The following is a 72089-nucleotide window of genomic DNA, read 5'->3' as shown; positions in this document are numbered from 1 at the left end:
TCATGGAGAGTGGTAAAAAAGGTGACAGATACCAGAGCAGACACAAAGCCACACAGAAATCCTATTTTGGGATGAAAAAGGTGGCTGTCACCTAAAGCCAAAGGTGACTAGTTTGCATCGCTGTGACATCACAAGGGGGAGTTCCATGAAATGGAACAGTGCCCCCTGCAGGTTACAAAAACTAGTTTAAATACAGCTAACATATATCTATCTAGCTTCCATACACATTAAAAGTTCTTCTCCAGTAACTTTGTAACTTCAGCCAGAATTGAAGAGAATGTTATCCTTCTCTGCTGCAGTTGTCCAAGAACAGCAGTAAACACACACACACACACACACACACGCACGCATGCACGCACGCACGCACGCACGCACGCACGCACGCACGCACGCACGCACGCACGCACGCACGCACGCACACACACACACACACACACACACACACACACACACACGCAAGTACACACGCACACACACACACACACACACACACACACACGCACACACACACACACACACACGCACACACACACACACACACACACACACACACACACACACACACACACACACACACACACACGTTACAAGACGTGTTTTTTTACATGCTCACTCAGTTCATGTGGATCACCAGTTCAGTTAAAGCGTGTGTGTTTTATGTTGTTGCTTGTTGTCATGGTGATGAGGGGGAGGTAGAGCTAGAAGCAGCTTGTACAGGCAACACTTTAGGTCACATGGAGGCTTTGCACAGGGCCTTGCAGCAGTCCCATAAAATGCAAAAGAGGGAGGAGGCAAGATGGGGAGAGGTCGTTTAGCTGTATGGTTAGTTGGAGGGCTGGTTAGCTTCAGAGGTGCCAGGTGATGCAGGAGAGAAGTCAGAGGGGTAGTAGGGGATGACCCCCTCCCCCTCAGAAGGTGGTGAGAGAGGGGGAGTAGTTGGTGAGAGGTAGGGAGAGTCATAGTGGTGTGCTCTCTCCTGTCACTCCAACTCTACAGTATTACAGTATCTCACCCTCAATCTCCATTTCCCTCTCCACACGTGAGATCTTCTCTCACTGCTTGATGGTCAGTTTCTTCTTCTGCCTCCTCCTCACATTGTTTCTTTGCAGGTTTGGTTCCATCCATGTCCTCCTCCTCTGCGTTAAATAGTTTACCTGTCCTGACCTGCTCCTACATGGTTCACATGTTCTGCAGCCCCATGTAACAGTAATATTAGTGTTGGCCTAAAAGGTTTGAAAAAAGTGGTTACCTTGGAAACTTGGAAACCACAGAGGTGTGTATTGATAGTCATCTCTCTGCTGTGTTGCGCGTCTGTTTTTTCCGGTCCTTAAATTCATCTGAAAATGGTTTCCAAGAAGTGAAGGGGATAATTTTCTTATCTTCACACCTTGAGAAGCGCATTAGTTTACCTTATCAGATGAGGCTTATCTTGATGTTTGACTGGGTTCTATTTTTGGGGGGTGGTTTAATGGTACCTACTTTAAAATGTGCAGATTGGAGAGAGACATGTGTTTACATGTTGCAGAGCTGCAATAGAGCGCAGCAGTGACACTTTACCCCCTGGTTCAAAAGTTTTTAAACTTTACTATTTCATTTCATCTAATGTTCATTTGATAGGGAGAAATGCATTGAGAATTGCACAACAATGCAATACATCACAGCATTTATAGCTACTGATCATTTCCAATGCCTGAAGGGCCTTTAAAATAACAAACAATGCATAATTGTTCACAAAAAACCTACAGACACTGACACATGTATACATACACATACCCACCCTCCCTTACCCCTACATATGACTAAAAAAAAATATCCTTCAGTTTCTTTTTAAGATTTACAATTTTGATCTATTTTAGGTTCCCTCTGGCAGCACATTCCATGATATCTGCCTTTATTGAAAAGGACATCTGGCTTTTTAAGCACCTGTTGTCCCACCTGGCACAAAACTACATTTTTGAAAGATATCAATCTGGTTTCAGAGCTCTTCACAAGACTGAATCTGCAGTACTGATAATAACTAAAGTATCGATAGTATCGATAAGCATCAATACTAAATATTTAAAATGGATACAATACTCATTTGCAACCGTATGGATACCAGCAGTGATTTCTCTTAATGAAAAATCAAACATATTCTGATTTCCCCCTCCCTATCATTGGTGGGTATCTGTTGCTTCAACAAGCTAAAAATATTCTGATAGGCTTTAGCCTGGGCATTTAGCCTGGGCACCGGGGGTTACACCCCTACTCTCTTTAACATCTCATCCAGTGCTACTCACAAGACAGAGTCCCCCTGTCTCTGCCCTCAGTGCCCTGGAGCATTGGAGATATTATTTGTGAGACCAGAGGGAAGAGCACCTCCTGCTGGTCGTCTAAAACAGGGGTTCCCAACCTTTTTTGTGCCAAGGACCGATAGATACAGTACATGGAAAAAAAAGTCGCGGACCGGTTGCTTAAATATGCGTCACCCTGGTCACCTGCGCTATAGGCACGCCACCCTGGTCACCTGCGCTATAGGCACGTCACCCTGGTCACCTGCGCTATAGGCACGTCACCCTGGTCACCTGCGCTATAGGCACGTCACCCTGGTCACCTGCACTATAGGCACGTCACCCTGGTCACCTGCACTATAGGCACGTCACCCTGGTCACCTGCGCTGTAGGCACGTCACCCTGGTCACCTGCGCTATAGGCACGCCACCCTGGTCACCTGCGCTATAGGCACGTCACCCTGGTCACCTGCGCTATAGGCACGTCACCCTGGTCACCTGCGCTATAGGCACGTCACCCTGGTCACCTGTGCTATAGGCACGTGACCTTGACTTCTTGGAAACCAGGCAGAGAATTAGGAGAAACGAGCACATGCCTCCCAAACCTACAACAAGGCTGGACCCAGAGATGGGCAGTATTTTAAATACATGTATTTAAAATACGTATTTCAAATACATTTGTGTATTTTGTCATTTGTATTTGGCTGGATTGAGAAAAATAAGATGTAATTTGTATCAAAATACTTTCAGATCTTGTATTTTGGGTATTTTAAATACATAAAATACATTTTTATTTCATTTTATTCTCAAATGGACACATTTTAAACATTGACACAGGTTTAAACTGTGGAATAAAAAAAAAACGCAAGTGAGATGTCACTTCTACTCCGCCTCTGACTGACTTACCCTCAGAACAATCTCAACCACAAATCAGAGGCAGAGTAGGGTGGGAAACTAGTACTGAAGCTTCGTGTTGGTGGAAATTCCCCCAGAAATAAAGTAATAAATGTGATGATTAGATAACAAACAAGTGTATCATATTAGAGAGACACAACTAACGCTAATTCAACAAAACAAAGCAAAACAACAACAATAACAAAAGGATGTTTGGTTCTGACCTTTAGTGGGGCTGCAGAACCATGAGTCCCCCTGATCCATTTTATGTGAAGCATTTCGAACTGCATCTGTGTATGAAATGTGCTATACAAATAAACTTGACTTGACTTGACTTGACTTGACCCTCTGATTAAAGCTGTGATGAACCCGACAGAGTGCCACATTACATTTACACCAGAGTAATGTTGCAAAAGTCTAATGCTACAGCCTGATGCCTGAATGATTACAAGCTTGTTGATTTTACTGTCATGAAGGTGTTTGAGTGACTGGTCTGTAACCATTTATCCACTGTTGAAATGGACAGGAAGGAAGTCTAACTCAAACAGGACAGGAGGTCTGACTAGTACTGAAGCCTCGTGTTTGTGGAAATTCCCCCAGAGATAAAGTACTAAATGTGATGGTTAGATAAGCCTATTACATCATGCTAAGACAAATACTTCCCTATCTGCAAGTCAAACTGTTTACTGCATGCAAACCATCATATTAGAGATACAAAAAAACACCTCCGTGCCCAACTCAGCTCTACAAAATGGATAAATAAATATACTGTTACAAAGCTGACAACCTCCCTGTTTCCATACATTAGCCACAGGATTAAGTTCCCCTCACCATGAATGCCATACTGCGGCACCATGGTTACATGTTCCTGAAAAGTAACCTTTTGTGGTGGAATAAATAATGTTGTTGTATTTCTATGTGTGCAGCGTGTTAAATAAAGACTAGGCTATATGTGACAATTTACTGACATGGTGGATGTGAAGTTGTTTATAGGGGACCTACTATCATAACATAACTTTCATAACAGATATCATATATATGGCTAAACATGGTCAAAGCTCCAAAACGTGAGGTTACTGTAATGTGTAGAAATGCTACCTGTAACTCAAAAGCCCTCACAGAAGGCAATTAACAGCTGAAGTGAAGGAGAAATAAGTTGTGCTGAAAAACAACTGAAATGGAAGAACTGTAGTGTGTTAGACTCTAACACAGTTAGAGGGTACACAAAGGAGAATACTACCACAGAGGACTAAAGAGATGATTTACCATCTAAAGAAGCCAGACAATTTCACATTTGAGAAGCTGGAATCAGAGAATTAGGACATTTTTCCTTAAAGAAATGGCTCAAAATGATTAATAGATAATCAAAATAGGAAATTAATGTAATATTTGGCAATTAATCGATGAATTGACTAATTGTTGCAGTTCTTTATCAGTTTTTATAAAATGTATTTTCATATATTTTCAAAATACGTATTTGTATTTCAAATACATTTTTCAGACCAGTATTTTGTATTTGTATTGTGATACGTTTGTTGAGCAAGTATTTGTAATTTGTATCAAAATACTTTTTGATGTATTTTCGCCCATCTCTGGCTGGACTGTGGAGTTGGGGGCTGCAGCTGTGTCGTGTGGGGAGGAGGCTGGAGCCCCTTCCCTTGGAGCCCCTTCCCCTGGAGCCTCCAACATCCAGCCACACTCACCAATCAGCCACAGCAATATCCATTATGCATATCCATATCCAAACCCCAACCAAGTGGATACCAGTGCCTAAACCCAACCCCCCAAGCCCCCTGTGCCTCATCACAACCCCAAGGCATCACCTTTGCCTAACCCCAACCCCCCTCACCTCCTGTGCCTCACCCCAGGTGCGTCCATGTTGTTGTCTGTCGTCATGGTGATGAGGGGGAGGTACAGCTAGAAGCAGCTTGTACAGGCAACACTTAAGGTCACATGGAGGCTTTGCACAAGGCCTTGCAGCAGTCGCATAAGATGCAAAAGGGGGAAGAGGCAAGATGGGGAGATGGTTAGTTGGAGGGCTGGTTAGCTTCAGAGGTCCCAGGTGATGCAGGAGAGAAGTCAGAGGGGCAGTAGGGGATGACTCCCCCCCCCCCCCCCCCCCCAGAAGATGATGTGAGAGGGGGAGTAGTTGGTGAGAGGTGGGCAGAGTCATAGTGACGTGCTCCTGTCACTCCAACTCTACAGTATTACAGTATCTCACCCTCAGTCTCCATTTCCCTCTCCACATGTGAGATCTTCTCTCATTGCTTGATGGTCAGCTTCTTCTTCTGCCTCCTCACAATGTTTCTTTCCCAGTTTGGTTCCATCCATTTCCTCCTCCTCCTCTGCGTTAAATAATTTACCTGCTGTCCTGACCTGCTCCTACATGGTTCACATGTTCTGCAGCCCCATGTAACAGTAATATTAGTGTTGGTCTAAACATGTAACAGTAATATTAGTGTTGGTCTAAACATGTAACAGTAATATTAGTGTTGGTCTAAACATGTAACAGTAATATTAGTGTTGGTCTAAACATGTAACAGTAATATTAGTGTTGGTCTAAACATGTAACAGTAATATTAGTTTTGGTCTAAAAGGTTTGAAAAAAGTGGTTACCTTGGAAACTTGTAAACCACAGAGGTGTGTATTGATAGTCATCTCTCTGCCGTGTTGCGTGTGTGTTTTTTCCGGTCCTGAATTTCAGCTGAAAATGGTTTCCAAGAAGTGAAGGGGATAATTTTCTTATCTTCACACCTTGAGAAGCACATTAGTTTACCTTATCAGATGAGGCTTATCTTGATGTTTGACTGGGTTCTTTTTTTGGGGGGTGGTTTAATGGTACCTACTTTAAAATGTGCAGATTGGAGAGAGAAATAATGTTTACGTGTTGCAGAGCTGCAATAGAGCGCAGAAGTGACACTTTACCCCCTGGTTCAAAAGTTTTTAAACTTTACTATTTCATTTAATGTAATGTTCATTTGATAGGGACAAATGCATTGAGAATTGCACAACAATGCAATGCATCACAGCATTTATAGCTACTGATAATTTCCAATGCCTGAAGGGCCTTTAAAATAACAAACAATGCATAATTGTTCACAAAAAACCTACAGACACTTACACATGTATACACACACATACCCACCCTCCCTTACCCCTACATATGACTACATTTTTTTATCCTTCAGTTTCTTTTTAAGATTTACAATTTTGATCTATTTTAGGTTCCCTCTGGCAGCACATTCCATGATATCTGACTTTATTGAAAAGGACATCTGGCTTTTTAAGCACCTGTTGTCTCACCTGGCACAAAACTACATTTTTGAAAGATATCAATCTGGTTTCAGAGCTCTTCACAGGACTGAATCTGCAGTACTGATAATAACTAACGACCTCCTTTCTACCTGCTGACTCGGGCAACTGCTCTGTTCCCTTGCTCCAGCTAGATCTAACCACAGCTTCTGACACAGATCATTCTATTCTTATTCACAGGGTAAACCAATGGGCGGGGGTCTCTGGTTTCCGTGTCTCTAGTGGGGTTGTCAAAAGTATCGATAGTATCGATAAGCATCAATACTAAATATTTAAAATGGATACAATACTCATTTGCAACAGTATGGATACCAGCAGTGATTTCTCTTATCAAATATATTCTGATTTCCCCCTCCCTATCATTGGTGGGTATCTGTTGCTTCAACAAGCTAAAAGTATTCTGATAGGCTCATCACACATCAGCTGTCACAGTGGAAAGTTGAGGACTGAATGTACCAATTAGAGGGAGGGATGATTAGGTGGCCATGATGGAAGGAAGGCCTGTTTGGGAATTTAGCCAGGGCACCGGGGGTTACACCCCTACTCTCTTTAACATCTCATCCAGTGCTACTCACAAGACAGAGTCCCCCTGTCTCTGCGCTCAGTGCCCTGGAGCATTGGAGAGATTATTTGTGAGACCAGAGGGAAGAGCACCTCCTGCTGGTCGTCTAAAACACCACTCCCAGCACCATGGTGCACCCATCGATCCACGAGACCTGCTTAGCTTCCCCAGCAAGCCAGCAATGCAGGAGCCACGGTGCTGCTATTTCTCCTCATCTTGGCCTATTGGCCCCCTGTCTGAAACCACATGCAAAAACATCATCTTGGAGTTATAATTAGATTCAGATTGAAGTTTGACAAACAAATCAATCAAATTCATGCAGCTCCGCATCATCTCCAAAGTCAGATCAATTCTCTGTACCTCTGATCTGGACAAAGTCATCTATGCCTTCATATGATTATTGCACTCTGATATTGTTTATAGTGCGAGACCGTTCTCACGGGGGGCGTGTCCGAGGCCGTCACATCCCGTCGCTTTGTCACGCATCTTGTGCGTCGGATGTTGACGTGCACGGTCTGCTTAAATATGCGTCACCCTGGTCACCTGCGCTATAGGCACGTCACCCTGGTCACCTGCGCTATAGGCACGTCACCCTGGTCACCTGCTCTATAGGCACGTCACCCTGGTCACCTGCGCTATAAGCACGTCACCCTGGTCACCTGCGCTATAGGCACATCACCCTGGTCACCTGCGCTATAGGCACGTGACCTTGACTTCTTGGAAACCAGGCAGAAAATTAGGAGAAACGAGCACATGCCTCCCAAACCTACAACAAGGCTGGACCGACATCAGAAGTGTGGAGTTGGGGGCTGCAGCTGTGTCGTGTGGGGAGGAGGCTGGAGCCCCTTCCCTTGGAGCCCCTTCCCCTGGAGCCTCCAACATCCAGCCACACCCACCAACCAGCCACAGCAATATCCATTATGCATATCCATATCCAAACCCCAACCAAGTGGATACCAGTGCCTAAACCCAACCCCCCAAACCCGCTGTGCCTCATCCCAACCCCAAGGCATCACCTTTTCCTAACCCCAACCCCCCTCACCACATGTGCCTCACCTCCGGTGCGTCCATCCATCCAAGCATGGCGCACAAGGGTACCGTGCGCCTTAACATCCGACACACAGGGCGTGTGATAAAGCGTGGGTATTTGATGCCCTTGGCTTGGAATGAGAATGTGTTGGTTCAAAGTGCTACATATATAATTAAAGTTGAGTTGAGCCTTGGATTAAATAAATCCATGGGTCCTTAATGGAAAGTCTTGAATTGTCTTCAAGGCCTTAAAAAGTACTAAAACTTCTTAAAACATTTATTAGAGGTGTTCATGGCTCCTATTCTGACCTAAAGGCCTCAGCATAACATAAACACAAGTGCATGCCTTGTTCATCACAACTGTAATGTTACGTCAGATTAAGTCTCTGATTATCATAGAAGAAATAGGAGATATGGACTGAAGTGTGTATTTGCAGAAAGGAACCTCCCTGGGTTTAATAATACCATTTAAGAGTATGTCTGCCATAGCTGATTTAGAATTTGCTTGGACAGACTGCCACCTGCTGGTTGACATGAACATTTGAAGAAAACTGTCCAGATGAATCTCAAATCTCTACTGAGACAAAAGAGCTGAGCAGATGTACGTGCTTTTACAGTCTCACTAATAACAGTGAAAGGCAAGGCAAACTTTATTATAGCACATAAATACACACACAAATGACTAACAAAGAAAGAAAGATATTGAGCAGTCACTCAATATCATCCAGTGTTTTCTTTCCCTGTTCTGAGCAGCAAGGTTGTCATCTAGTTGATTTTAGTGCATCAGCCAGTTGGAAATAATGGTCAAACTTCCATTCATGAACCAAATGCTGTTACACCTTTGGTCGGAAAGATATCAGCTGACCTCTTTTGGCTTCAAGTTTAAATTCAAATTAAAAAACTGATGTATTTATCAGGAATTTGTCAGCTGCTGGCTTCATTTCCACACTGTACTGCTACTACCTTTCAAAGCTATAGTGTTATTATTTTATGGATTGATAGGGGTCAAAAGTAGACCATTTAAACCAGGGTTAGAGCAATAGAGTGACAAACATTGTTTGTTTTTTGGTCTGAGTCAAATGTTTTATAGTCACTTGTGATTTATCTCGTAGCTGAATTGTTTGGTTTATCCAAGTAAAACTTTTTATACCAGGATTTAACGAAATGTCACCGAGGAAATGAATGTGGAATTCCCATGCGGAACCTGGAAGAGGGTGTGACTTGGGCACTATGGGGTCATCGGCCTTTCATTTAAAATCAGATCCAGTCCAGTCAGTGTAGTCCATCTCTGATACAGTATGATGGCTATGATGCAGTTTGTTTGAATACATATTTACTGAGATTAGTTGTTTTGTTGACCTGACATGTTCAGTATTAACCTGATGCTGCCAGATGCTTTGTTTTCACATAACCATCTGGGAACGAGTCGCTCAGGAAACCGTTTCAAAGGGCAGGCACTTTCAAAAAATACCTGGCAGGTGATTGGATGATCCATCTGTCTATCACGTCAATCACGTGCTCGGTCTCGCTGGCGTCACACCAAATCCTGTGTGTGTGTGTGTATATATATATACAGTATATATATATATACACACACACACACACACACACACACACACACACACGCACACGCACATACACACACACATATACACACATATGTATATATATATATATATATATATATATATATATATATATATATATATATATATGTCAATCAGCGGGCAGAGCCCTGGGATCTGTATTGAACTAGGTTAAATATTGTGGTAATCTTGGTTTTCATACTTACACGCAACTGTATAATTCATGTGTTTGTCCTGTGTCGGATTATGCTTCTGGTGTTTGGGGTTCCCGGGAACACCAAGCTGTAATACTGTGCATTATAGAGCTATCCGTTATTTTTTAGGAGTTCATAAATGCACATCAGTTCTGGCCATCTGTGGGGATATGGGATGGGAATCTCCAAACATCAGACATCACGGTCAAATGCTGCGATTATGGAACAGACTTGTGAGGATGTCTGATCAGAGACTGACCAAACAGATATTTAACTGGGACATTGCCCATAGACATCCCTGGGCAACTGAACTTAAGTCTTTATTCTATTCGAATGATTTATCATTTATTTTCCATAATAGATTAGTTTGTGACATCCGGGAGACGATGAGTAATATGTTCCTTTTGTATAAAGATAAATGGTCCGTTGACTTATGGTCTAAGCCTAAACTAAGAACCTATCGTCTTATAAAAGACAGTTTTTCTGTAGAGCCATATGTCAAGTTCGATCTGGACAGAAGAAATAGGTCCTTGTGTGCACAGTTACGATCTGGAACTTTGCCCTTAGCACTGGAGACTGGTAGGTTTAATGCTACCCCTGAAGAAGACAGACTTTGTTCGCTCTGTGACCTGGGTGAAATTGAGAATGAGATTAATTTTCTATTCTATTGTACTGTCGATGATGAGGTAAGGGAGATACTGTTCAGTAAAATGTCCTCTATGATGATTTTTTTTGAGATGGACGAAAAACTTGAGTTGTGTTTTAAGAAAGGCACTTTCTTTATTGGAAACTTTATTTCCCAGGCATGGGAGCTAAGGCAAAATGTTCTGTTCAGAAAATGATGTAATGATTATGTTTTGCTGCTGTGGTGTATGCTGTGATTTAGTTTTATTACTGCGGCGTTGGTGTATGTTGTACTGTATAATGTATAATTTGTGTGTCTTGTAAGCCCATGAGGGCTGGGCACTGTCAAGTGCCTGACACATTTAATAAAAAATCAATCAATCAATCAACCAATCTATCTATCTATCTATCTATCTATCTATCTATCTATCTATCTATCTATCTATCTATCTATCTATCTATCTATCTATCTATATATATATATCTCAAATCAATTTCCAGGCAGAGTGTAACAGTAATCATCAGTGTTTTAAAGTAACTGCCTGCTCCAATGCCAATGCTGTCCCCTAGTCAGAGCAGCTGCTGCCACTCACAGGCCTGTCTGGCAAGCCTCAGGCCTCAGTGTACAGCCTGCCACCTTCACTAACCACTGAGCACTGAGTATGCTGTGACACTGACAGTGTAGTAGACCATGCCTGTTGTGTCTCAAAGAGCAACACGGCTCGTAATGTAATCACCACGGAGAGAAATATTGAGATATGAATTAGGTTTGACGTTCAGATGATATTTAATGAGTAATCCATCCATGAGTTTTTTTTGCGGTGAACGCAATGCCATGTGCTGACAGCACCTGCTGCCATTCACAGCCTTGGTGAGAGCTGCTGAGGCAGCAGTCTTGCCCACACAGTATCCCTGCATTGCTGCTACTGTATTCGTGCATTCCTTTATAACTGGGAACTGGTAATCTTACGACATCAAAGGTCATGAGCTGGGACGGTGACGTCACCAGAGCTGGTATTTTCCATTCCAAACTTGTAGGAGCCTCAGCAGCCCCGACCTAAAAAATCCAAGATGGCTACAACAGTAGTTATAATCGTAGTAGTTGTTTAGCACTTCTGTTTTGTTTGTGTCTCATTAAATCAGCTGTACACACAGCACTGCATAACATCTATCTGTGTGGACATGAGGCTGCAGTGTTTGTATGCGCAAAATTCCGCGAAATGCCATGTTATCAACTGTTATTGCTAACAATGGCTAGCGACTGGATCTGACCAATGAACAGTGAACTTCCCAGCTCAAGTTTTCTGCAAATGGAATGCTAACAAAACGGATGTGATGTCATTTAGCCTCAACATCCCAGTTATTTTGCGATAAAGGAATGCGCCATATATCACTGATTGTTGTTGAGACATGTGAGGGTCTGATCATTTGTACGGCCCCTGGGCAGCCTACTGTGATACTACATGATCCTACTGTGAGGGTCAGATCATTTGTACGGTCCCTGGGCAGCCTACTGTGATACTACATGATCCTACTGTGAGGGTCAGATCATTTGTACGGCCCCTGGGCAGCCTACTGTGATACTACTGTACATGATGCTACTGTGAGGGTCGGATCATTTGTACGGCCCCTGGACAGCCTACTGTGATACTACTGTACATGATGCTACTGTGAGGGTCGGATCATTTGTACGGCCCCTGGGCAACCTACTGTGATATACTGTACATGATCCTACTGTGAGGGTCGGATCATTTGTACGGCCCCTGGGCAGCCTACTGTGATACTACATGATCCTACTGTGAGGGTCGGATCATTTGTACGGCCCCTGGACAGCCTACTGTGATACTACTGTACATGATGCTACTGTGAGGGTCGGATCATTTGTACGGCCCCTGGGCAACCTACTGTGATATACTGTACATGATCCTACTGTGAGGGTCGGATCATTTGTACGGCCCCTGGGCAGCCTACTGTGATACTACATGATCCTACTGTGAGGGTCGGATCATTTGTACGGCCCCTGGACAGCCTACTGTGATACTACATGATCCTACTGTGAGGGTCGGATCATTTGTACGGCCCCTGGACAGCCTACTGTGATACTACTGTACATGATCCTACTGTGAGGGTCGGATCATTTGTACGGCCCCTGGACAGCCTACTGTGATACTACTGTACATGATCCTACTGTGAGGGTCGGATCATTTGTACGGCCCCTGGACAGCCGCCGTCTTATTTGCATGATTTCTTCCAGCCATCTGTCTTGACTTCTTCCTGAAATAGCAGGCTAATGCAGCTACACGGCCGCACCTGCTCTATGACATCTCTGATGACATCATCACGGATGACATCATCAGTGAATTTATAGCCTCAGCCAGGAAGGATGACATCACTGATGACATCACATCATTAGCTAATTAGCCTAATTAAAAAATCTGGCCCTTTCAGGTCACCCGCACTGGTGCCCTTTACACCTCCTGAAGGTTTCAGCCCGATCACACTTGAAACGGCGTAGCTGTGGCCGGACACAGAACTGAAACATACAAACAAACATATAAATATGCCCACATGCTCAATTTTACATATAGATAGATAGCTAGATAGCTAGATAGATAGATAGATAGATAGATAGATAGATAGATAGATAGATAGATAGATAGATAGATAGATAGATAGCTAGATAGATAGATAGATAGATAGATAGATAGATAGATAGATAGATAGATAGATAGAAGAAAATATAGCAGAATGTATTTTACAACTTTACATTACATCACATCACATTGCATTGCATTGCATTACATTAGCTGGAGGTTTTCAGCCCAACACTAGTGGAAACCAGAGTGTTCCCCCATTTAGAAAACTATGATCAATCCAGGAACATTCTGAGGTCCTGGAAGCATTCCAACCTAATTATACCAGTATGTAATGGCATGGGAAAAATCATGGCATTTTGGGCAACACAATAAGAGCAATTAATTAACTAAGGTATTCATACACAATGTAGTTTAGGGTTAGTGGATGGTTAGGGGGATAGGGTTAGTATTATAGTTAATAAACATGAACCAAGGGTTAAATAACATTTTTGCTCCAAGTAAAATGTTTTATGGTCACTCACGATCCAGTGGGTCACGGGTTGACTTGGTTCCAGCCTTAAAACTCGTTATACAAGGATTTTTCGAAATGTCTATGGAGAAAATGAATGGGGAACTCTCTTCCGGGACAGGAGACGTCACGGAAAGTCACCTGACTGTTGAGCTCTATTGTAGCAACCAGTGCTATTATCATGGGAAATAGGGATACACAGCAATCTAGCTATATAGTATAGACTCCAAAATGAATAACGTGTTGCTTTCATTTAATTGTCCTATATAATACATTAAATAATGCCAACATGTTGAAATGCTGTGGAGACCCCCCCCCCCCCCCCCACCCCCCCCCCCCCCCCCCTCCCACGTTATACCCTACTTTATCCATGATGGGTACACAACGTTCTGCAATCTGGACCTTCTCCCACACTCGTGCCCATTATCAGTGATCTGCCAGGCCCATGAAGCGCTATAAAAGGAGAGAGGAGAGAGAGGGCGGGCACACAGCAACCTGCAGACCCTCAGAAGGTAAGTCACATGTTACAGTTCCATATGGACTATAAATTCTCCTCTTCGGGGCTGTTTTCCTTTTCTGAGCGTTCAAAGCCGTAGCTATTCACAGCTTAATGACCTCGCCGAGGACAAGTGATAGGCTTGAGAAGGCTTCCCAAATGCCTTCTACAAACCCTCAAAGAAATTACTTTCAAACTTCTTGAATTATATGACAAGCAATTTCCCATCCCAGCAATCTCTTATGAGTCATCTGTTTCCCCCCCTCCTCCAGTAACCATCATCATTGCTTTCCTCATGTACTGTAGGCTGTGTTTTTTCAATGTAGTTTTCAGGGGCGTTTCTAGCGAGTGGCCAGGGGTGGCACTGGCCCCCCCCTGAAATCGAATTGGCCACCCCAGGTGCCACCCCAAAATCCTGAGGGTGCTGATCTGTGGCCGGCATTACTATGTTTCGGAGGCGGCAGCGGGCTAATTTTTAAAGCTATACAGTGAAGATACTGATATCATATTAAACTGGAAGACCTAAGGCGTCCATTGCTACCAAGCATCTCATTCTAGCTCATTGGGAAGGGGGGTTAATAACGCTCTAAATTTAGGCTAAATACTGGTAGTTTTTAGTCTGTGGATGAACTGTATTACATGGAAAAGTGACTATCTGCTTATCTGTTTGTGTTTATGTATTTTCCCTGCAGTCGTCAGAACGAAACCAAAATGAAGGTCTTTGCTTTTGCTCTCCTTCTCCTGGTGGCCGTCACCTATGGTGAATATTCAATGATTAAAGGGACATACCTAACCAAAGCTATCGGGAGATTGGTGGTTGTTAAGTGATGAGAACATACCAGAGACACTATCATCTAATACAAAAAAACTGTGAAATTAATTTAACTAGAAACTTTCCGTTGCTTACAGTATTCCCATATATTTGGTATCATTGCCAAAAACATGTCTGCAATATACAACCTCCTTTACATGCCATTTTCCCTCTTTCTTTCTTTCTTTCTTTCTTTCTTTCTTTCTTTCTTTCTTTCTTTCTTTCTTTCTTTCTTTCTTTCTTTCTTTCTTTCGTTCTTTCCTTCGTTCTTTCTTTCTCCCTCTCTCTTTCTCTCGACACACTCTGTCTCTCGTCCGTAGGTGAGGCCCTGCAGTGCCACAACTGTGTCCGCGAGGCGCCCGATAGCGGAGCTTGCGTAGAGACTGTGGAGACCTGTCCTCCAGAGATGGAAGCTTGTGCCAAGATCACATACCCTGCCCCTTATGGTGAGCCCTGTCCAACTGTGCAACACCCACACACACACACACACAGACACACACACACACGCACGCACGCACGCACACACACACACACACACACACACACACACACACACACACCCACACATGCACGTGCGCATGCACACACACACCCACACACACAAATGAAATGCAGTTAAACCTTTGTGAACCTGGTATACTGTATGTCTCTGTGCAGAAAACACCTTCCACAAGTCCTGCTTCAAGATGATCGAGTGCCTGAAGCTGGCAATTACTCAGGGTGTGAAGGTCAGCTGCTGCAACTGGGACGGCTGCAACAAATAAAACTTTGCCTCTACTACTGTACTACTCCTACTGTACTACTACTGTTCTACTACTACTGTACTATTACTACATTATGGATGGCTAGTGCAGTCAAAAGCACAATAAAAACTTTAAGCATGGATTTTGTTTTCTCTCTTTTTCCCCCCAAGCAAAACTTAGAAATATACTGTAACTATATATATAAACACTTTATAATAATTGCATGCTATGAAGCATTATTTTAAGTATTAGTAAATACTTAATTCATAACTTATAAAGCACTGTTCCTACATGAATACAAAACAGTAAGTGATTAAATGCTTTGTAAGGCATAGAGAGTCCTCACTTTAGATGAGGTCACACGAAATCCTTAAGAACACTCCAATGATTTTCAATGCGATACCGTTTTGCAGGCATTCATTTGACAGTTATTGGGAGTTGATTTGAGTTAAGTTGTGGACCAGTGATGACATTCATGCATAAAATGACATCACTGGTCCACAACTTAACTCAAACCCACTCCAGTCAAACTAAATGAATGCCTGCAAAACTGTTTACAGTTTTCGAATGTGTGAAATTATGTGCAAAATAACAGCAAAATACAAACCGGTGTGTTCCTTTAACAACTACAGTATAGTAAGTGCTTTCTACCTGAATTAATCATGAATTACAGTATTAATAATTGTTTATAAAATGTTTATTAACACAGTCCCTAAAATGAGTGCTTGTCTAAATCATTATGGTTAAATGCATGCATAAATGTACATCTAAATAGTTTGTCAATCATTAACTTGCACTTTCTAAATGATCTGGTGAACCATTAACAACTCCTAAATAACCAGGTTCTAACTGATTGGCACTACCATTAAAAGGTTTTAGAGCACACCAATTTTTACAGTTATTAAAATGTAAGCAGTGCAGTATTGTCCAAATGATGCTTCAGAGGGTGTAATAACACAGTCAGTTCCAATACTGCTTGAAGCTTGTAATCAACAGAATGTGGGACAACTCTTTGCATCATTCGTCAAACCATCGTGCCACTTTTTCACTGAATAACGTGTGTGTGTGTGTGTGTGTGTGTGTGTGTGTGTGTGTGTGTGTGTGTGGAGGATTCCATAGCAGAGGTGGGAGAAGGCTATACTTTCTTCTGGAAGGGACTTCCGGAAGGCTCCCGCCGCCTCCATGGGGTAGGCTTCGCTGTAAGGACCTCCCTACTTCAGAAGATCCCAGAATCCCCAGTTGGAATCAGCGAAAGACTGATGACCTGGAGGATTCCCCTCACAAACAGCCGTTACTGCACCCTCATCAGCGCTTATGCCCCAACACTGATTACTGACCCTCAATGCAAGGAAGAGTTCTACGCCTCCCTGCACTCCGCCATCAGCAAAACACCTTCCACTGACAAGCTCATCCTTCTAGGGGATTTTAACGCTAGAGTGGGCTCTGACAGTACGCTATGGAAGGAAGTGATCGGTCAGCACGGTGTTGGCAAGATCAATGACAACGGTCTTCGTCTCCTCACTCTTTGCTCTGAGCATCAACTGGTCATCACAAACACCCTGTTCCAACTGAAGAACAAGTACAAAACATCCTGGCAACACCCTCGCTCTAAACACTGGCATCTCTTGGATTACATCATAGTTCGCCAAGCGGACAGGAAGGAGGTGCGCGTCACCAGGGCCATGCGTGGAGCCGACTGTTGGACTGACCACCGCCTGATCAGAGCAAAGATTGACCTAGAAATCCGCCCTCAACAGAGAAAAACACCACCTTCCAGGAGGCTCAATTGTGATGCACTGAAGTCCGCGCACTCTGTCAACCAGCTCAGGAAAGCGATAGCAGACCAGCTGTCTAAGAGTCCTGAATCACCAGCAGATCTAGATATTGGATCTACCTGGAGCACCCTACGCACTGCCCTCCACCAAGCGGCAGTGGAGTCTATAGGGTACACCAGAAGGAGACACCAAGACTGGTTCGACAACAGTGCACCGGGAATTCATGATCTACTTCAGGCAAAACACAAGGCCCTTGCAGCTCATATCTCAAACCCCCAATCCACTTTACTGAAGGCTCAACTCAACCGCCTCAGAAGTGAAACCCAGCGCACCCTCAGAGCCATGGAGAATGACTGGTGGACCAAGAAGGCCTGCGAAATACAACATCACGCAGACACCAACAACGCTCATGCTTTCTACGATTCCATCAAGTCCATCTATGGCCCACAGAGGAAAAACATCACCCCGGTCAGGTCAGCAGATGGTGCCACCCTCTACAAGGACAAACAACAGATCCTGGACAGATGGGCTGAGCACTTTAAGACACTGCTGAACACCTCAAACCCTGTACAGACAGACATACTCCCCGACCTCACATGTCTGCCCCCTGTAGACATGCTGGACTCCTCCCCCAGCTTCTCAGAAGTACGCAAGGCCATACTGGGACTAAAAAACAACAAGAGCCCTGGCCTTGATGAGATCCCAGGAGAAATCTTAAAGCACGGTGGATATCTTCTGTTCCGCAAAATGCATCAGTTGATCACTGCCATCTGGTCAACAGAAGTCATCCCGCAAGATTGGAAGGATGCCAACATCATAACGATCTACAAGCGAAAAGGTGACAAAGCAGACTGCGGCAACAGCAGAGGTATCTCCCTTCTATCCACAGCTGGGAAGGTGCTAGCACGGATCATGTTACATCGACTAGCAACCCATGTAACTGAAAACATCTTGCCCGAATCCCAGTGTGGCTTTAGACGTGATCGCAGCACCGCGGACATGATCTTTGTTGCTAGACAGGCGCAGGAAAAATGCAGAGAACACCGCAAAGACCTTTACCTGGCATTCATTGATCTGTCAAAGGCCTTCGACACAGTAAATCGGGACCTGCTGTGGGAAGTACTCGGGACGTTGGGTGTACCACCAAAGTTCCGTAACCTCCTGCGCCAGCTTCATGTCGGGATGCAGGCATGTGTGAGCAACGGTGGCCAACAATCCCCATTTTTCAGTGTGGATGTGGGGGTCAAGCAAGGGTGTGTCCTAGCCCCAACCATATTTAATATGTTCATCTCCATTGTCACCCTCCTGTCCCATAAATACCTGGACCCCACAGACGGGATTGGCATACAGTTCAGGCTGGATGGTAACCTCTTTAACATACGTCGCCTCCAAGCCACCACCAAACTCACCACTCAGCATATCCTGGAGCTACAGTATGCTGATGACTGTGCTTTACTCGCCCACTCACCAGAGTCCCTTCAACGTGCACTAAATGTGGTCGCTTCCCTATACAGTGCCATTGGTCTCCAGATCAACACTAAGAAAACACAAATACTCGTGCAGGAGTTCACTCCCCAGCCAAACACGCCTATCTTCACCCTTGACGGGCATCCATTAGCCACCGTCCCTCACTTTACCTACCTCGGTAGCACCCTGTCATCATCCTGCACCATAGACGATGACGTCCAGGCTCACATCGGCCTGGCCTCTGCTGCCTTTGGAAGGCTAAGGTCCAGGGTCTTCCAGAATAGGAACCTCACCATCTCCACCAAGGCAGATGTGTATAAGGCAGTTTGCCTCTCCACGCTGCTTTATGGCTCGGAAACCTGGACACCCTACCAGAGGCACATCCACAGTCTAGAAGCCTTCCACATCCGATGCCTCCAAAGGATCCTAGGCTTAACGTGGGAAGACAGGGTGCCCTATACTGAAATCTATGACCGGACCAACACACCCAGCATTACAGGGCTCCTTGGCCAAAAACATCTGAGATGGGTTGGGCATGTGATCCGAATGCCAGCCCACCGTCTACCCCGACAGATCCTGTATGGCCAGCTCCTAGACGGTCAAAGGTCTGCTGGGGGTCAGAAAAAACGGTTCAAGGACCACATTAAAACCCTCCTGAAGAAGTGTGACATCAAACCACCAGCACTAGAGTCCCTGGCTGCTGATCGCCATACCTGGAGCTCAACCTGTCACCAGGGGATCACTCGTCTTCAGGAGAAGTTCACAGAGAGGAGAGTACAGTGGCGCCCATACGGAAGAGGCATATATACACATATATGGACATACATCCGACACAAGGTCCACATATATGTCACATACATGTACATGTATGCACTTTGCATACAAACCCACCTGAGATATATGCATATATATGTGAGGATCATATATGTGATCCAAATATAAATTGACATATATGATCAAATAGGCAATTAACATATATGAGTACTCCCATACATGTGATCATATATGCTCATGTAAGTAATGGACATATAGGATTATTCTAGCATATGTTTAGATATATGTACATATAAGCAATTAACATATAAGAATATTTCTACATATTTCCGCATATATGCAAATACAAGCAACACACATATATGTTATTCTCTTGCATATCAATATATGTGTGCATATGAGCATTAAACATATATGATTATTATTACGTATGTCAACATATATGCTCATATAATCAATTAACATATGCGGATGTTCGCATACATGTAATCATATATGTTTGTGTAAGCATTGAACATATAGGGTTAAACTTACATATGTCTACACATATGTGCATATCAGCAATTAACATATAAGAATGTACTTACATATGTAAGCATTAGGGGTGTCACAATATATCGTCCCACGAAATTTCGCGATAGTAAAACGTCACGATATGTATCGTTGAGATGAAATCTCATATCGTGAAAAAAAAAAAAAAAAAAAAAACTTTTTTTTTTTTTTTTTTTTTTTTTCAAAAGTAGACAAAGAAACGTCTTTGTTTGTTGAAGTTCAATGTGTGGAAAGTAGTTCAGTTGAACAAGTCTCTGAAGAGACACATGAGAAGTTATACAGGAGAGAAACCATTCAATTGAGTTTCTGGCAAAACTGTTTACTTGACAGGAAAAACTGAAGATGCATAAAAAATAGACTAAGAAAAGTCTTGTTGTTTGAGTTTGAAGAAAAACTGAAGATGCATAATGAGAATTTATACTGGTGAGAAACCTTTTAGTTCAAAGTAAATCTAAGTGACGGTGTAACTCATTCTATTTCAAGATAAGCCTTATCTCCAATCTCATGTTTTTTCTAGTTGTTATTGTAATAACAATTTCCCACAACAGCATGTTTTGTATTTGTGCATTTCAAATAAAATACTACTTTTCCAGTCATATATTGTCATTATTCAAGTTTAAAAAAATATTGTTAAAATCGTATCGTATCGTATCGTTATCGTGAACCCAGTATCGTGATACGTATCGTATCGTGAACTGAGTGTATCGTGACACCCCTAGTAAGCATGTATGCTCATATAAGCAATTAACATATATGAGTATTCTCATACATGTGATCATATATGTTAATGCAAGTAATGGACATACAGGGTTATTCTTGCATATGTTTAGATATATGTACATATAAGCAATTAACATATAAGAATATTTCTACATATTTCCGCATATATGCAAATGCAAGCAACACACATATATGTTATTCTCTTGCATATCAAAATATGTGTGCATATGAGCATTAAACATATATGATTATTATTACGTATGTCAACATATATGCTCATATAATCAATTCACATATGCGGATGTTCGCATACATGTAATCATATATGTTTGTGTAAGCATTGAACATATAGGGTTAAACTTACATATGCCTACATATATGTGCATATCAGCAATTACCATATAAGAATTTACTTACATATGTAAGCATGTATGCTCATATAAGCAATTAACATATATGAGTACTCCCATACATGTGATCATATATGCTGATGTAAGTAATGGACATATAGGGTTATTCTTGCATATGTTTAGATATATGTACATATAAGCAATTAACATATAAGAATATTTCTACATATTTCCGCATATATGCAAATACAAGCAACACACATATATGTTATTCTCTTGCATATCAAAATATGTGTGCATATGAGCATTAAACATATATGATTATTATTACGTATGTCAACATATATGCTCATATAATCAATTCACATATGCGGATGTTCGCATACATGTAATCATATATGTTTGTGTAAGCATTGAACATATAGGGTTAAACTTACATATGCCTACATATATGTGCATATCAGCAATTACCATATAAGAATTTACTTACATATGTAAGCATGTATGCTCATATAAGCAATTAACATATATGAGTACTCCCATACATGTGATCATATATGCTGATGTAAGTAATGGACATATAGGGTTATTCTTGCATATGTTTAGATATATGTACATATAAGCAATTAACATATAAGAATATTTCTACATATTTCCGCATATATGCAAATACAAGCAACACACATATATGTTATTCTCTTGCATATCAATATATGTGTGCATATGAGCATTAAACATATATGATTATTATTACGTATGTCAACATATATGCTCATATAATCAATTCACATATGCGGATGTTCGCATACATGTAATCATATATGTTTGTGTAAGCATTGAACATATAGGGTTAAACTTACATATGCCTACATATATGTGCATATCAGCAATTACCATATAAGAATTTACTTACATATGTAAGCATGTATGCTCATATAAGCAATTAACATATATGAGTACTCCCATACATGTGATCATATATGCTGATGTAAGTAATGGACATATAGGGTTATTCTTGCATATGTTTAGATATATGTACATATAAGCAATTAACATATAAGAATATTTCTACATATTTCCGCATATATGCAAATACAAGCAACACACATATATGTTATTCTCTTGCATATCAATATATGTGTGCATATGAGCATTAAACATATATGATTATTATTACGTATGTCAACATATATGCTCATATAATCAATTAACATATGCGGATGTTCGCATACATGTAATCATATATGTTTGTGTAAGCATTGAACATATAGGGTTAAACTTACATATGTCTACACATATGTGCATATCAGCAATTAACATATAAGAATGTACTTACATATGTAAGCATGTATGCTCATATAAGCAATTAACATATATGAGTATTCTCATACATGTGATCATATATGTTAATGCAAGTAATGGACATACAGGGTTATTCTTGCATATGTTTAGATATATGTACATATAAGCAATTAACATATAAGAATATTTCTACATATTTCCGCATATATGCAAATGCAAGCAACACACATATATGTTATTCTCTTGCATATCAAAATATGTGTGCATATGAGCATTAAACATATATGATTATTATTACGTATGTCAACATATATGCTCATATAATCAATTCACATATGCGGATGTTCGCATACATGTAATCATATATGTTTGTGTAAGCATTGAACATATAGGGTTAAACTTACATATGCCTACATATATGTACATATCAGCAATTACCATATAAGAATTTACTTACATATGTAAGCATGTATGCTCATATAAGCAATTAACATATATGAGTACTCCCATACATGTGATCATATATGCTCATGTAAGTAATGGACATATAGGGTTATTCTTGCATATGTTTAGATATATGTACATATAAGCAATTAACATATAAGAATATTTCTACATATTTCCGCATATATGCAAATACAAGCAACACACATATATGTTATTCTCTTGCATATCAATATATGTGTGCATATGAGCATTAAACATATATGATTATTATTACGTATGTCAACATATATGCTCATATAATCAATTAACATATGCGGATGTTCGCATACATGTAATCATATATGTTTGTGTAAGCATTGAACATATAGGGTTAAACTTACATATGTCTACACATATGTGCATATCAGCAATTAACATATAAGAATGTACTTACATATGTAAGCATGTATGCTCATATAAGCAATTAACATATATGAGTATTCTCATACATGTGATCATATATGTTAATGCAAGTAATGGACATACAGGGTTATTCTTGCATATGTTTAGATATATGTACATATAAGCAATTAACATATAAGAATATTTCTACATATTTCCGCATATATGCAAATGCAAGCAACACACATATGTTATTCTCTTGCATATCAAAATATGTGTGCATATGAGCATTAAACATATATGATTATTATTACGTATGTCAACATATATGCTCATATAATCAATTCACATATGCGGATGTTCGCATACATGTAATCATATATGTTTGTGTAAGCATTGAACATATAGGGTTAAACTTACATATGTCTACACATATGTGCATATCAGCAATTAACATATAAGAATTTACTTACATATGTAAGCATGTATGCTCATATAAGCAATTAACATATATGAGTATTGTCATACATGTGATCATATATGTTCATGCAAGTAATGGACATACAGGGTTATTCTATTATGTTTAGATATATGTACATATAAGCAATTAACATATTAAGAATGTTTCTACATATTTCTGCGTATATGCAAATACAAGCAACACACATATATGTTATTCTCTTGCATATCAAAATATGTGTGCATTTAAGCATTAAACATATATGATTATTATTACGTATGTCAACATATATGCTCATATAATCAATTAACATATGCGGATGTTCGCATACATGTAATCATATATGTTTGTGTAAGCATTGAACATATAGGGTTAAACTTACATATGTCTACACATATGTGCATATCAGCAATTAACATATAATAATTTACTTACATATGTAAGCATGTATGCTCATATAAGCAATTAACATATATGAGTACTCCCATACATGTGATCATATATGCTCATGTAAGTAATGGACATATAGGGTTATTCTTGCATATGTTTAGATATATGTACATATAAGCAATTAACATATAAGAATATTTCTACATATTTCCGCATATATGCAAATACAAGCAACACACATATATGTTATTCTCTTGCATATCAATATATGTGTGCATATGAGCATTAAACATATATGATTATTATTACGTATGTCAACATATATGCTCATATAATCAATTAACATATGCGGATGTTTGCATACATGTAATCATATATGTTTGTGTAAGCATTGAACATATAGGGCTCTATTCTCCCACAGGCCATCGGCGCTATTACGGGCCTTAACCGCAAAAAAACGTGCCTTGCGCCTGTTTCGGCAAGATAGCAATAGGCTTTAGGCTGCCAAATGCGCTTTAGGCCGAATGGGCGTGGCGCAGTCCCAAAGTGGGCGTGTCGGCGCTAAATACCAGCCTAGTTATATCTTGGGAGCTGGCCTACATTTAGCGCTTTGCGCTTTTGAAAAGCAGGCCTATTCTTTGCCTTCACTGCTTCTTCTCTGTCACCCTTCTCTCTCTCTCTCTCTGAGTTCCCAGCATGCATTGTGTTTCTTCATTTCGCTACTAAATAGCCACCAAATGAGCCAAAATAGATATAAAAGGTAGTTCTAAATTAATGTGTAATGGTAACACAGCCTGCCATTGTCAACATTTCAATATTGGACCAAATAAAACCTCGAAATGAAAACACCACCCTATGTGAAACATATATGTCCTCCTGGGCATATATATACCCCTTGTCGTGTTAACGTGATTTAGAGAAGTAACAGCGGAACGCGCTTCGGAACGCGCTTCTAATGTGATGTCCCTCCAATAACTTGGCCCTATTTCACATTTAGTTTTACAATAAAAACACATTTATGCAATGACTTGACATAATGTAGGGTATATTTATGTGCATCATCCTTCCTGCAGCAGGCGAGAGAAAATGATATCTTTCTGGACAAACTTTCACCAATCTAATAGGCTATATTTTTCTAGCTGATGCATAGAACATTATTTTCACTTTGATCTTGCTATAGTGTAGCGTATTTACATGCTTGCAGTATTGAAACTGCAGTTGGATTGGTTTGAGAAGCATAATAATATGGAATAATAGCCTATAATGCAGACAGACAGGCTGGATGAAGGGAGGGGGGGGGGGCAGAGCATTTGGCTTTCGTCTGGTTTTGCGGGATCACTGGAATTGGAGCTAAAAAGGCAAGCGTGCGATTCGTTTATTGCACTTATCCAATGAGCATGACGGTGCATAATTTTACGCCTAAAAGGCGTGGTTGTAATGCTTTGGGCTGCATCTAGCGCCAGCACGACGATATCAAGTGCGCCTTTCCACGCCCACTGCTTTGATCTGCGCCTGCCGCTCGGCCTAGAAACTGCGCCGATGCAACGATAGGGGCCATAGGGTTAAACTTACATATGTCTACACATATGTGCATATCAGCAATTAACATATAAGAATGTACTTACATATGTAAGCATGTATGCTCATATAAGCAATTAACATATATGAGTATTCTCATACATGTGATCATATATGTTAATGCAAGTAATGGACATACAGGGTTATTCTTGCATATGTTTAGATATATGTACATATAAGCAATTAACATATAAGAATATTTCTACATATTTCCGCATATATGCAAATGCAAGCAACACACATATGTTATTCTCTTGCATATCAAAATATGTGTGCATATGAGCATTAAACATATATGATTATTATTACGTATGTCAACATATATGCTCATATAATCAATTCACATATGCGGATGTTCGCATACATGTAATCATATATGTTTGTGTAAGCATTGAACATATAGGGTTAAACTTACATATGTCTACACATATGTGCATATCAGCAATTAACATATAAGAATTTACTTACATATGTAAGCATGTATGCTCATATAAGCAATTAACATATATGAGTATTGTCATACATGTGATCATATATGTTCATGCAAGTAATGGACATACAGGGTTATTCTATTATGTTTAGATATATGTACATATAAGCAATTAACATATTAAGAATGTTTCTACATATTTCTGCGTATATGCAAATACAAGCAACACACATATATGTTATTCTCTTGCATATCAAAATATGTGTGCATTTAAGCATTAAACATATATGATTATTATTACGTATGTCAACATATATGCTCATATAATCAATTAACATATGCGGATGTTCGCATACATGTAATCATATATGTTTGTGTAAGCATTGAACATATAGGGTTAAACTTACATATGTCTACACATATGTGCATATCAGCAATTAACATATAATAATTTACTTACATATGTAAGCATGTATGCTCATATAAGCAATTAACATATATGAGTACTCCCATACATGTGATCATATATGCTCATGTAAGTAATGGACATATAGGGTTATTCTTGCATATGTTTAGATATATGTACATATAAGCAATTAACATATAAGAATATTTCTACATATTTCCGCATATATGCAAATACAAGCAACACACATATATGTTATTCTCTTGCATATCAATATATGTGTGCATATGAGCATTAAACATATATGATTATTATTACGTATGTCAACATATATGCTCATATAATCAATTAACATATGCGGATGTTTGCATACATGTAATCATATATGTTTGTGTAAGCATTGAACATATAGGGCCCTATTCTCCCACAGGCCTTCGGCGCTAAAACGGGCCTTAAACGCAAAAAAACGTGCCTTGCGCCTGTTTTGGGACGATATCAATATGGCTTTACGCTGCCAAATGCGCTTTAGGCCGAATGGGCGTGGCGCAGTCCCAGAATGGGCCAAAGTGGGCGTGTCGGCCTTAAATCTCGGCGTACTGATATCTTGGCACCTGCCTTAAATTTAGCGCTTTGCGCCTTTGAAAACCAGGCCTATTCACTGCGCCAGTGCACTTGTGCCTCTCCCCTGTCACCCTTCTCTGTCTCTCTCTGAAACCAGGCCTATTCAGTGCGCCAGTGCTCTTCTGCCTCTGAGTCACCCTTCTCTCTCTCTCTCTGACTCCCTCGCTCAAACAGACACAACACATAGCAGCACCCAGCTTCCCATAGGAAATAGCAGTTGTAAGTTTACTGCCTGTGAATGTCCACTCCCAGCATGCAATTGGGTCCTCCATTTCGCTACTAAATAGAGCCGAAATAGATATAAAAGGTAGATCTAAAATAATGTGTAATGGTAAGACAACCTGCAATTGTCGAACATTTCAATATTGGACCAAATAAAACATGAAATGAAACACCACCCTATGTGAAACATATATGTCCTCTTGAGCCTATATATACCCTGTGTGGATTTAACGTGATTTAGGTAAGTGACAGCAGAACGCGCTTCGGAAGCTTCTACTGTCATCTGCTATACTGTGATGTGCGCTCCAATAACTTCGCCCTACTCCACATTTAGTTTTACAATAAAAACACATTTATGCAATGACTTTACATAATGTAGGGTATATTTATGTGCATCATTCTACCTGCAGCAGGGGAGAGAAAACGATATCTTTCTGGACAAACTTTCACCAATCTAATAGGCTATATTTTTCTAGCTGATGCGTTTAGTACATTATTTTCACTTTGATCTTGCTATAGTGTAGCGTATTTACATGCTTGCAGTATTGAAACTGCAGTTAGATTGGTTTGAGAAGCATAATAATATGGAATAATAGCCTATAATGCAGACAGACAGGCTGGATGAAGGGAGGGGGGGGGGCAGAGCGTTTGGCTTTCGTCTGGTTTTGCGGGATCACTGGAATTGGAGCTAAAAAGGCAAGCGTGCGATTCGTTTATTGCACTTATCCAATGAGCATGACGGTGCATAATTTTACGCCTAAAAGGCGTGGTTGTAATGCTTTGGGCTGCATCTAGCGCCAGCACGACGATATCAAGTGCGCCTTTCCACGCCCACTGCTTTGATCTGCGCCTGCCGCTCGGCCTAGAAACTGCGCCGATGCAACGATAGGGGCCATAGGGTTAAACTTACATATGTCTACACATATGTGCATATCAGCAATTAACATATAAGAATGTACTTACATATGTAAGCATGTATGCTCATATAAGCAATTAACATATATGAGTATTCTCATACATGTGATCATATATGTTAATGCAAGTAATGGACATACAGGGTTATTCTTGCATATGTTTAGATATATGTACATATAAGCAATTAACATATAAGAATATTTCTACATATTTCCGCATATATGCAAATGCAAGCAACACACATATGTTATTCTCTTGCATATCAAAATATGTGTGCATATGAGCATTAAACATATATGATTATTATTACGTATGTCAACATATATGCTCATATAATCAATTCACATATGCGGATGTTCGCATACATGTAATCATATATGTTTGTGTAAGCATTGAACATATAGGGTTAAACTTACATATGTCTGTGCATATCAGCAATTAACATATAAGAATTTACTTACATATGTAAGCATGTATGCTCATATAAGCAATTAACATATATGAGTATTGTCATACATGTGATCATATATGTTCATGCAAGTAATGGACATACAGGGTTATTCTATTATGTTTAGATATATGTACATATAAGCAATTAACATATTAAGAATGTTTCTACATATTTCTGCGTATATGCAAATACAAGCAACACACATATATGTTATTCTCTTGCATATCAAAATATGTGTGCATTTAAGCATTAAACATATATGATTATTATTACGTATGTCAACATATATGCTCATATAATCAATTAACATATGCGGATGTTCGCATACATGTAATCATATATGTTTGTGTAAGCATTGAACATATAGGGTTAAACTTACATATGTCTACACATATGTGCATATCAGCAATTAACATATAATAATTTACTTACATATGTAAGCATGTATGCTCATATAAGCAATTAACATATATGAGTATTCTCATACATGTGATCATATATGTGCATGCAAGTAATGGACATACAGGGTTATTATTGCATATGTTTAGATATATGTACATATAAGCAATTAACATATAAGAATATTTCTACATATTTCTGCATATATGCAAATGCAAGCAACACACATATATGTTATTCTCTTGCATATCAAAATATGTGTGCATATAAGCATTAAACATATATGATTATTATTACGTATGTCAACATATATGCTCATATAATCAATTAACATATGCGGATGTTCGCATACATGTAATCATATATGTTTGTGTAAGCATTGAACATATAGGGTTAAACTTACATATGTCTACATATATGTGCATATCAGCAATTACCATATAAGAATTGACTTACATATGTAAGCATGTATGCTCATATAAGCAATTAACATATATGAGTATTGTCATACTTGTGATCATATATGTTCATGCAAGTAATGGACATACAAGGTTATTCTATTATGTTTAGATATATGTACATATAAGCAATTAACATATAAGAATGTTTCTACATATTTCTGCGTATATGCAAATACAAGCAACACACATATATGTTATTCTCTTGCATATCAAAATATGTGTGCATTTAAGCATTAAACATATATGATTATTATTACGTATGTCAACATATATGCTCATATAATCAATTAACATATGCGGATGTTCGCATACATGTAATCATATATGTTTGTGTAAGCATTGAACATATAGGGTTAAACTTACATATGTCTACATATATGTGCATATCAGCAATTAACATATAAGAATTTACTTACATATGCAAGCATGTTTGCTCATATAAGCAATTAACATATGAGTATTCTCATACATGTGATCATATATGTTCATACAAGTAATGGACATACAGGGTTATTCTCGCATGTTTAGATATATGTACATATAAGCAATTAACATATAAGAATATTTCTACATATTTCCGCATATATGCAAATACAAGCAACACACATATATGTTATTCTCTTCCATATCAAAATATGTGTTCGTATAAGCATTAAACATATATGATTACTATTATGTATGTCAACATATATGCTCATATAATCAGTTAACATATGCGGATATTCTCATACATGTAATCATATATGTTTGTGTACGCATTGAACATATAGGGTTAAACTTACATATGTCTACATATATGTGTATATCAGCAATTAACATAGAAGACTTTACTTACATATGTCTACATATATGTGTATATCAGCAATTAACATGACTTTACTGACATATGTCAGCAGGTATGCTCATATAAGCAATTAACATATATGAGTATTCTCATACATGTGATCATCTATGTTCATGTAAGTAATCCAGGGTGCAGCAGAGAGACTGGTTGGAGGGGGCGTGAACATTTCTCCAGAATTTGCATGGAAGTCCCATGATGCATTTGGGGCAGAGATTAGGGATCTAATATGGTTAATAACTCCACAGGATTTAATTTATGAAGCTTTTAAATTATATATTTGGAATCAGCTTTACGATGAGCTTCTAAATCATATATAATATATAGGCCCCTATCGTTGCATCGGCGCAGTTTCTAGGCCGAGCGGCAGGCGCAGATCAAAGCAGTGGGCGTGGAAAGGCGCACTTGATATCGTCGTGCTGGCGCTAGATGCAGCCCAAAGCATTACAACCACGCCTTTTAGGCGTAAAATTATGCACCGTCATGCTCATTGGATAAGTGCAATAAACGAATCGCACGCTTGCCTTTTTAGCTCCAATTCCAGTGATCCCGCAAAACCAGACGAAAGCCAAACGCTCTGCCCCCCCCCCCCCCTCTCTTCATCCAGCCTGTCTGTCTGCATTATAGGCTATTATTCCATATTATTATGCTTCTCAAACCAATCTAACTGCAGTTTCAATACTGCAAGCATGTAAATACGCTACACTATAGCAAGATCAAAGTGAAAATAATGTACTAAACGCATCAGCTAGAAAAATATAGCCTATTAGATTGGTGAAAGTTTGTCCAGAAAGATATCGTTTTCTCTCCCCTGCTGCAGGTAGAATGATGCACATAAATATACCCTACATTATGTAAAGTCATTGCATAAATGTGTTTTTATTGTAAAACTAAATGTGGAGTAGGGCGAAGTTATTGGAGCGCACATCACAGTATAGCAGATGACAGTAGAAGCTTCCGAAGCGCGTTCCGCTGTCACTTACCTAAATCACGTTAAATCCACACAGGGTATATATAGGCTCAAGAGGACATATATGTTTCACATAGGGTGGTGTTTCATTTCATGTTTTATTTGGTCCAATATTGAAATGTTCGACAATTGCAGGTTGTCTTACCATTACACATTATTTTAGATCTACCTTTTATATCTATTTCGGCTCTATTTAGTAGCGAAATGGAGGACCCAATTGCATGCTGGGAGTGGACATTCACAGGCAGTAAACTTACAACTGCTATTTCCTATGGGAAGCTGGGTGCTGCGTGGCTGCTATGTGTTGTGTCTGTTTGAGCGAGGGAGTCAGAGAGAGAGAGAGAAGGGTGACTCAGAGGCAGAAGAGCACTGGCGCACTGAATACGCCTGGTTTCAGAGAGAGACAGAGAAGGGTGACAGGGGAGAGGCACAAGTGCACTGGCGCAGTGAATAGGCCTGGTTTTCAAAGGCGCAAAGCGCTAAATTTAAGGCAGGTGCCAAGATATCAGTACGCCGAGATTTAAGGCCGACACGCCCACTTTGGCCCATTCTGGGGCTGCGCCACGCCCATTCGGCCTAAAGCGCATTTGGCAGCCTAAAGCCATATTGATATCGTCCCAAAACAGGCGCAAGGCACGTTTTTTTGCGTTTAAGGCCCGTTTTAGCGCCGAAGGCTTGTGGGAGAATAGGGCCCCACAATGTTTACACTAAAACCATAATATAGACTGTGGGGCATTTTAATGACTCCACTGTCAAAAAACCCTTATTTTTAAATCTCATGCACACTGGACAAACCTTGAAAATATCCAGTAGTGCTGGAAGTCTTGCACAAAACTAACCATTTTCATGGTGGGTTTCACTTCTGAGATGTTGTTCAATCAAAAATAATTTGGAAAATTACATCTCTTTTAATTAAGAGATATGTGTTTTGATTCCATACATGTTCATATATTGTGATATATATGCACATATATCCTGGATATATAGGTGGATATATGTCGAATAGAGATAAATACATACAGTTATACACAGGTAATAGTCATATATGTTCATATAAAATAAAACATATATGTATGTATAGTTATTATTCATATATAGTTTTATATGTATTAACCATATATGCCCGTATAGTGTCAATACATACAAATGTACATATAATTAATTGCCATATGTGTCCATATACAATCTATACATGTATGCACATATATAATTATATAGGACAAACATATATGGACCATATATGAAACGTTCCAATTCCATACATGTTCATATATTGTGATATATATGCACATATATGCACATCTATCCTGGATATATAGGTGGATATATGTCGAATACAGATAAATACATAGTTATACACAGGTAATAGTATTATATGTTCATATAAAATAAAACATATGTATGTATAGTTATTATTCATATATAGTTATATATGTATTAACCATATATGCCCGTATACTGTCAATGCATACAAATGTACATATAAATATAGCCGCAAGCGGCGATGCGGGGTCCAAGCTTCCGGTGACTTGGGGGGTGTATGTCAGATAATATAGACACTGAATTGCACATTTATTCAGAGTTGGTATGTGCACAAGTGCACAAAGTTTGGTTGAGATTTGGTGACCTGACCGGGTTCAAGCAGTAGTAGCAGTAGTAATAGTAGTGTTAGTGTATATCTGTGTAAGTGTGTATATGTGTGTGTGTATATATGTGTGTGTATATGTGTGAGTATATGTGTGTGTGTGTGTGTGTGTGTGTGTGTGTATATGTGTGTGTGTGTGTGTGTGTGTGTGTGTGTATGTGTGTATGTGTGTGTGTGTGTGTGTGTGTGTGTGTATGTGTGTGTGTGTGTGTGTGGCGTGTGTGTGTGTGTGTATAGGTGTATATGTCTGTGGCAATGTGCACTGGAGCTAGCGGCTGAATTACACCAACTAAGGTACAACCTTGCTACAGTGAACATTTAAGCTAGAATCAGGGTGTAAATGACATTTTCAAGTCAACTTGGCATCTCAGGGCTTGTGGAGAGTTTGATTACACCAGGTGAGCAGTATGGAAGCATTCTATCTATTTGTTTATTTGTATGTTTTTGCTCATGGTCAACTTCACTCAGCAGACAGCTCTGTGCCTGTTGTGGTTAGAGTACAGTTCTATCTCTGTGTGTGATGCGTCCAGAGTGCTTTACCCAGTACACCGACTGCATGCAAGTACCGCATAGTACCCCACTTCAAATAAACCAAACTATACCTTTCACAAATCAACTCAATAAGTGTCAAACTAAATGAATGCCTGCTAAACTGTTTTCGGATGTGCGAGATGTGCAAAATAAATAAGCATTGTTTCCGTTTTCGGTGGAGTGTCCCTTTAAGGCCAAAACTAACATCTCAGTTGGCTTTAATTAAAACACAAGATAGGAATACATTTCAAATCACAACACATTGCCATCACTTCAAATTACCTTCATACCTCCCTTTACATAACATTGAAAATATATTTCAGATTGTGTAAACCTCCCTTTAAACTCACGGATTTGGCTTTTGGAGGTTTCATTCAGCAGGTTTCAAAGAGAAGTTGAATTGGATGTTAAAAAACGTTCCCTCTATACTGCCAACTGTCTTGCACCATCTCCATTCATCAGTGATTCAGTGCACCTGGTACAGAGCCTGACCACAGCCCAACTCTGATTGGCTCAGAGTGATGTCAGTCACACTGCAGGATTACAAGCCCGCCAACTTCTGTTTCATGTAAAATACATTGGTGATACATTTTGCAGTGTAAACATTGGTGAACTGAGTTTACAATTATCAAATTATGTGTTCTTAAGTTAAAGCAACTCTGCTCAACATGTGGTAAAATATCAGCCAGGATGAGCGGTTAATGAGTGTCACACCTATGAACAGGTGAGGGCAATGTGACCCCTCAGCACTGGACCCAGATAAAACCACAAGGAAAGATGGCAGGCACACAGCAGGACAAGGTGCAGGGTGATTTTATTTTCCCAACATCAAAAGTGACAGTGAGGCAATCAGCATGTTGTCTGTGGATAAGAACACAAACAGAATTATTTACCCAAATACACAATGTTAACAAGCAATCCAAATTACATCAAACTAGCAATAAACAAACAATGTAACAATCAATTAAAGCAACAATAAACAATATATTTTAACCATGCTAAAGAAAAAAACATATGCAATTCACCTTTAAGGTCAGCATGAGTTGGACTGGCTCACAGCACCTCTGTAGCAGCAGACTGGGGTTTGGGGCAAGTTTTGCACTTCTTTTATAGCCATAGCTCCACCCATCTCCCCACCCACGTGGCACAATCCACAAGTGAGTGAGTGAAGCACTCTGGGAGATGAAGTACACCAGTGGTGGCCATTTTAGTGTGCGTGTGCGTGTGCGTGTGCGTGTGTGTGTGCGCGTGTGCGTGTGCGTGTGCAAACAGACAAAATAGTCATAGGAAGTAGTATGTTTAGCAATAAAAAACAATATAACAATCAAACAAACAATAAACAATATATTTTAACCATGGCTAAAGAGAAAAACATATGCAATTCACCTTTAAGATCAGGATGGCTTGGAATGGCAATTCAACAATGGCTAACAAAACTACAACTTACTTAATAATGCATCTGAAGGGAGGATAAACACCAAAGGACCGAAACACCAACACAGCCTCTACTGCAGTAACGGACACACACTGAGTGTAGAGGCTGATTAGCGTCTTAAGTGCAGGTGTGTGGTGATCAGTCCAGAATTAGGTGCAGGTGTGGTGTATATGTGTGTGCGTGTGTGTACGTGTGTGTGTGTGTGCGCGTGTGTGTGTGTGTGTGTGTGTGTGCGCGTGTGCGTGTGTGTGTGTGTGTGTGTGTGTGCTTTTGATGACTATAGCCAGCACCCTGCATTGCAGCTTGTCATGCAGTCCATTTACCATTAAGGACATGTCTGTATTACACACATAATCCACCACTTTACATTAAAAGTCTGCCCTGAATGGAGATGTTTGAACTAATTGGTGTGGGTTGTGCTGTTACAATGGAAGTAAAGTAAAGGTAAAGTCCCACTGATTGTCACACAATGTGTGAAATTTGTTCTCCGCATTTGACCCATCCCCTGGGGGAGCGGTGAGCGCCGCGCTCGGGAATCATATGGTGATCTAACCCCCCAATTCCACCCTTTGATGCTGAGTGCCAAGCAGGGAGGCAAATGGGTCTCATTTTTATAGTCTTTGCTATGACTCGGCCGGGGATCGAACTCACGACCTCCCAGTCTCAGGGCGGACATTCAGACCACAAGGCCACTGAGCTGGACACATGAGTGACAAGGATAATTCAGATTTAATTCTCTTTTTGGACCTTTCACATCTGAAGACACAATAATGTATTGGAATGTTTTTCCTTTCATATATCTGAAAGAAGGCTCCCAGCAAACACAATTACATCATGATGATGTTCTGATATCATCTTTCAGTGACGTCCAGGACTAGGCCAAATCACAGCCGATTTGGGGATCATTTAGACATCTACACAGGAATGTCAAGAGGACGTCGAAATATGACGTTACCATAAATAGGCATATTCAGTTATTCTGCTATGTACACAGTGTGTATTCAGCAGCGTTATACATAATTATATCCAGATTAACCTTTATTCTACATTTTCAAAAAATAAAACAGTTACCTGGCCGTGGTTTGAACCCAGGACCTCCAGCTTTGGTGTCTGCTACTTTACCCCTACACCATCCTTCCACAGCAATGACAAGGCACGGATATAACCTTATTATGGCATAAACTTGTTTTTATTCAAACGTGGGTGTCAAGTCTTTGTGGATCGGGCATTACTGTGTGACATCTAAACCAACTATGTATTATGCTACAGCAGATGCAGAACCCCAAAACACATTAACCCCACCCAAAATGCTACATTCCAACTTCCAGTAGTAGTAGTAGTAGTAGTAGTAGTATTAGTAGTAGTAGTAGTAATAGTAGCAGAAGTAGTAATAGTAGTAGTAGTAGTGTTGGTAGTAGTGGGAGTGGTAGCAGAAGTAGCAGCAGTAGTTGTAATTGACCGGTTAATGAGTTGTGGGCAATTTAGTGTTGGCGTGTGTTTCATTAAAAGTTTAGAGATTTATCATTTCAAAACGGTTTCACGTATCCAAAATCCTTTACTAACCTTAGGTCGGGGTAGCCCATAGATGACCCAGAAAAAGTTTTGTGTGATTTGGCCAAACGGTCTAGGAGGAGCTCGCAAAAGTAGGTTTTTGATCAAATTCAAAATGGCGGAAAATCTACCACACAGAAATGGGCGTGGCCTAGTGGGTTAGATACATGATGCTCCAGGGAAACCAGTAGATGTGGAATTTTGATTCTACAGCTCGCAGTTCAGAAGTTATGGACCGACAAACATGAAATTGGCTGTTATAGCGCCACCATCTGGTGGATTGGTGTAATTTTTTTACTCTGAGTAGTGGGTGATGTCGTGAACCTGTGTGGAAAGTTTGGGTGATGGGGGGTGTATGGTTTCTGAGATCCACACACTTTTAGGGCAGGAAAAGAACAAAAGTAAATACACAAAAGTTTAAACATTTATCATTTCAAGACGGTTTCACGTATCCAAATTCTTTCTAAGATTTTAAATCAGGGAAGTCCAGAGATGACACACAAAAAGTGTGGGCTCATTTGGGCAAATGGCCTAGGACGAGTTTTTTTTTTTTTTTTTTGAGAAAGTCCAAGATGGCGGAAAATCTAGGCACACGCAAATGGGCGTGGCCTATATGGATAGATGCGTATTGATCCAGGGAATACAGCCGAAGTGGAATTTTGATTCTACGCCTCACGGTTCAGAAGATATGGACCATAACGCGAAATGGTCTGTTATAGCGCCACCATCTGGCCAATATGGCTAATTTTTTGTCTCTGAGTAGTGGGGCACATTTCCAACCTATGTGCAAAGTCTGGCTACTGTACCCCTTACGGTTGTTGCCGTGCATACTGTTTTAGCGGAGAATAAAAATAATAATAAACGGAACAGATACAATAGGGATCCACGCACTTCGTGCTTGGACCCCTAATTAATTGCCATATGTGTCCATATACAATCTATACATGTATGCACATATATAATTATAAAGGACAAACATATATGGACCATATATGAAACGTTCCAATTCCATACATGTTCATCTATTGTGATATATATGCACATATATGCACGCATATCCTGGATATATAGGTGGATATATGTCGAATACAGGTAAATACATACAGTTATACACAGGTAATAGTCATATATGTTCATATAAAATAAAACATATATGTATGTATAGTTATTATTCATATATAGTTTTATATGTATTAAGCATATATGTCCGTATAGTGTCAATGCATACAAATGTACATATAATTAATTACCATATGTGTCCATATACAATCTATACATGTATGCACATATATAATTATATAGGACTAACATATATGGACCATATATGAAACGTTCCAATTCCATACATGTTCATATATTGTGATACATATGCACATATATGCACATATATCCTGGATATATATGTGGATATATGTCGAATACTTATATGAACATATACTACATGTATGTTTACTACATATATGTGTATATATGCCTCTTCCGTATGGGCGTGCACAGCGGCACCAACGTGCCATAGCACCACCGACCACTACTGCTGCCTTCCCCTGCCCCTCCTGTGACAAAATCTGCGGATCACGCATCGGTCTGAGCAGCCACCTGGCTATGCACAGGCGAAAGACATTACAATAACCAACCTCACAAATTCCATTTGGAGCAACGTCATCGTCGACATCGACGGACTGCCATAAGCAAGTAAGTAAAGTAAGTGTGTGTGTGTGTGTGTGTGTGTGTGTGTGTGTGTGTGTGTGTGTGTGTGTGTGTGTGTGTGTGCGTGCGTGCGTGCGTGCGTGCGTGCGTGTGTATGTGTGTGTGCGGGGGTGGGGGTTGGGATAATTTGTTCAGTTTTCTCTTGGGCGGCCCTCAATCATCCAAACATTGAGAACCCTGCAGGTTCAGAGTGTTGTAGGCCTTTGTGTTGCTGTAAAGGCAGAGGCAAATCACATAATCAACCTTTCAGTCCTTTATTGATACTGTGGCGACCCAGAGTTTGACATGTCGGTGGCGATTACGACGTTACGTGAAGGCAGCGGACCAGCCAGTGTGTAGGGGACTTCCGGTCTCGGGTGGGTGAGGGAGTCTGGGAATACGAGGAAGCGGACAGGACGTGTGTGTAGCTAGGAGCTGTGTGTGTAGCTAGAAGCTATGAGTGTGAACCAGGAATAAAGACTGTACCAAGTATTGCCTCTTCTCCTCCTCACTTAATGATCCCGGGAGCGGATTACTACATTGGTGTCAGAAGTGTTAACTACGAACTTTGCCGCTCGCCTCGTGCGGTAACATCAAAAAAAGAGGAACGGAGAGACGGACTGTTGCTGCTTGTCGCGGAGGTTCCAGCCAGCTGCAAGCTAATCGGGCTGGATTTCCCTCAAGTAGGCCGGCTTGAGTGCTACAGTTGGCGTGTGAGAAGGGGCAAGGAGGATCGGGGAAGAAGTGAAAATTAACGCCTTGGAGGATTGGCCAGGCGTGGGCGGCTAGCTGTGTCTGCTAGCTGCTGAAAGGTTAGCTGTGTCTGCTAAACTGCTGCAAGGCTAGCTGTGCGTGCTAGCTGGAGGCTAGCTGGTGTGCTAGCTGGGGGTTAGCTGGTGTGCTAACTGCTACAAACACCACGTGGAATGGCACACGTTGGTGGACCCTCGTCGTTGGACGGGGGGAGGGAGGAGCTACCGACTCCCGAGTTCAGCGCGGTACTGGCTGGCATGGAGACACGCCTGAAGCAGGAGTTCAGCGCGGTGCTTGCCGGCGTGGAGGCCCGCTTGATGCAGGAGATCAGACGGCTGTTGGAAGCGACGCCTGTCTGGGCAGAGGAGCTTATGAAACGGCTGCAGGAGGTCACGCAGCACGGAGAAAAGCAGACGGAGGAGCCGCAGAGACTGTGTTGAACTTGTGGAGCACAGGGTCATCTGGCGAGGTGGTGTCACAGCATTCATTCGGGGCAAACCAGGTACGTGGAGCAACGGTACTGGGGGCGCCCGGGTGTCTGTTGGTCGTGCGGGACGTCTGGACATCTGGCCAGGGAGTGTCCGGAGGCTGTCAGAGGACAGAGGACAGCGGGAGAGGAGAGATGCGCAGGCGGCTGGCAGGTGAGACTCTGTTGGTCGTGTAAGAAACCTGGACATTTGGCCAGGAACTGCACTGAGTCTGTGGAGGACGAAGGAGGGACACAGGCTGAAGAGAACGTTATTAGAGTCAGGGGACTGACGATTGTGTCTCCAGAGGAGAATGTGTGCAGCCGGGGGGAAGAGAACGCTGTTACAGTCGGGAGAGCAACGCTCCTGTCTCCGGGTGAGCGAGAGGGGTCAACGCCGGAGGAACCAGCCCAACCTGACTGCTCCACACCCCCCACAATTGCGGTGTAGGAAGCCGAGGTGGAGATCGCTGACGGTTGTGTTCCCCCCACTGACCTGAACACGCTGCCCCCTGGGGGAGGGGGACGGGAGGACGAGCGCGTGCAAGAGGCGGAGGAAGAGGAGTACTGTGCAGATGTGGACCTGACAGACGAGGACATGGACGCCATCTGGTATATCGGGGAAGATGAGTGGAGGCGCAGGCAGGCGGAGGACGCGGATATCGGTCCGGTGTATGCGTGGGTAGCGGCCGGACGCCGGCCCCCTGTGGAGAAGGTTCGCACATGTTCCGGTGCCACGAAGCTACTGTGGAATATGTTTTCGGACCTGCGTCTGGAGAGTGGGCTGTTGAACACGGGGGGGTTCCAGAGGGTTGTGCCCAGCTACCTGCGGGGGGGGGGGGTGCTACGATGGGGACACAGGGGAGTCGGGGCCAGTCATCGGGGGGTGGAGGACACACTCCGCCGTGTTAGTCTGGAATTCTACTGGGGCGAACTCAGGGAGAATGTGCGGAGCTACTGCAGGGCGTGTGATGACTGTAGGGCACAGAGGGGGGACCGAAGAGAGTCACCCTGCGAAGGACTAACCCCACTGGGGGTTGGGAGGGACTAGAGTGCTTCAGATGGGACAGAAGCTTTGAAAGGGGGGATGGAAATGGTGGTGGTTAAATTAGAGTGAAATGTGTGTAAAAAAAGAAAAGGGCTATTTGTGTGGGAATGTTAATTGAAAATATGGGTAATGTGAAGTAACGAAAATTAAGTGGGGAAATAAGACAAGACTGTTTGGGGGGAAATTTAATGTCTGTGGGGGTTATTGGGAAAAAGTGTTGGTGTGTTTTGGTACAGGGGGATATGTGCGGGTTATGGGTGCCCGCGTGGGAGCGGGCCTAAGAAGGGAGGGGGTAATGTGGCGACCCAGAGTTTGACATGTCGGTGGCGATTACGACGTTACGTGAAGGCAGCGGACCAGCCAGTGTGTAGGGGACTTCCGGTCTCGGGTGGGTGAGGGAGTCTGGGAATACGAGGAAGCGGACAGGACGTGTGTGTAGCTAGGAGCTGTGTGTGTAGCTAGAAGCTATGAGTGTGAACCAGGAATAAAGACTGTACCAAGTATTGCCTCTTCTCCTCCTCGATCCCGGGAGCGGATTACTACATTACTATTATAATCATAATGTGTACCTGAAACATAAAATATAATAATAATAATAACAACAATAATAATAATAATAATAATAATAATACTAATGATAATAATACGAATAATACTACTACTACTACTACTACTACTACTAATAATAATAATAATAATAATAATAATAATAATAATAATAAAGGTAATAATAATAATAATAATAATAATAATAATAATAATAATAATAATAATAATAATAATAATAATAATAAAACGTTCCACCATATAACCCTCTCCCCCCCCCATTAAAAACATGCAGAAGATCGTCTTGTGACCAGCGGCGGTTGGAAGAAGTTGGTCCCCGGGCGTTTCACTGCAGCTGCCCACCGCTCCTGGCCTGAACCATGGAGGAGGAGGAGTCAGGATGGGTCAAACGCGGAGGACAAATATCACTGCGCCTCCAAAGCGTATGTGTGTGTCTGTGTACTGGCTGCCGTGCCGTGCACATGTGTGCATGCGAAATGGTGTTTATGACAAAATAAAGACAGGGTTTGTCTGTCCGGTTTAATCTTTAATAATCTTTTAAATCATAAAATTTTATTTTATGGGGAATTTTTTATTTTATATTCAAGATTTTTATTTTCAGAAATTTTGTTCGAATCTGACCTGCAGTCCTTTGCCCACATGTCATCCCCTCTCTCTCTCTTCCCACCTTTCCTGTCTGCCTACTGTCCTATATAAAAATAAATAAAGGTGAAATATAAAAAAAAAAAGATTCAAGCGATTAATTTTATTTTATTTGTCCCGAGGGAAATTTGTCTTGGACATATGCTGCCACATAATACAGTACATACAACAGTTAGTGCAATAACAAGAGAAAAACAAGTATACATCAGCAGTACCAGCAGTACCAAGTTTGGGAACCCGGCCTAAAATAACTAACTGGGGCTGCAACAGAGAAGCGTCCCCAGACAATTCCCTTTTGTGTACCCAGAGGTAGCTCTTACACCGAGGATGTAGTGACCTATCTGGCTGTGCTTTCCATTGTTTGATACTTAACAATTAAACTGGGATACAGTTACATTAAAGAGCCCGGGGTGAGTTGAGCCAGTTTTGACTCGAGGCATCTTTAAAGTGAGGGCATGACACAGCAATGTGTCCAGCTCAAATACCATTATATTTCAGGATGTGCTGCATCCCTGCCAATGTTTTTTTTGGCAAATTGCCAAATTTGAATCTAGAACAAGACTAGGCAAGCCTAGTTCAGCTGGACCCAGACTGCTGCCCCTCAGTGTTGTGCAAGTGCAAGTCATAAGAGCTAACTCAATAAGTTAAGTTAAGTTATCCTTTATTTATCCCCATGGGGTAATTATTCCTCTGCATTTGACCCATCCTCTACTAGAACTAGAACTAGGAGCAGTGGTCTTTTGTCATTGCCTTGGTCAGGGGCATTGACAGGAGTATTAACCTTAACATACATGTCTTTAGGTGGTGGGAGGAAACCGGAGCACCCGGAGAAAACCCACATGAACACGGGGAGAACATGCAAACTCCACACAGAAAGGACCTGGGAGGGACCGGGGTTTGAACCCAGGATCTTTTTGCTGTGAGGCAACAGTACTAACCACTGAGCTACCGTGTCGTCGTTTTTTTATTTTTTTTATTTTTTAAGTTAATTAAGTTAAGTTTTAAGTCAATATTCCCACTCTCTGAGGGCATCCGGGTAGCCTGGTAAACCAGCCCGTCACGTGAACTCACATTTCATTTGGTTCTGCGAGACGGTCTGGCCCCGACTCTTCACCCAGTCTTTAGCAGGGGCGGAAGCATGGGCGGGTGTAGTTGCCTTGACAGACAACTCCTTCAGCCAATCAGGGTCGGATACAGTCAAACCCAAATCCACTCGGGAGAATGGCAAAAACAAAAAAGCAGAGAAACTCCGCGGGTGCGGCGATACTCCTGTACTTGTTTAATTGTTGTTATTGAGTCTATTTCTGCAATAACTGCACTTTATGGCTGTTTAAACTAGACAAACACTGACATTACTCCTTGAGACCATCAGGCAAGGAGGCGGCCATTATTGTTTTGTTAGTGCAGTGCTAGTAGCGTTCCTGATTGGCCAACTTGCGCTGTCAATCACAGCGCAGTCGCTGATTGGCTCTTCGGCTCTGCAGCTTCTGCTAAACCCCCCCCCCACCCCCCAATGGCGTCGGGGCCAGACCGTCACGCCGAACCAAATTAAATGTGAGTTCACGTGCATCCATACAGGCACGATTGGCTGTGTCTGCGGGTCGGAAGCCTAATAGGGGGTATGTGTCCTGGTCACTGCACTAGCGCCTCCTCTGGTCGGTCGGGGCGCCTGTTCGGGGTGGAAGGGAACTTGTGGGAATAGCGTGATCAACCCCATGTGCTACATCCTGCCGGTGAAGCCCCCCGCTGTCAGGTGAAAAGAAGCGGCTGGCAACTGTGCATGTGTCGGAGGAAGCATGGTGCTAGTCTCAGCTCTCCCCAGATCGGCAGGGAGTGGAGCAGCGACCGAGAAGCAGGGGGGAAATTGGTCAAGTACAATTGGGGAGAAAATTGTGTGTGTGTGTGTGTGTGTGTGTGTGTGTGTGTGTGTGTGTGTGTGTGTGTGTGTGTGTGTGTTGCGTGTGGCCATGGACAGTCCATATAGAGCTCGCATGGTATGTATTAAATACCATTTAATAGGCCTCAATTCAGCCTGTCTGCAGGCTGAACACCTGCAGACACTCAGCTGATTGCTGATGCAGCTCTGCCTGCAGGTATAAAAGCTGGCTTGCTGCTGGGACACAGTATTAGTCTACATCCTGAATCCAGGCCAGCAGCACCTGCAGTATTGGTTTGTTACTTTGTTGCCCATTTCTTTCCTTTATTAGGTCCTGGCACAATAGGTGCCAGGCTTTATTGTTTTAGTTTAACCTGGCAGTTTTGGTAGTTGTTTTTCGTTCTTAGTTTTAGTTTAGTTAATCTGAATTATTCTTTGAACGTTTTTCAATTGTTAGTTTAAGGAGAGGGCCTGGCTTCGACGGCCCTATATGGGCCAGCCCAGACCCCTCTCCCTTTTGTTTATTTCGGCCAAACTGTCAGGTTATTTTGTTTTATGGTTTTGGGCCTTTTTCTTAGATACTTTGGGGAAAAGGAAAATAAAAACCCTATTATTTTGATTCTTGTGTGGTGTCCTTTATGTTGTGGTTTCCACTTGAGCCTTATTTTCTGTTATGTGTGGAGGCCGTAACATAATGGGGGCTCGTTGATCGCAAGGTTTTTTTTACTGAGTTGCGTGTTTTTACCGCCTCAGTAGTAGCGTGCGTTGAATAGTTTTTTCTTTAAGCGCGTCTACTTTATTTGATCTATGGCACTTTAAAGAATTTGTGATTGAGACAGCCAGTGTCTCAAGTGCCTGAGTTTGGTGCGGTGTTTTATGCGCACCTGACGCCACAGTTTGTGTGCTGCTGAGTGGGCAGTGTGTTTTTTCTAGTGCGTGGTGCTGCGCTTTGGCTGTGAGTTTGTCTGTCGTGTTGCGGCGGACCAGTTTTTTTTGCCTGTTGTCGCGTTTGTGATATTTTTGTTGTTGCCTGTTGGCAATTTGACTGACATCTCCCGATGGAGTTTAAAGTAGAGGAGTTTGCCGTAACAGTGTGTGTGGTGTGTTTGCACTATTTCATAACATTTTTGCATTTCAGTTCCAATATCTTTACTATATACAAAATCAGTTCTGATCAACAGTTGAATGTAATTATCAATTCATACCTTCTGCAGACAGCTTTTAACTAATTCATCTTGTCATCCCAATGTCAGTCTATTTCCCAGGATTTCTCAAACTGCAGATCGGTTCTGCAGCAAAAGACGAAACAATGAAGGCTTCTCATTTTGCTGTTGTCCTCCTGATTGTCTGCGTCAGCAGTGGTGTGTCTGCTAGAAGGATAGTCTTGTTCTCTGCATTCTAGATTTTGGGAGAGAGACGCTCATGTTAAATTGGGTCAAGTCATAGAGATGGTGTTTGTTCAAAACGTTTCTGTGGTTGAAATGTAAAACTGAATAGGAAAGCAATGTAAGAGGTGTTGCGTTGCATCTACTGTAGGGTTAATCAACCTGCACCTTGGACCAAAGCCTATCCATCTCCAGAAACATTGCAATCCTGAATTCTTGTCACAGTTTTGATACAGATACACCACATGTGGTTTTATTTAATCGCACATTGACTTCTGCAATGCCGTTTCCCTGCCTCAACCAAAAACCCAAAAGACTTTGAAGACTTTGCATGGCTTGGTGCGGTTTTCAGATTAGTGGCCAGTATTAGCTGTCGGATCCATTTATTCATGCAAATTATTTTTAATTTTATTTCAACTGCATTCCCTTACTGTCCTCACTAGAACTCTTTTGAATAGGGTGTTATAACTAAAGGTAACAACAACAGCAATAACTATTATTATTATTATTGTTATTGTTGTTATTATATGATTGTTATTATTTCATCATCATCATTAGATGTATTTATTTTCCAGGACAGGCTCTGATATGCTGCCGCTGTGGCAGCAGCCCCTGCGATATCAAGATGGAAACCTGCTGGCGCCAGAGTGCCTGTGCTGTTGGCATCAATCCCTACAGTACCTACCGTATGTACAGCACTAACATTGTGTGTGTGTCTGTGTTCTAGTGTTTCTGTTCTTGTGAGGACCAAAAAGGTGAAGAAATCATCCAGAGTGAGGACCTTTTGCTGGCCCACACTTCCTTAGGAGCTAGGATTAGAATTGTAGTTTTAGGGTTTATGTTTGATGAATATGAATTGGGAGTAGGCTATGGTTAGGTTCAAGGTAGGTCAAATTAGTTGCGTGCTACTAGTACCTACTACTACCTCCTACTCGTTAGCTTAGCACAAATGACTGGTAGTCTGCAGCGGAACGGGCTAGCCTACAGTTAATTCACCAAATGCACATTCCAACAGCACCACAATGCTCTCATGTACTCTTTGTGACTCGTGCATTCGACACCTTATGAAATAATAAATTACGAGACATCGTAATTTACGAAGCAAATACATACCGGAAATAGCCTGGTAAACCAGCCGGTCACGTGAACTCACATTCTATTTCGTTCTACCAGACCGTCTGGCCTCAAACTTTCACGCAGTGTTTGCAGTGGGCGGAAGTTGAGCGGTGCATGTACTTGCCTTGACAGACAACTCCTGTTTTCGAAGCACGACCCTTAGGTGTGGTATAATGAGCATATACCACCACGGCCTGTTGTGATCTATTGCTTAATTATACCGCACACACAGAAGAGAAGGGCATCATATCTTCTCGTCTTATTGAGAAGATGGCAAATTGGCGAAAATGTTGTCGTGTTTAAAGGTTAAAGAACACTGATTTGTCATCTTATGCGACATGCATACGATGGGAGGAATGGCACCACATTTGTGTGTCCGGTGGATTAGCTCTATGAGTCTGTTTGTCAGATTGTGTTGTGATTACTTTTCTTCCCAATACTGCAGGTTCATTTTTTGCGAGGTGCCTGACAGAATCAGCAATCAGAAAATTTCTCTTCTACCAGCCCTGGATTGATATCTACACTTGTTACCTTGACTACTGCAACTGCACATTTTGATCTCCACAATCTGTGTATCTGTGATGAATTGGTGTTTGGAAATTATGCCATGTATCCCGCATCAAAATTCATTGACATGGTTTGCCATTCAAATAAAGTAAAGTCTCACAATATGTCTCACACTCCCTTACTTTTTTTTGTTATGTTTATTTAAAAGGGACCATTGTTACGTCCCGGTCTAGGGGTACCCTGATGCAACATGAAAAGAGCCCATCTTCCCCAAGTCCCAAAACAGCCACAAAAACAAATGTTTTTTTATGGCAAGAAAAATGATGGATTTATTGACAAAGGATTAAATATTAATCTGTTTTGGTAACACTTTATAATAACTATACACTATTAAGCATTAGTTAAGTATTAACAAATACTTAATTCATCATTTATAAAGCACACTACTAAGCATTTGTAAGTAATTCATAAACAGTTATAAAAGCTTTATTCCTGATTAATATGCTAATTTATTTAACAATTGTATTTAATAGCATTGTTTTGTAAGGCATAGATAGTCTTCACTTTAGATTATCTCACGCAAAAAATACTTTCAGTGCCACACCCTGAAATCTGATTGGCCACCCCAAAATCCTGAGGGCGCTGGGTCCCTGCATCCGTGGCTGACATCACTGTCTTTCAGAGGCTGGAGGGGGCTCATTTTTACATGAAGAGCCTGACATCATGAAACTAGAAGACCTAGGACATCAACTGGTATCAACTCTGTCATGCAAGGTTGATATGCATGCATAGTCGGCAAGGGCGTTAAATAACACTGCAAATCTAGGCTAAACTGGCATGGTCATTTTCAAAGGGGTCCCTTGACCTCTCACCTCGAGACATCTGAATGAGAATGGATTCTCCTATGAGTCTCCCCTTTAGAGATAAGGTAGCATTTTTCAAACGTGGCAGGTATGCATTTGCATACAATTTTTTATTTTTATTTTCAATGTAATTAAGCAAAGGCTTTGAAAAATGCTGAGACTGGCACCCTCAGGATTTTGGGGTGGCAATTGCGGTGGCCAATCAGATTTCAGGGTGTGGCCAGGGCCACCCCTATTTAGGCATGCCCCATGTATTTAAGGTAGTTATTAATTTTTAGTTAAGGTATAGTAGGTGTTAGAGCTAATCTAAAGTGAGGACAAACTATGCCTTCCAAAGCATTTATAAATAATATTAAATAGTTGTTAAATAAATTATAAATTAGCTTATTAATCAGGAATAAAACATTCATAACTGTGTTTATGAATTACTTACTAATGCTTAGTAATGTTTGAACAATGCTTTATAAATGGTGAGTTAAGTATTTACTAATACTTAACTAATGCTTAATAGTGTAGTTATTATAAAGTGTTACCTGAGTTTTAAATAGAGAGATGATCTTTAACAAGAGTTCTGAATTCCAGATAACAAATAAGATGTAACAGCTGATCTGCTAAAGTTGGAGGTTTAGCTTCAGAGTAGGCCTGTGCCAAAAAATACTCCCTAAGATTTTAAATCTTACCTATCCAAAAATAAGGAAAACCAAAAGACAGCGCCTTACCTTCCTATCTAACAAAACAGGAGAAGAAGGGGGTTAAACAGAAATGGCAGCCTACTCCTTCAGCTCCACTGACAAAGCAAACAACAGGTCTGAAGTGTGGCTGGTTGGGAGAAGAGGGGGAAGATAGATGGCCCCTGCCCTGCGCACCAGCGTCTGCCCTCCACTCTCTTTTAAAGCCTGGGCCTCCCCAAAACCAGCCAATCACCCGCTGGCTCCTGACACAATCTCTCAAGCACTCACACACACACACACACACACACACACACACACACACACACACACCTGGAACCCACTCAGCCACTCACACAGTCAATCAGGCCATCAGGAGGGAAAATAAAACAAATGAGGGAAATGGCAAACAAATAATGAAAAATAACCCTAAATTACGACCACAGTCGTAACACCATGCACCATCAGGACATCAGCCGTAGGGCATAAGTTGCTATGCCATAAGTTGCTATCTATCTCGATATGAAGTTAACTAGCGTCGTGGTACGGCAAAAGTAGGGTTAAACCTGAAGTGACCTCGCTAAGCCAGTAATCTTGTTTTGTGGTACAGGCTACAGGTCAAAAAGTCAAAAGTGGTCACAGTTTCTTCTCTATGCATCAGTGCCTCTTGAGTCAACTCGTTTAGAGGAGATTCATTGACACAAATCTAGTCCGTCTAAATTCACCCTCATCCTTCCTAATCATAGGAATATCACTATTCATAACCAGGGAGATGATCCCACTCTGCCCCCTTCAATTCATTTATAAAACATGTTAGTGGGGAAATTGTTCTCGACTCTACAATGGATTTCTCCCTGTACGATCGTTAAACGTCTCCTGGTGCAATATAGCGGCTCCAGAAAGAAGCTGAGGGACTGACACCAAAACCTGATGTTTACCGATTACTGAAAAAACAACAACAACAACAACAACAACAACAACAACAACGTCTGCTTTCAAACCCCTTTGTTTTCCCGCTGGAAACATCTGTAATTACATCACAAGTTTTGACAGTTATCTACGGGAAATAGAAAATACACCACCAAACAACCGGGATCATGGAAATAAATTTGATGACGTATTTGTGTCATCCTGATGAATTATTTTGTAGGCTACTGTATGCTTGTGATGTAACTGTATTTTTTGATTGATCAAATACATTTATTCATTCATTCATTCATTCATTCATTCAGTAAAATCGTCTCAGAAATGCAAGGTCACCAATAGCTTTGAACACGTTTGGATGCAGTTCGGTGCCAGACGTGGCTTCAATTTCACAATACTGTAACTTTGCTATTGTGCAATCTCTTGTGCAACCAGAGTAGCACAAGGAAGTGAGCCAGCTGGCTGTGGTAAATGTGGGATTTCCATTATTTGGTACCTTGGGATAGAGTTTCAATGAATGAACTACGAAATATAAGGCACTTGCTGCCCACCAGAGATTCAAAATACTAAAGGAAACAAACAGGTGATGACCGTACGTAGGCCTACTATTTTTATTTGAATCCTTTTTCCTCTTGAATTTTTACTAGATCCTCTGTCAACATCAGATCTTTTTGGATGCAATCGGTAGATCACTTCTGATCAACTGCAATATTTTTCAATTAACCTTGGTATTCTGCAGGCAGCACTTTAACGAACTCATCTGTTCATCCCAAATCCCATCTAACTGCAGTCTGCAGATCAGTTCTCCAGGAAAAATGAAGGCCTCTCATGTTGCTCTTGTCCTCCTGATTGTCTGCGTCAGCAGTGGTGAGTCTGCTATAAGGATTGTCTTGTTATGCATTCTAGCTTTTGGGAGAGCTCATGTTGAAAACGATAGGCTCAGATCATGTGTATGATTTGTGTTCAAAGGACAAAAATGTAATAGAATTAATGGTTTAGGTGTTGTGTTGCATTTAGATAAGTACTGTAGCTTATTTGGCTTAATGTTGTATTGGGGCTGATATTGTGAAATTTAAAGATCTTGAATATCATCACAATCCAAAAATACCAGAGTTTGGAAAACCCGTATCAGTCAAACGGCAGTTGTATCAGTAGATGTCTTTGTTTGCTTTCCAGGAGAGGCTCTGAGGTGTTACCGCTGTGTTCCCAGTAGACCAGGTGGCAGCTGCACTAAAACTGTGGAAACCTGCAGAAGTCACAACGTCTGTGCCAGTGTCCTGTTCAAACCTCCCCTCCGTATGTACAGCACAAACTCTGTGTGTGTGTGTGTGTGTGTGTGTGTGTGTGTGTGTGTGAGAGAGAGAGAGAGAGAGAGAGAGATTGTGTGTGTGTGTGTCTGTCTGTGTGTGTGTGTGTGTGTGTGTGTGTCCTTGTTACTTCAGTCCTTGTAACTCAAAGGAGAACTTCACCTAAAAACAAGGCTGATTTATTTTGCACATGATCTCACACATAGCTCACTATCCACACGTATCCTAAAACCGTAAAGTTTGTGCTAAAACTGTAAACAGTCTGTGCTGCATGAATGACATCACTGGCTTCCATGACCTGAATCACTATTGTCTGTATGAATCATATGACTTAAATAGAATGGAAACTGCTGTTCAAACTTGAATGAAAGCAGACAACCTGATCGTTAACCTCATAGCCATTGTCTTTCACGCCCAATAAGAGTCAGTTTATCAGATCTCTTTCACAGCATCTCTCCTCAACTTTTCTCCTCTATTCTGCAGCTGTCTCGTACTTCAAGAGGTGTATGAAGGAATCAGATGCCTTCATCCTCCGTGCTACCTCCAACATTCAAGTCTTCACCTGTTCCTCTGACCTCTGCAACTGAGATGAAGATCCGGAGCTCTGCAACCCAAATATCTGCGATTAAAATGTGTTTGGACATAATGCCATGAATTGTGCTTCTATCAAAAGTGTATTGATATGGTTGGCAATTCAAATAAAGTATAGAAAATAAAATGTCTCACACTCCACATGTATTTTTTATGAACCAATGTTTCAGCTATAGTGCTTTCATCAGGGTTATTTCTGTCAGTAGTCGGTGCCTCTTTGGTGTTTTACTCCAGGGGTTCCCAAATGTTTCCCTGCCAAGGCCCCCCAAATAGCATTAGCCTTTGTCCATGGCCTCCCATTGCAATATGTTTTTAAAAACCCATTGACAATGCTATTAAAAATGACAATAATCACATGCATACAACCAGAAGAGTATATTTCCTTACTTATATTAATGTAATAACCTAGTAATTACATTTGTATCTCAAATCCTTTATTTTCTGTTTTCCATTATAAAGTCAGATTACTGTATTCCCCACACCAGGGGGAAAATGACAATTAGACAGGTGGGCATGGCAAATTATGATTTTTATGTGGAAGGAAATTATTCAATTATATTTGTGACCTGCTCTATCAAAATCAGTCACACTGGCCCCGAAACGCATTTTGAGTTGTATACACTGTTGGAAAGATTAAAATGTACGCTTTATAATGGGACCCTATGGAGCCAGCCTTGAGTGTCTCGCGCTAGCAGGCTGCGCTGTTTACTGAATTCACTGCATTTTAAAAACTGCGACAGTTCACATAACTTTAATACGACATACATATATTATACATCAGAATCTTGAGCTACTTCTGCTCTCACCCAGAATGTCAAAATATAAGCGATGTGATGTATAGGACGAATAAGCGTGACGTCACTTGACACCCAGAAATGCGGAACCCGCAGCATTAATTAATACACAGGACAAGATGTTACTATCCCTTGTGCCAAAATCCGAGGAAAAACACATTTAGAAGCCCAATCCAGAATAAAACAAGCTAACAGGCTAACAAACTAATAAACAAGACACAAATCACCAGTTACCTACCCTAGCCAACAGCAGTATGAAGCATGTCATTGGGGTTTTCAAGTGGGCACCTTCCTTCACCGACGTTTCGTTAAGTTAGGCCCACGACACCTGTTGAAGTTGGACAAGGTTGATCCAAGAAGGTTTAACGGTGTAATCCAGCGTCCTGGAAACACCCCCCTCCATGCTACCACCTCACTATCTAAGCCTAGCTATCCAGGTCGGTTCGGTATGACATTCCTGACTACACCACCACCGTCAATGATTCAGCCCTGTTGATGCGGACCGTTAATCATGACCAACAACAAACAATCCCTAACTACACCACCACTGTCAATGATTCAGCCCTGTTGATGCGGACCGTTAATCATGACCAACAACAAACAATCCCTAACTACACCACCACCGTCAATGATTCAGCCCTGTTGATGCGGACCGTTAATCATGACCAACAACAAACAATCAATCTGACCTTAGCGAGCTCCCCAGCTAGCATGTTTCCTCCTTATCCACAGCCATTCACTTGCTCGTTCTGCTGCCTGAGACATGTTGCTAACCGCAAGTTTCAGGTTAGCAGCAGTTAATAATATGAGTTGTGCCAAACAAATGTTAATATCTCAAAAACTATACATCACATCGCTTATATTTTGACATTCCGAGTGAGAGCAGAAGTAGCTCAAGAGTTTGATGTATAATATATGCATGTCGTGTTGAAGTTGTGTGAACTGTCCCAGTTTTTAAAATGTAAACAGAGTTAACTGGCTAGAGTCAGACACTCACGCCTCGCGCCACTTGGGCTCCATAGGGTTCCATTGCCGTTGCCACCCAGTGACGCGGTTTGTTTACCAAAATGCTGCTTGGCTGATCCCTCGTATAGTTTTTGAGATATTAAAGTTTGTTTGGCACAACTCATATAGTTAACTGCTGTAGGGTTCCGCATTTCCGGAGGTTTGTGATGTCACGCTGATTCGTCCTATTACAAAAAACAAAAAAACAAACAAACAGAAAAACAAGTCTTTATCAATTAACAGGAAGGGATATGGGGCAGATCCACATGAGCAATCAGTAGCTGTGTTTCCATTACAGTTTTTCGCAAAAGAATTGCGATATTTCTACAACTTCGACAATGTACAATTGCGACTTGTAGGCGTTTCCATTGAAGTTGCGTTTGAGTGATTCCCCGTTGCAGCAGCTGCCACAGTGATTACGCACGGGGATCTGCCCCATATCCCGTCCCCTGCATGCTCAAATCCAACCAATGGTCAATGGAAATCCCAACATGAAGTTACAATGCATATAAACGAGCCTGATTATCAATTCAAAAGAAAATGAGTCGCAAAATGTTGCTGGCTGCGTGAATGCAGTCAGCGCGACAGGCAGAGGAAAAAAGGTAGCCTAATAGCCTACAACTGGTCCGATTTAGAGATGGAGGGGGGAAAAGGCTGATTTGGTTCTATAATTGCACCTGAAACGTGTGCAATGTATTAGCCTACTCACAGTCACTGTATTCACTTCAGACAGCACCACCGCACTAGTGTGTGCTTTTCATCCTCTCATCTCGCCGCTGTGCCAAATGCGCGCACACAGGCAGCCTGCTGTCACCATGGACCGATTTCTGCCATTAAACATTATCTAATTTGCCCGGCTACGCTTTTGCACAACACTCGTCTTTCTGCTAGGTAGCGTTGCTTCAAAGTTTTCCACTTGCTGCGGAGGTTTTGACACGGCTATCGAACCTTACTTACCAAACTTATTTTCCGCTCCTTTTCCAAGGGATAATATGGGTCACATGACGTGCAAATGCGAAAAATGTGTTTCCATTACACTTTTGCGATAAACTGCTATATCGACACGTCTGAAAAACCACCTCATGAGAGCGAAAAAACTTTTTGCGATATTTGGGAGGTTTTTCGAAATTCACGTGTTTCCATTACCCAATTTCTATTGCGATATATAGATTTTGCGCATTTCTGAGGGTAATGGAAACACAACTAGTGTCACATTTGGTAACGGGGGAATTGCCTGCAGGCATGCGCGCAGTCAGTGGACAAGTTACCGTTAGTCGCCGATGTCATTAGAAGTCAGTATGTCATCATCACAATGATTTAAAAGCTATTAAAAGTTACATATTGGGGCTTTTAACGAGTTTGGAGTAGAACAGATTGTCTGATGCAGTAAATCCCACCGATTTGGTACTTGAGTTGAAAACAAATGAGTTATACTACAGTAACCCTAACCCATAAAAAAGGAACAACCGCAATGTCACATTTATGTATTCTTTCAGCCTCTATATTTGTAGAGCGATCATGGGTGTTTGTGAAACAGAAGTGAAACAAACACATCCATTTGGCAACGTCGGGTTACTGAGTCACTGCAGGAAAGCACTTCAATCAGGAGAGGCCAGTTGGTAGGATTAGACAAACTTTATTTAGCAATCGGCGTGCATGGCAAATGCTTTGGCGCTTGACTCCATTGGCCAGTGGCGCTGCTCTTGAGGCAGAGGAGGGCGCCTGCATGGGCTCTCCATTGGCCAGTGGCGCTGCTCTTGAGGCAGAGGAGGGCGCCTGCATGGGCTAGGAGATCCCCCCCCCGTGGGGGATCAGGAGTCAAGACTCGTTGGTGGTGGACTGGGGAGGTGGGTGGGGCAAAACAACGCTTCGGGGCCGGCTTCAAGGGAGATGGACTGCCGTGGGCTGCTGCTGCTATGGTCGGCCAGAGAGAGAGAGGTGACGTAGGACCCTTGCTATATATATGAGGATTAACTGACGTCATGTTTGACGTCATAGCAGACGTCATACTAGGATTTTTTGACCACGTTGAGATCGGATTACGCGTGAGTGGCCTTCTGCTTGAACTATGGTCTGGAGACCTCACATTATGTTGCAATTGGTCCTGGCCAATGTTTATCACTTGGTCTCTGGAGGTGATGTGATGGACCACAGTATTGTCGAGGCAGCAGGTTCAAACCAACACGTCTTTGGTGAGAGAAGAGGCAAACATTTTGGACAGACCATCTCGAAAGGTAGGCTAGCATGTTTAATGTAATATAACTTGTTACTGTACATGAACTTGTGCATTTACAGTGCAGTTGTTTTCAAGCTTATGAAATGTTTTAAAGGTGCTTTTGATAACATTAAACATTGATAATATTCTATCTATATCTATCTATCTATCTATCTATCTATCTATCTATCTATCTATCTATCTATCTATCTATCTATCTATCTATCTATCTACCTACCTACAGTGTCTATCTCTATAAATCTATCTCTCTATCTCTCTATGTTGTATATATTGTAATAATCCCCGTTTCAATCATGAGGGACCAGTGGGTAAAATTTAACAAGCAAGCTTTATTCACAAATGGCATGGCAACTAATTCTAAGGCAAGGCATCTATGGCATGGCAGCATGGCAACTAATTCTTTGGCGTAATGACTCCGTGGTAAGATGCCTCTCTTCTTGTGGTGAGAGAGGAGGGCATCTGCTCAGACTAGGATAGAGAATCCCCCTCGTAGGGAATTCTTCAGGAGTCAAGACATTATGTTAACATTATGTAGACGAATTATATATATATATACACTGTATATATATATATATATATATATATATATATATATATATATATATATATATATATATATATATATATATATATATATATATATATTCGTCTACATAATGTCGTCTATATTCGTCTACATAATGTTATCAATAGGATATTTAAGTTATCGGTAGGGTTAGGCCCTAAATCCCCTATGAAACAAATCCCCTATCTCACTTTTGAGATAATGCTTGCTAATAGCCTACTATCACTCAACATAGTGTATAGTGTACGCTAAAGTGTTATCTTGGAGCACCAGAGCCAATGATCTACCTGGCAGATCAGTGATTTTGGTGTCTGTGTTCTTCGGCTAAGATGACCAATGGTATAATGGCTACGATATCCCACAGTTCACAGTGTCCCTTTAACTCATCCTTTCTTCTCTGGTTGAATTTGCAGACTGAATCATGCGAGCTGCAGCTTGTACCATCCTTGTCCTGCTGACTCTGTGTCAAGGTGGGTGCGCTCCTCTGCCTCTCCCTGATTGACCCGTGTGGATTTTCGAAGGCTGTATTTCGTATTGAAGCTGACAACAACCAGTGTTGGGGGTAACTCATTACAAAAGTAACATATTACACGTAATATATTACTTTTAGCAGTAACTCAGTAATACAACTTACTTATAGGATTTCAGTAATATTATACCAGTTACTTTGTCAAGTAACTCAAGTTACAAATTGAGTTACATTTTATTAAATCAAAGCACATACCGGTATTTAAAAAAGATACAATCATTTCCTAATCAAACTATGTGTTTTTATGCAAATAACCACTATAGATGACAATAACAAAGGAAAAGAATAACATTTAGAATTTTGGATTGTTTACACTGACTTCAAGGCGGTTGAAATTATGTTGCGGATGTTCCGGGGCGGTGATGTCATTCTGCTGCTGCTGTTGTTTTGGTAAAAGTAATGCAAAAGTAGTGTAATAAGTAACGAGTTACTCTACACAGAAAGTAATATTGTAAAGTAACGTATTACTTTCAAATGAAAGTAACTAGTAATATGTAGTATATTACATTTTGAAAGTAACTTGCCCAACACTGACAACAACTAATGTTTTGTGCTGATATTCAACTTTAAATGTTTCAATTTGACTATTTGCATGGCTACAATTGCATGGCCACATGCATTATATTTAAAAGATTTGCCACATTCCCCCATTTTTCTAAAGGCAAAAATCTGTTTTTCTTGGATGTTTGAGCTTCACTGTGCAGAATGATGTCTGTGCGGAGTTTGACACTATAGGCTGTTTTCCCATTCTTCTGCTGCAAGTGGAAAGTTTCTCTGAGCTCTTTGAAAATCACATGTTTAGGGGCGGGCCTACGAGCATCATTTGTGACATCACAAATAGTTTGGAAGCCAATTCTGGTCCAATATTCAACTTATACAACACACGCACACACAAGTGCACATATACACTGAGAATGGACCTCACTTAAGTATAAGAGGCATCTTGTGTCCAGCAGGAACACTTTTGAGATCAAATATATTTGCATATTCCCAGATTCTGGAATTTCTAATGAGGGAGAAGAAGAGAAGATGTAATTCTAATGATTTTAACAGGATCACTTTACTTTTTTTGTGGCGAAACCATATCAGACACAAATTATTATTCAAAGTATTTCAAAGTATATTTTACACATGCACCATCAAACAAAGTGTTATGACGCATGTGGGGAGTGTGATCTGATCCACAGGTTTTCAAAGAGGGATGGCAGGCCTCCCCAGGGGGCTCCAAACAGTTTCAGGGGAGGCTCAGTGAATGGAAGTGGAAAAAAATACTTTAGTTATCAAAACTGATCACATAGAATAGCCTAAATGTGTGTGATTTGGTTAAAGAGATAGTTCAGAGATGAGGATTCAGAAACAAATCAATGCCTTCACAGACAGACCTGTTTTCTGTATTTGGTGTAGTCTGAAGTCAAACAGCAATACAAAGCTATCTTGGCCTAATTGTTGAGTGTTTTCCCGAATCAAATCACATAATCATGCGAATCTAAACAAGTAAACTAATTGGGGGCGGGGCGGGGGGGGGGGGGGGGGGGGTTTCCAAGCTTGGCCTGAGGGGAGGCCTACAGTCTCAGACTTTGAGAACCCCTGATCTAATCTAACCTCTGTCATGTTGTTCCCAGGCGAGGCGCTGAAGTGCAACTATTGTTTCTCCAAGGGCGATGACATCTGCAGCCCCACCAGCGTCCAGACCTGCTCACGGACTGATAACGCCTGTGCCAGCGTCCTGTTCCTGTACCCGCTGCGTGAGTCTAGCAAACGTTCTATCAAGATTCAAGATTCAAGATTCAAGATTCAAGATTTTTATTGTCACTCCGTAGTACAAGTATCACGTGTGAAATTCTTGTGCTGTAGGCTCCGTTACAACATAGTGCAAAAAATAAAAATAAAAGATATATAAATAAAAAACAAGAGGCAACGGGCAATAGAGCAGTAAGACACGCCACAGACAGTGGCGTATTCACTGCCCATAGTGCAAATGGCATGAACATACTTTAAACATAATTAAACATAAGAACATTCTGTTAGGTGCAAATAGCGTATAGGCGTATGACTCCATGATGTGACGCTCCTCTTGCTTATGAGAGAGGGGCGTCAGTGCTGTATGAGATAGGACATCCCCCCTAAGGGGATTTGTTTCCAACAGGAGTCATGACATTGGTGGTGATCTGGGGAGGTGGTGGGATGAAGCTTTTTGCTCTGGAGATGCTGGATGAATGCGTGATGCTGACACAAGGTGAGTGATGACTGCACAAGTGTGATTTAAGCTGTGGTGATGGGGGCTTTATATAGTACCAGGAGAAGGGCATTTATGATGTCATAACTGATGTCATTTATGATGTCATAACTGATGTCATTTGGGAGAAGGGCATTTATGATGTCATAACTGATGTCATTTATGATGTCATTTATGATGTCATAACTGATGTCATTTGGGACGTCATGGAGAAGGTGACGTCGGAGATGGTGACGTCATTTAGTGACGTCATTTGGGCTGAGGGTTATGACAGCATGGGGTGCTCTATTAATGCCTTATTTGGTCTTCCATGATTGAACTACAGTCTGCGACTACACTTCAATCATGAGAGACTCGTAATATAATTTTAACAAACTTTATTGAATCAGAATAGACAGTTTGAGTATGGCGTATGACTCCATGATGTGACGCTCCTCTTGCTTATGAGAGAGGGGCGTCAGTGCTGTATGAGATAGGACATCCCCCAAAGGAATTTAAAGTTATTTCAGGAACTGGGAGAGTGAAAACGGGGGTCATGGAGCTCGCCTGGGGTATGCTTTAGTCAGGTCGTGGGCTGACGGGGGGAGAATTTAGGCATGTCGGGAGATGAGGGGCTGACCGGGGTTTTTTAAGGCAAAGCGGGGTTGCAAGGGCGTGGATGTGGATAGCCCGGGCATGGGCGCATTGATGAGGAAAAGGAGAGTTTGATCACCACCAACGAAGTGCTTGTTGCCTCTTTAGTCATGGAAGGAGGGATCTTTGGGCTGATAATATGGTGTCTTGCTCTGGTCGAATGAAAGATGCATAGGCGGATGAGGACCAGCGCCCCAGTTGTTGAAGGGAGGCGGAGGACGCCCCCTGCATGGCTGCTGATGTGGCTGCTCCGATCCTGAAGGAGTGACTGGAATAGTTCTCTGCAGGAATGTTGCATTTCTGGAGTGTGGTCTTGAAGTGAAGGATGAACCAGGATCCTGTCATGTGATGATGGGGAGAGATGAGGAAAAGGGGGCCAAGGGCTGATTGAGGTTTATGCAAATGCCGGAATGATGGGTTATGCAGATTGTCGGGACATTGGCTGACTTGTCAGGACGTGGGCTGACTGAAGTTTAAGCAGGATGCAGGGATAATGGGTTGAGCAAGTTGTCAGGATGTGGACTGACTTCTCGGGACGTGGGCTGACAGGTTTAAGCAGAATGCAGAGATAATGGGTTGAGCAAATTGTCAGGACGGGGGCTGACTTGTCAGGACATGGGCTGACTGATGTTTAAGCAGAATGCAGGGATGATGGGTTGTGCAAATTGTCAGGACGTGGGCTGACTGAGGTTAAGCAATGGCAAGGACACTTATGGGGTTATATGCAAATTGCCCGGGCATGGGCACCAAACGGGGATTGGGAGAGAAGACCGCCACCAACGAAATGCATTAATACTTCCTACTAATCATGGAAGGAGGCATCTTTGGGCTGATGATATAGCAGCTTGCTCTGGATGGATGTAGGACGCATGGCTGATGAGGACAGCAGCCCAGTTGTTGAAGGGAGGACCCCCCCGGGAGGGACGCATGGCTGATGAGGACAGCAGCCCAGTTGTTGAAGGGAGGACCCCCCCGGGAGGGGACCACCCCCCCCCCAAAAGAAAAAGGTCAGCGATGACCTGCATTTTTTAAGGTCAGTAATGACCAAGGTCGCAACAACCTGCATGAGCATAGCCAGCAATGGCTTAAAGATGCAATATTTAACCTTTAGCATTATATTATTATGGCATGAAAATGTCTAAAAATGAGTAGACATAATGTTATATTCTTTAGTTGTGCACTTACTTTATCCCAAATTGTATGAGGCAAAGATAGGCTTGATATTTTTCTCATAGTTTTCCTATCTATCCGTTCTATTCCTAATAGATGCACGTTCTGATTTGTGCATTTTGACATTTGGAATATTAAAGGTGGGCTGACCATTGTTAATAAGTATGTTTTCCCCTTGGATTTGACTTTAAGTTGCGTGTCTACAGTATGTCTATTATGGGCCTTTTTCATTTGTTTTGACAGTCGTGTACTGTCACTTCGGGAGAGTTGCACCCGCACCCTCGGCTGAGCTGTTGTACGGTGGACTTAGTTCAGTTGAGGCAGAGACTGGCTGTGGAGACACGCGGTTTTCGTGCCATGACCTTTTTGATTAGTTTTGACGTCCAGCGGGAGGGGGAGCAGTGAATGTGCTGCATCTGTAGAAAGTTTTAAGTCGTCGGCAGACGAGACGATTTCGTCGTAGAAAAATGAGATTCCGTTCCAATTTTCTAAGAGGTGTGCCCAGGGGGTATACTTTTGCTGAAGCCACTGTGCTGTGCCCGGCTATATGCTTTGCTGGAGCCACTGTGCTGTGACCAGGGAGGAGCTCTGCTGAAGCCACTGTGCTGTGACCGGGGATATGCTTTGCTGAAGCCACTGTGCTGTGACCAGGGAGGAGCTCTGCTGAAACCACTGTGCTGTGACCAGGGATATGCTTTGCTGAAGCCACTGTGCTGTGACCGGGGAGGAGCTCTGCTGAAGCCACTGAGCTGTGCCCAGGGATATGCTCTGCTGAGCCACTGCTGTGACCGGGATACAGTGTTGCCAGATGGCAAATGTTGAATTATCGTACCAGAGGGTCAAAATTATCATTTTTGGAGTGAAATTATCGTACGCCCCCTCCCCAGCGCGCGTGCCTTCGGCGCGCCTATGTCGGGGGGCTGCACTGATCACAGGCTACTTTTTGGACTTGGCATGATTTTTCAACACTGTGGTCTCAGCCTGCGTTGCAACAACAACAAAACACCCTGCACGTATTAGCTGCAAATATGTTTGTTTGAAGAGATGATTGTATAAACAGATAGAGTGATAGACGTAGGATTCGTCTAAGTGTCACGAAATGATGAGATTCTCGTACGTTTGGGGGATTTGGGGATTATTGATCGTACATCGTACAGAGGTCAAAATTATCGTACAGGTACGATAATTATCGTACGTCTGGCAACGCTGCCGGGATATGCTCTGCTGTAGCCACTGTGCTGTGACCAGGGATGTGCTCTGCTGAATCTACTGCGCCGTGACCGGGGAATGAGCTCTGCTGACCTGACGAGTTATGCATAACGGAAAGCCGGGTGATGCTGCACTGCACATTAAAGCCGTGGTGGACTGGGAGGAGCACCTTTTGTTTATGATCGAGACTGAAGCTTCGTATGCATTTGCAATACCAGAGTAAATCTCGTAGAGGAAGATCGATTCCCTACTGGGAGAAAGTAGGGAACTCATGGTGCCTCTTTTCTGCAACCATTCACCTCTAGAACTTAATTCAAGCATATGCTGAAGCCAGAACCACCCGCGAGCATTTTTCGGTTGAAAAGACGTTTAAATTTGAAAGTGAAAGTTTTTTCACCCACTATTTGCAGACGTTTATTGAACTTTCAGATTTAGACCATATTTCACCAGGATCTTAAATTAAAATATCAGCGCGCACACGGGATTCGAACCCCGCTTTCCCACATTCAAGCCAGTCCGCTCTAGCGCTGAGCTATACATTTTCTTATATTTTGAAGGACGGCAACAGCAGAACTGATGATTATCGCCATTTTGCCTGAAGCATGCGACGGGAGACGATAGTGTCGCATCTTGCATTTGCAATGCGCATCTTTGGCAACGCTAGACCAGCCACGCGCATGCGCAGTATAGCATGGAAGGCCGGTGGCTAGCCAGGTAGCTAGCGCGCTACTCAGCATGGCCGGAAAAGTTTACAAGGGTTATACTTTATCTAAATGACTGGGATTGGATCGATGGATTGGATGCGTAAGAGAGGAACCATGCTATGAAAAAGAAAAGGTTGACTGGAAACTGGGACTAGAGGCATGTTGTTAAAACCCGAATGGACACGGGAGAGGGAAGCGGCCGTATGCCGTATGCCGTATGCTAAGGGATTGGCACCCGGCCTGAAATGAGTGCAGCAGCAATGCCGCAACGTTGACTGAAACCAGGGACTAAATGCATGTTTGATAATACCCGACCGGACGCGGGAGAGGGAAGCGGCCGTATGCAACAGGGCAGAGTTGCTCGGGGATTGGCACCCGGCCTGCAATGAGTGCGGCCGCCGGAAGAGATGCCGGCTGAAAAGGTGGGATACGACCTGAAACCTGGGGCAGGGCTGTTTGGGCTGCTGCCGTGGGGAGCGTGGGGCTCGCGAGCGTCTTCGGCCGGGCATCGATGTCGATGAGGGACCCGACCAGGGATCTTGGAGGCCTGGAGGGGCTGGAGCCTTGGCGCGTCCGCCGAGGAGCCGGCGGTCGTGGTGCGCTTCGCTGGGCCTTTCTTGGAGGTGGACTTCTGGGCTCTTTTGCTGCGGCCACGGCCTCCGGAGTGCTGTGCGGACTGAGATCCGGGGGAGGTGGACTTCTGGGCTCTTTTGCCGCGGCCGCGGCCTCCGGAGTGCTGTGCGGACTGAGATCCAGGCGAGACGAGGACCTCCTTGACGTTGGATCTTCTTTTGCGGCCGCGGCCCCTGGTGAGGGGAGCGTCCCATGAGACGCCTGTGACGCCCGGAGATGGAGCCTGGGGATTGGGGATTTGCCCGAGGCTGGCCGGGGCGTTGAATGTGCTCTGGAGGAAAGCGTCCACGGTGGAGCTGAAACTTTGCTGCTCGTTTTCGGACTCGGACATGGTGCTGGACTGAATGAAGCTTTTTGCTCTGGAGATGCTGGATGAATGCGTGATGCTGACACAAGGTGAGTGATGACTGCACAAGTGTGATTTAAGCTGTGGTGATGGGGGCTTTATATAGTACCAGGAGAAGGGCATTTATGATGTCATAACTGATGTCATTTATGATGTCATAACTGATGTCATTTGGGAGAAGGGCATTTATGATGTCATAACTGATGTCATTTATGATGTCATTTATGATGTCATAACTGATGTCATTTGGGACGTCATGGAGAAGGTGACGTCGGAGATGGTGACGTCATTTAGTGACGTCATTTGGGCTGAGGGTTATGACAGCATGGGGTGCTCTATTAATGCCTTATTTGGTCTTCCATGATTGAACTACAGTCTGCGACTACACTATTGAACATTAGTCATACATAATGGTGGCATCTACAGTGCGGTACAGTACGGCTACTACACTATTTGTATATGTTAAGGAGTCTCGTGGCCTGTGAGAAGAAACTGTCCCTCAAGCGATTTGTGCGTGCTCTTGGGACCCTGTATCTCCTCCCTGAGGGTAGCAGGGAGAACAGACTATCAACAGAACTATCAGTGACTCTATATATGCATGGAGAAAGGGGGGGGGGGCAGTGGCGACCAGATATGTGTCTTTTTTTTCTCCATATAAAAGGTGGGAATATGCTGTTATTGTGGTTTAGAGGAGTGAGACTGTATGACAGTAAAAGGAGATGTTAACGTGAGCTGAATTGAATGATTTCTGTCTGAAAGTGCATAAAATGGGATATGCACACAGGCCTTTTTCTTACCATTTACCCTTTCTGCTGACAGTCCAAAATGTGAGCTAATTTCACGACAAGCTGACAGGAATACTGAACAGAGTTGGTGCGCTCATGATCTAAACATATTTCATTTTGATGGGAATTCAGAGGTCAGAGCAGAGTGTGCTGTTTTGATCACTTGGATTGACTATGTGATGCTATGCAACCACCTTGTGCTGGGATCACACACAAAAAATCAGAGTACATTATACACACTCTGTATTTGAAGCGTGTAACTGAGTTTTCAAAGAATTTTAACTCACAGTTGCAGAGTTTAAACCCAGACAGGCTATACTATTATTACATCAATTTAAATGTGCTATATAGCATTTTAACATCAATAAATCAGGTCATGTGGAGAAATTAGAATAAGAAGCATTGACCATTGCTGAGATTTCCAGCCTCAGCCTCTACACTGTATGCTATTACTGCGTGCCACTCATAGACTGTACAACAAGATGGACGTATAGCCACCGCGACATCACCCATTGGTTTCTGGACCTCCGATTTGAAGCCTCGAGTTTCGGATTGTGACCGTCGCCATATTGATTTCCTTGGAGCCAGAAGTGACCACATTTGGACGAGAAGACTTGAAACTAGGGAGTGAGACCATAAAGTCATTAGAGAAATGTTTACTGAGGTAATAAATCAAGTGAGAAGTCGGGTGATTTTCCCATTTCCTTCCATACAATCAGACGTGTTTGCAGCCATAGACTGTGCAAACGGGTGAGTTATATAAAAATGCACTCCGCGTACAGTTGTTATGAAAGGTGAAATGAACTATCTAGAGTCGGGCATGTTAACACAGGGGTTAACGGGGAATGACTCCCTTTTGGTGCCATTCAAGGGGACGACAGATTTTAGTATCACGTCCGTGGCTTCATCTGTCCAACACTGAGCTTGCCCCCGCCCGCCCGGCTCTAATGTAACTGTTTTCAACAGGAGTCCTTTTTACTTTGCACCTCCATGCAGCCACGCTGCACAAAAGTGGCTAGCACCGAGCCTCCCCCACGGTCACCACTGGGCCATTCTCCACCGTTTCACTCATGTATTTTTGGGAGTCATTGGAAATTGACTTATTCTGTCGTTTCAGTATGAGGACGTGTCGTTTCAAGCAGCGATGGGAAAAGTACACACATTCTTTACTTAAAGGTCCCAATTCGTGCAGCTGTAACCTCTTAAAAACGTGTGTCTCTGGTCCATAAAACATGATTCTGGATTAATTTGTCGAAAATATAGCAACCCTGTTTGTTCTGACGGAGTTGTCACTTCCTCATCTCGTTGCGTCCCAAGAATGGTCTGTTTCTATAATATATTCAGAACAGTTCCCATTGGCCGCTGAGGGAGAGCCCGCCCCAGGCTCACAGCGGCTAATCAGATTAGCGTCTGTGGACCAGCACGCTAGGTTGTGTCCACAACTAACGTTAGCAACGAGCTATCGCTAATTTAACGGTTGCTACGCTAAAGAGGACATCTCAAAATGCCTAGACTTACCGAATGCACCTCCGCAGTTGCTGGATCACGTACAGTTGACGTCGCTCCAGCTAGAAGTGTTAATTTTGTGGCTATAGACAAAATGGTGCAGGTAGCTTGTGTGAGAGAGACCGCGCGCAGTATGCCTGAGGACCAAACTGACGTCACATTAACCCGTCTGGGGAACACAGCGTTAGGGGGCGTGGCTTGAAGGAGACTGCAGGGGGAAGCTGGATAGGGACAAATCCAACTGTGGCAGTTCTGAGGTTGTGACCACTCATTACAGGGAGGGATGACAGCATATGCATTTACAAGTAAAAACAGCTTTTGCACGGAATGGGACCTTTAAAGGGAAGTACAGTTGTATAAAAAAAAAGTTAAAAGTTAGAAGTATTGATTCAACTTGTTTACTCCAGTAAGAGTTTTAAAAAAAAGTACAGGCTCTGAAATGTAATAAAGTATAAAAGTATTTCTACCAGCTGTTTATGTGCGAAGCTAACTGAAACTCACGCCTTATTAATACCATTCAACGACTATTAAACTTAAAAAGATCCCCACCAAACATGTTTTAAGATGTAGCCTATAAAGATTATATCCTTTGATGAATAATTTGTGTGATATGGTTTTTCCAGAAAAAAGGTGCACATCATGCTTGAACGCTGGGAGAGTGTGAGACAAGAGAGACAAACAAACAATGTTACATTGTTTTTGTCTGTCCTGCATTAAAACTAAAGTAACTAGCCTGTTTTGACATAACGAGTAGAAATTACAGATATTTGTATTATAATGTATATATGGAGTAAAAGTAAAAAGTTGTCAGAAAAATAAATACTCTGTAAAGTATTAATACAGATACCTGTAAATCCTACTTAAGTACAGTAATGGAGTATACTGACTTCCCTTCTCTGATTTCAAGACACTATGTTAAACCTTACACATAATCTGACCCTGTCCCTTGTTCTTCATTCCTCCAGACAATTCCTTCCGTCAGTGCATGAACATGGGGGTGTGCCAGGGCTACATGAATATGCCTAATGTGGCGGCCCAATGCTGCTCCACCGACCTCTGCAACTGAGTCTGTCCACATCCGGCCGCCCCGGGACCACCGACCTCTGCAACTGAGTCTGTCCACCTCAGTGCTGGCCGGGACCACATGAGCCACAATGTTTTCAGCTTTTATTCAAACTGTATTATAGCCAACTGCTGTATTAGTCAAATGAAACGATTATTGCACCGGCACATCATTTGACTGGTTTCAACAAATGTAGAGAATGTATTTGTACTTATTTCAGGACAACTTTGTTTAAAGGAACACTCCGCCCATTTTCAACCAGCTTTGTATCATTAGAACATCAGTAGTATATCAGAAAACTGTAAACGGTTTTGAAGTCTGTCATTTAATTTGACAGTTATTGAGTGTTAAAGTGTGGACCAGTGACATCACTGGTCCATACTAACTCAAATGAATAACTCATTAACTCAAATCAACTCTCAATAACTGTCAAACTATTCATCATTCATCTAGTTCGACAGTTATTGAGAGTTGATGAGTTAATGAGTTATTAATTTGAGTTAGTGTGGACCAGTGATGTCACTGGTCCACACTTTAACACTCAATAACTGTCAAATTAAATGACAGACTTCAAAACAGTTTACAGTTTTCTGATATACTATTGATGTTCTAATGATACAAAGCTGGTTGAAAATGGGCAGAGTGTTCCTTTAAGTGAAATTGTCTTGGAAAAAGGTTCTTGTTTAAAGAATTTTTCCCCGTATGCTTTCTGGTTTCTTGAAAGAAGTCATATTGGCATGAATCAACTGACATTTACTGAAACCAGCAATATTATCTGCCAGTGCAGTTAGATAATTCGACTAAAAATATGATGAAATAAGCTTGATATGTCTGGAAACAAGATAAAACCACCACAATTTTGTTTTCTTTTCTTTGCAGAAGACTTGCCTTTAAAATGCATGACAATTTTTCTGAATGTCATTAAAGTCTTTTAAAAAGATGGATGATGATATGTACAGTGATACCCTGAGGGAATTACTGACTGCAATCACATCACAATATAAGTGTGACGGTGACTTTTGATCGGTACTGCTAAACTCCACTAGATGGCAGTAGAGCACTGAGCAGAATAATGAGAATGCATCTTGTGCATGGCCAATGGCTCTGCATGGGTCTAATTTATAAATTGGGACAAAACCTAAAAAAGAAGAAGATATTAATAGAAAAAATAATGAACTTGATTGACAGTGACACTTTCATAATCTGGCTTGCGATCTGCACTTTTCTCATATGATGAATGTGAATGACAGGTTGCAAGGCTTATTAAAACCAGGTAATTTAACTTGGAGTTTAATAATAGATTATCTACCGAGCCGAACGTATGCAAATGCAATACATTTTTCAGACGCAGGCAAAGATCAGCGGAAATAGAGATAGATGCGCTCTCCTTTGGCGGGCTGCGGGGGCTGGGCTCACATGGTTTATGAGCTGAAGGCTGGGCCTGACACTTGCAAGAGTAATTTAGGATCTAAAGGCTATTGTACATTCATCAGTTTGTGGAGCAGATACCTGGGCCGGCCATAGTCGATGTGTGAGGAAGGAAGGCTTACTGCAGACAGCTCTGCAAAATCAATCAATTAATCACACGCCAGGAATAACCTTTTCACTACAACTCTGTGTATCATACTTTCGACACGTATCGTTGGTACAGTATGGGCACATATTGCCCCCATACCAATGATATCAACACCTGAAAATAAAACATCAACAAAAACAATTACTTGAATACAAATCTTTACAATGTCTTGGATGACTAATACCCAAAGTCCTAACTGTAAGGACGGACCACCGATGTAATCTGCAATGTGTAGTCCCCCCACAGCTGAACCTCCAGCATGGGAGGTGAACCCTCTAGCAAGGAGGCTAAAGCCCACGAGCTATATAGCTTCTGCTACCGCGTCTGCTAACCCTTTCAACAAAAAGGCTTATTTATAACAGTGATGCTCAACCTTTATTATGAAGGACCTTTCTTTACACATTGATTGGGGACCCCCTGGAACACCCTCCAGGACCCTTGGTGGTCCCCGAACCCCACGTTGAGAACAACTACAGCAGTATAAAATAGTCCGTTAGATTTGTACAATAGCAGAACTCTTTTTGGTGCCATAAAGAACCCTTTTACAAAGGTCCTGCATGGTATCATACTCAAATGGTTCTACTGTATAGGAGCCTTCAAAAGATTTCCCTGGTCCGCCAGAATTAAATGTTTCTGCAATCCACATGTGGAACAGTAAATCGTTTATTTGTTTTTTGTTTTGTTTTTTTTAGCCCAAAAGTAAAAATGTGCATGTGGCAACAAGACGTTGAATTGTGAGTACATTTTACAAAGTGTAAATCTAAAAATGCAACACAAAATAGTTAAAACATGCAATACAGAATTACAGCTATAAAAAAAAGACATACAGTATTTAAGACGGATTAACAGCACACAACGTGACAAAGTAGAACACAAAGCCATGACAGTGGTTACTTGTTTAAAAGTCTGATCATGTGGTGGGGATCACACTTTTTCTGTAGCGTTCAGTTCTACAACGGACCAAGTCCATTTATTTATTTATTTATTTTGGAAGAGCTTGCTGGTGGCTGATAGCCGCTCGCTCAGGTGGGAGCCACCTGGTGGTTGATAGCTGATGGCTCACTTGGGACCCACCTGCGGAACAGGTGTGACCCATGCGGAGTGAGGTGGCAAAGGTCCTGGTGAGGTCTTCTCGCCTCGAGCTGAGGGAAGGAAGCACGAGGATCACCTTTCTGAAACAATATCATGTTTCTGAACCTAAAATACGTTGCTGATTGCTGAACCAAAAATACATTGCATATCAAATTTCTATATCAAACGTTATAGGCCAGTTACAGTATATGGCCAGCAAAGGCATTGTAATTGGGGTGGATGGAGGGTGTAAACACTTGCCTTTCACACCTGAGGGCGCTGTTCAAGTCCCACTCACAGCATTCCCAAAGTCTTCATTTCAAACGTACCGGTAAGTTGTTTTACTTGCCTAAACATAACCAAAGTTGTTTTACTTGCCTAAACAGAACCAAAACCATATGCATTTAATGTTGGAAAGGCAACAAGGTTTTCAAATGAACCGTAATCCGTATTGTTTCAGATTCACGTTGAGATTGTGGGTTTGCAGAGACGTAGGGTAAATGCCCCCACGTTCTAGCGACATTTTGTTTCAAATTGACGTTGAGATTGTACGAGATTGCACAGCTGAGCTTTATATGCAAACTGGCCCTAGGCTAGGGTTAGATCAACCCCAAAAATGTAGAACTCCATTTCGTCACACCCCCCCTCCTCCCCCTCACCCCCAGTGACACCACAGGGAAACGGCCAACCTCTTTTTTTATGAGGTGTTCCCCATTACGTGGGGCTTCCCTTCAGTAACGAGTGCTGGGGGCAGCTTGGAAAATACCATTCAGCTCTCCGTGTGGAGCCCCCAGGACCCCACAGCGATACTGGGATTCCATCAGCACTGCATCACATGCAGGGAGGAGGACACACACACACACACGCACGCACGCGCACACACACACTCACACACCTACACACACACACAGACACACACACACACACACACACACACACACACACACACACACAGGCACGCACGCACGCACGCGCACACATACACACACACACACACGCACGCACGCGCGCGCGCGCACACACACACAGACACGCACGCACACGTGCACACGCACACACACACACACACACACACACACACACACACACAGACACACACACACACACATGGAAGGAACCCATACAGAGGAGGCGCTCCAGTGATTCTCAACCCTTTTCATATCAAGGACCCTTAAAGGGATAGTTCACATTTTTTAAAGTCTAGCTCATTTGCTACTTACCAATGATGATGTTGATTGGTAGAGTTCTTTCTCAGCACTATACACCCTTTCCACGGGGGCCATTTTGTGTCGAAAAGGCAGCATAAACACAGGTGCAAGCAAAACACTAATGAGGGTTTCCAACTTCCATGATTGGAATTTCCATGATTTCCATGATTGGAATTTGGAAACCCTCATTAGTGTTTTGCTTGCACCTGTGTTTACCCTGCCTTTTCGACACAAAATGGCCCCGTGAGAAGAGTCTATCCATGCTGTTCCTCATAGTAGTTCTGGAAAGTAGTTTGCAAATGATTGTAACAGTGACAGTATAATAGATTATTTTGCAAACAGTATATACCCGCTCCAGCCACCTTCCTCCCACCCCTCACCCCATTCCCCCCATCCCTTCTCAAGACAAAAAAAAACAGAAAAAAAAAAAAGTATACAGATGTGAACTTCTTTTTGGTAGCGGTAACATTGGCTCCTTCCATCGTGTTTACCGTTTCTTTCACACTAGGGGAACCCCCCTAGTAACCACGGTAACCCAAATGTAGCATCACAACCTAAGAACTGTGGGAAATCCCCTCGGGCAAACTCTGCAGAGCTGCGGATTTACGGAAAGTCTGCATTTTACATGTTGATTAATGTGCAAAAAAAAAAAGAATGGACCGTATCTGAGATATATATAAAAAAAGGCCAATAGACCCTTTTCACGGGGGCCATTTTGTGTCGAAAAGGCAGGATAAACACCGGTGCAAGCAAAACACTAATGAGGGTGTCCAACTTCCAATCATGGAAGATGGAAACCCTCCCCCCTCCCCTCCCCTCTCCTGCTCTCTCCTCTTCCCCCCTTCCCTACCTCCTATTCACCTTATGTAGCCACGCCCATTTGACCTGGTTGTGTGGTCGTTCGACGACTTCCGGCAAAAAAAAGAAAGAAAAGAAAATGGCTGGCTGCTCCAATATAATCTAACTCTGAATTAACTAATAGTTTAGCCAATTGTATGTAACATACCAAATAAAAGCAAATGGCAATGTCTAAGAATGCAACGCCATGTAACTGGCTCGTTAATTCTCGCATTCCAGGGAATTACGTTAACGTCTGCGGGTCTTATAGACGTAAGTGGCTCGAGCTGCGCTCAGAGGACAGAAAACCTTCTGAAGCTTTCTTTGTTGGAGTCCAGGTATGTTTTACAAGAAAGTGCTCGTCATTGTCGACGATAACGCTATCCGACCTGGCTAACAGTGGATACTCCGCTTGCTTGCTGTGTACCGAGCTCAAAGTAGTAGGCTACGTTCTTTGTTTTACACCCTCCGCTGTCCACTACAAAAACAACTCTCTTCTTCATGACGTTCTTTCATATTTGGCGCCGTGACCGCCGGAAGTGTTAATAGGACCCGGAAGAATTTGGCCCACTGTAAGGTCTGAACATAAGGTGAATACTCTCCAACATTTCCCATTCCCTCCCCACCCCATCACTCTCTCACATGCCCCCTGCTCTCCTCCCTTCTCCTGCTCTCTCCTCTGCTCTATCCTATATTTCTATATTTTCTATATTTCTCTATCAATTGTTCAATGTGTTATCTTTATTCTGTAATTTGCTACTGTTGTGTCAGCTAGAATTAGCTAGACATATTCTCTGTGAAGCCCTCTGGGCTAGGGCTATACAAATAAACTTGACTTGACTTGACTTGACTTGACTTGCTTGCACCTGTGTTTACCCTGCCTTT

At 42.0% G+C, this 72089-nt stretch overlaps 2 protein-coding genes and 1 long non-coding RNA gene across 3 annotated transcripts in view; 2 read left to right on the top strand and 1 right to left on the bottom strand.

Moving 5' to 3' along the window:
• The window catches only part of LOC310772982 (major histocompatibility complex class I-related gene protein-like), a gene marked incomplete at both ends in the record, with an annotated part of 14022 nt that extends 6103 nt beyond the window's left edge, over positions 1-7919 (bottom strand). The window contains one exon of the mRNA XM_083632927.1: positions 7808-7919. Coding sequence (XP_083489053.1) covers positions 7808-7919 — 112 coding nt within the window. The remainder of the gene's footprint in view (positions 1-7807) is intronic.
• Positions 7920-49788: 41869 nt separating this feature from the next.
• On the top strand, positions 49789-51106 carry LOC310773474. The gene is made up of 3 exons (XR_014552536.1): positions 49789-50067; positions 50377-50496; positions 50991-51106. It is a non-coding gene; the product is annotated as an uncharacterized lncRNA (long non-coding RNA).
• Positions 51107-54852: 3746 nt separating this feature from the next.
• LOC310772622 (uncharacterized protein) lies at positions 54853-67425 on the top strand. The gene is made up of 4 exons (XM_083632469.1): positions 54853-55131; positions 56112-56168; positions 57850-57972; positions 66415-67425. The coding sequence occupies exons 2-4, from the start codon at positions 56120-56122 to the stop codon at positions 66513-66515; spliced, it is 273 nt and encodes a 90-aa protein (XP_083488595.1). The 5' UTR covers positions 54853-55131; positions 56112-56119; the 3' UTR covers positions 66516-67425.
• Positions 67426-72089: the final 4664 nt, after the last annotated feature.

This window comes from Poromitra crassiceps, assembly GCF_964638095.1.
Source record: "Poromitra crassiceps genome assembly, chromosome: 3".
NCBI lineage: Eukaryota > Metazoa > Chordata > Actinopteri > Beryciformes > Melamphaidae > Poromitra > Poromitra crassiceps.
This window is presented reverse-complemented; position numbering and strand designations above follow the sequence as displayed.

Bases quoted from the DNA above. Each gene is read 5' to 3' on its own strand.
- LOC310772622 (XM_083632469.1), top strand. From the start codon at position 56,120: ATGCGAGCTGCAGCTTGTACCATCCTTGTCCTGCTGACTCTGTGTCAA. The intron at 56,169-57,849 runs GTGGGTGCGCTC...TGTTGTTCCCAG, and splicing joins CCTGCTGACTCTGTGTCAAG to GCGAGGCGCTGAAGTGCAAC. The intron at 57,973-66,414 runs GTGAGTCTAGCA...TCATTCCTCCAG, and splicing joins CCTGTTCCTGTACCCGCTGC to ACAATTCCTTCCGTCAGTGC.